The 72,089-nt window shown below is 43.9% G+C and overlaps 5 protein-coding genes and 2 pseudogenes across 6 annotated transcripts; all 7 read right to left on the bottom strand.

Moving 5' to 3' along the window:
- Positions 1–7,575: 7,575 nt before the first annotated feature.
- Positions 7,576–8,535, bottom strand: Or9s14b (olfactory receptor family 9 subfamily S member 14B). The gene is given in 1 exon segment (NM_001000751.1): positions 7,576–8,535. A coding segment is annotated over 1 exon segment (960 nt).
- A 9,702-nt stretch (positions 8,536–18,237) lies between these two features.
- Positions 18,238–19,209, bottom strand: Or9s15 (olfactory receptor family 9 subfamily S member 15). Its single transcript, NM_001000752.1, has one exon. It carries the CDS (start codon positions 19,207–19,209, stop codon positions 18,238–18,240), a length of 972 nt encoding a protein of 323 aa, NP_001000752.1.
- A 2,158-nt stretch (positions 19,210–21,367) lies between these two features.
- On the bottom strand, positions 21,368–32,145 carry Or9s27 (olfactory receptor family 9 subfamily S member 27). Of its 2 annotated transcripts, XM_087565604.1 has the most exons (3): positions 32,071–32,145; positions 28,740–28,882; positions 21,368–26,613 (listed from the first exon to the last, which is right to left on the bottom strand). In XM_087565604.1, the coding sequence occupies exon 3, from the start codon at positions 26,599–26,601 to the stop codon at positions 25,642–25,644; it is 960 nt and encodes a 319-aa protein (XP_087421730.1). In that variant the 5' UTR covers positions 26,602–26,613; positions 28,740–28,882; positions 32,071–32,145; the 3' UTR covers positions 21,368–25,641.
- Olr1348-ps (olfactory receptor pseudogene 1348) lies at positions 35,333–35,536 on the bottom strand (annotated as a pseudogene).
- Or9s23 (olfactory receptor family 9 subfamily S member 23) lies at positions 36,328–37,299 on the bottom strand. Its single transcript, NM_001001121.1, is given in 1 exon segment — positions 36,328–37,299. A coding segment is annotated over 1 exon segment (972 nt).
- A 13,044-nt stretch (positions 37,300–50,343) lies between these two features.
- Positions 50,344–51,315, bottom strand: Or9s23b (olfactory receptor family 9 subfamily S member 23B). Its single transcript, NM_001000520.1, is given in 1 exon segment — positions 50,344–51,315. A coding segment is annotated over 1 exon segment (972 nt).
- A 6,732-nt stretch (positions 51,316–58,047) lies between these two features.
- LOC134480304 (PHD finger-like domain-containing protein 5A) lies at positions 58,048–58,383 on the bottom strand (annotated as a pseudogene).
- Between the last annotated feature and the right edge of the window lie 13,706 nt (positions 58,384–72,089).

Here is a 72,089-nt window from a genome sequence, read left to right as displayed (position 1 = left end):
AATAGGTATTCTTTTTCAAGTCATGGGAGAAGGATGCTGGGGTGCTGAACAGATGCGGTTGGTCACTTGTGGAGACAACAGGGCCAGCTCGGCCAAGTAGCATGGCAGTCTTACTCCTTGTGGATCCCTTAACTGTACTCATCTCCAGACCAAACATGACTTCTGAACCACAGCATTACTTGGATGTGTTGATTATTCTACTAAACAACAACAACAACCAGCCAAATTAAGAAATAAATCTTAATTTTTATAGCACTTGTAGATATCTAGCAATACTGAGCAGAAATCACAGACGGTCCCCATTTGTTCTGAGTTCCCACACATGGAGTCCAAGCAGCAGCAGCCTCCATTAGTGTGGGATGTGCATTGTGGTAGGTGAGGTCACACTGGCATGTCAGAGTCACCCAGCCCACACGAGTTGCACATTCTATAGCTCTGGACTAATGTGTAGTCTCATGTACCCCCTATTACAGTATGCAGAGCAGTTGCTATGATCTAGAGCTCCCCTTGCTTCGTCTGCTCACCCTGATTTCCCTGCCCCCATTGATTCTCTACTTTCTCTATAGCTCACTGATGATGGGTGGAACCATACCTTGACCAGACTGCTTAGTTATGCTTACCTGCTGCCTTCTGTTGAAACCTAAACCTCATGCCAGAACCCTAGGCATAGACTTGGGGTTCAGGGAAGAGTCACCAGATATCTTTGTGTTAATTATAACCTCATTGAATGAATCTCCTGCACTTATCCTTAGCCACCGGCTGAGAAGAAATGAATGCTTCTCCTTTTTCTGCTGTCTAATTAAATGTGCCCTTCATTAGTCTGTTGGGAACAGGTGACTGAGCCTGTGTTCATGTGGCTGCCAGAACTCAGGCTTTGATGTTTAAAAATTCTGGTAATAATTTTGGTGAACTGGGTCCAGGAGAAAAGATACACTAAGGATTTTTGCTACTTATTTCAAGGTGACCCTAGAGAGCCATTCGGGTTCTGTTGAACCACTTGAGACATCCAGGATACTAAAGGCCTAGCAAATGTAGCTGGGAACGGCCCTTCTCAGGTCCTTTAAGCAGAAGATCTGAAGTGAAGCTTCATGGATGTTCCTGATGATCCATATCACTAGAATAAAGTAATGGTTCTCTTGAGTGTCTCCAGTTTCAAGAGCATCCCAAGGGCTCTTCTACCTGTAAACTCAAGTCTTAACCTCTTGAAACTTCTCATCAGGAAATGAATAAGTAGATAGATAGATAAATAGATAGATAGATAGATAGATAGATAGATAGATAGATAGATAGATAGATGATAGATGCATGATAGATGTTAGTAGATGCATGTCAAATTCTTAAATGTAGAGATAGGCTACACTGCTGGATCTCTCAGGCATTCTAAACTTGTATTTCGACTCACCTGTTTTTCCTTTAGGCAGCATTAGTATTGTTGCGTATGACCAATTAGTGTGGCCTCCAAGTATTTCCCTCCTCCTTCATGAACCGTCAACATCTAACGTCACAACTCTTTAGTACTCAGACACCACATGTAGGTTGATGTCTTCATGCAGGAAGGCAGGTACAGAATAGAATAAGGCCTGTCATTGGGTGAGAACGAAGGATGGGCCAGACAAAAGTTTAGAAGTGGGAGAAGGAGCTGGGAGAACATGGTGGCAGTTAAGATTCTACTCTGTGCATAGATACAAGTTATGAATATTTTTAAGGGACGGGTGTGTACAGGATTTTGTGGTGTCTAGATGGGCAAATTATATCTTATCAATTGGATCAGAGGTTATCGTGTGGTGTGTTCTTTCATGTGGTGACTTAATTGAGTTCAAGAGAAGGTGCAGTAGTGGGACGCACCACGCCCGCCACGGAATTGGGATGTGTATGCCTGGTGAGGTAACAACCCGCCAAGGGAACTGTGAGTGAAAGCCAAGCCGTGTGGCAAGGTGCCATGTTGGAATAGCTCCCGGACCACCAGGGTTAGAGAGTACCATGGGGGCCAGCATGGAGCCGCTGAGATAAACTAGCGCTAGTTTTATGGTGGGCCTGCCCAGGTCAGAAAGAGACCCTGGAGCGAAGAGCAGCATGGTAAGCACAAGAACTGATTGTGCCAATTTTTTATTTTTTTACAATAACAAGTGGCAAACCAACTTCTTAGGCAAGAATCCACTAAAAATTAAAGATTTTCAGCCTGAGAACGTTTTATTTTCTAAGTGGGAGGGAGTTTGCGCTATGTTGAGTCACGTGATGTTGCAAGCACCTGAACCTTAAAGAAACAGAGGCACTCAGGTAGCAGGCTCAGGTCCCCTGCTGTTTAAAGTGCAGGCTGCTTGCTCCTAGCCACAGGGATAGAGATTAGAAGCTGCCTGCTTCTTAATGACAGTATTAATGGAAATGCTATTAAGTTTGTTTTATAGTTAAAAGGAGAGAGTACAGAGTTTATCTGAATCACATGGGGATTTTCACCCAGCATTCAGAACTTGGATAGGGAAGATTAGTCACTGACTCCAAGTAGAAAGTGGTGATATTTGCCAGTTATAAAAGTTATTATAAAACAGAAGTCTGTACACCGGGCAGAGTGAATACAGACATATACTATAGAAGTTATTAATAAATAAGAGTCTGACGCTCCAGGCAGAGAGCTTAACAGATCTATGGTAATATTTTGGTCTACAGCATACTCAGATTCTCTCTAATGTGGGCTCCACGGGAATTGTGGGTTAAAATCCTGGTTTGACAAGTTGCCTGCTTATTATTGACAGGTATTAATAGAAGTATGATTAAATTGTTTTTATGAATTTACCCTGCTGATGCCACATGGTTTGACAATGCTGGCTAGCGAGGGTTTGTGGTTATTTTTTTATATTTACCACAACAGGAGGTTCCTATTCTCTTAACGTGGGCTCCACAGGAATTTTGGGTTAGTTTCCGGCTTGACAGGTTAGAGAAGCCTAAGCAGGCTCATGCAGGATTGCTTAGCTTACTTCATTTCTTTAAATTGTTTTAATTTTCATAATGAGTGTGATTTTGAGTCTTGTGGTTATATCATTTCTCTGGGAGAGAGTGCAAGATACAAGCTTTTCTGGTTACAGACTAAAGAACGTGCTATTTTGGGAGAAAGGTTTTGTCTTTGTGTTTTTAAAAAGGGTGGTCAGGCTCTGGACACCTTCCAGAGTTGTACTGATTAGATTTGATAAAGGTCAACCATTTGAAAAACTGAATTCAAGAGAATCAAATGAAAGATATCTCAATACTAAACCTTTGTTTTGAGATTTATGTATTGCAGAATGTACAGCCTGGAGAAGCTCGTCCTCAGAATGCTGACCTGGCCTACTTGGATTCCTCATCTCAGGGACTTTCAGTCAGGTCCAGTCAAGACAGACATCAGGCGACAACAACTCCCCCATTTTCACTACCCCCCAACACCCAAGGATATCTCAGCACCCACATACTGCTTGAAGAAGCTATTGAAGAGTCATCGCCCAGGTTCCCTAAACTCTGGGAGGCTAAAAGTGGCTATTCTTTCCATTTCTAAATCTGAGGAATTTAGAAATGGTCATAATTTAACTGGGAGGATTTAGCTCAAAATAAACTCATTTGGTAGAAATCTTATATTTGTTACTAAGCTAAACTTATAATCTTTTACATTGGTTCAGGATTTATTTGATACAAGTTTAGATTTTCTTTGATATTAATTTCTCATTAATTTAAAATTAATATTGTTACTGTCATATACAGGCATTGTGCCTATACAACACATTTAAGTGTATGAGGCTTATCCACAGTTCTTTACTGCTATTAGAAAACTAATCTGAAATGATTTAAACATAAGAATTAGGCACCAAATAGCATTCATGGCTCCTAGTTCACTCTTAGGGTGTTTTCAAGGTACTCTCATCAGAAATAGCTGAGAATAGTTAACGGTCAACAGACCGGATTACTTATACAGTTAGATGGTTTTCAAAAAACGCGAGAAATCCACATGTGACACTTATTGTTATTTGTCATTTTTTGAGACATGTCTGCTCCTAACAGCTCCCCTTTGATGGATTCAAAGAAGAAATTGAACATCTCCACCTCCAGGTGAGATATTACCCTGTGGCTAGGTAGCCACTGGACAGAAACTGCCTGTTTATTCTACAGACTAAATACTGTCCAGAAAAGGATACGTTGCACAATAGTCGACTGATAACTTCTGCCAAGCCAGAATGATCAGCCCTTTAAATTCTGCATTTCAAAAGTCTGTCAGTAGGCCAGAAGGCTGAAGACTTGCTCTCACGTGTTACTAACAGGGGACTGTGGGGGTAGAAATTTGTCTCTACAACCTGTTTCAGTTCTGCAAGTGGTGTTAGGCTTCCTATATTTACAGATATATTGATAATATATTCCCAGATTTCTGATGGGGCTGAAACTACTTATAGTCCCATAGCTTACCCAGGCTGTTTAACTTAAAGAATACATATTTAATTAGATAGTTATGAGATAGTATACAGGCTAGTCAGGACATAACAGATTTTAAGCCTTTCTTAAGCTGTAATAGATAACTAAATGTTCTGTTTAACTGATAAAATGTTGGACTGGGTGTTAGGTGTATTTTATGCTTTATAAATTACAAAATAGTTATGCTCAGTTTACATTTGAGAGACAAGTTTTTTTTTTAATTAGACAGAAAGGGTAATGTGTAGGTTGATGTCTTTATGTAGGAAGGTGGGTACAGGATAGAACGAGACCTGTCGTTGTATGAGAAGGAAGGATGGGTGGGAGAAAAGTTTTAGAAGGAGGAGAAAGAGCTGGGAGAACATGGCGTCAGATGTTAAGATCCTTCTCTGTGCACAGATATTGGTTATGAACATTGTTAAGGGGTGGGTGTGTGCAGGATTTTGTGCTGTCGAGATGGGCAAATTATATCTTATCAATTGGATCAGAGGTTATTGTGTGATGTCTTCTTTCATGTGGTGACTTGAGTTCAAGAGAAGGTGCAGTGACTGGACACACCAAGCCCGCCACAGAATTGGGATATATATGCTTGGTGAGGTAACAACCCGCCAAGCAAACTATGAGTGAAAACAAGGCAGTGTGGCAAGGTGCCACACTGGAACAGCTCATGAACCTCCTGGGTAAGAGAGTACCATGGGAGCCAGCATGGAGCTGCTGAGATAAATTAGCACTAGTTCCTACGGCACGACTACCAGGGTCAGAGAGTGCCCGGGAGAAACGAGCTGAGCGGTACTCACAAGAACCGGTCACACCGATTTTTTTTAAATTTTTTTTTTTTTACCACAGCAACCATGTCATAGGAAAATGACCCATTTGGGAAACATCAGACGACCTAAGCAGTAAACCACTTAGCACACTGTTAAACAATCACTTTTTTTTTCTAGTAATGACAGTTTTCTTCTAGATTCCCATTGAATACTTTTCCTCTAGACCTCAAGCCTATGTTCTTCCTCATCTCTCCTTAAATAGGCAGGCGGATACTTTCACCCCATGGAGGGAGAAGATCTACAGACCAAGCCCTGATACCCTTAGTTGGTGGTGCTCACAGCGCCTTAATGCAGCCTGTGTACAGATGGACCGTGCCGGCAGTTTGCTGACTTTCTCCTCTATACTGTTCAGTATAGACTTTGTGTCCCTCCTCGTGTCAGTCTGGCTCTGACTAAGAACTAGTCCTCTCCCAGGAAGTGTGGAAGCTGATTCTTCACTTTTTGCACCACTAGCATCTACAAGGGGAAGATGAGTTTGCACTTGAGTAAGGGTGAGCAGTAAGAGGCTGCCAGCTGTTCTCTTCCAGCATCGAGTTCTAACACTGAGGACGACATCACATGGGCTGTTCCCTGTTAATTGCTAAAAACTAATTAAGATGGCAGAGAGGTGGGGGTGGGATAGTGTGATAGGGGACAAAAGCAAAGAGAAGAAGAGGGTAGGGTGAGGAGATAATATCACTGAAATTGAGGTATAGGCCATTCAGAACAGAACATTCCAGAAGTGCACAAAAAAGGGAAGACTTTGACCAGTCAAACCTGAAACCCAGGAATGATGTTGGGGTCTGGAGGCCATGAGTAGATTGTTAAAGGAAATCAATGGAGACCTGCAGAGTGACCAGAGAGGGCAACTGGGCTAAATTTTCACCTTGCCCCTCTCTGTCTACTTTTTACTTTCCAATTGCAGATGTCTTCAGCCTTTAGCCATGCTCAGAGATCTGTCCGCCCCCAAATGCAGGCACAGCATGGAACTGAGGGCTGGGATCAGACGCACAGGGAAGTGACACAGACAAGCCCCATGGGCAGAGGGTAGCAGGCTATTGTAAAGTGAAGCTCACCAAAGCTTCCTCCTCATTGGAGCCATCTGTGAGGACGAATAACAATTGCTGTGGTTACAAGCTGCCAGGCCAAGTTTGGAAGGTTCTATGAACTGGGAATCTAACTGTGACATCATCTATCACCCCTGGCTGATGGTTGAAGGAATGTACTGGGAGCCAGTTGCATTTAGGTCCCTCATTCCTCCAACAGTGCACTATGCTACCCCATGAGGACGGTGAACAGAGGAGGGTGGGAAAGCAGCAATCTTGTAAAGTGAAGGAGGAATGCTGCAATGCTCTCGTTCTTAGCCCACTCTTATACTAGATCAACGTAAGGTTGGGTCAACACACAGCTTCTAAAGGCTTAGGATGCTCCAAGGACATATTCACATTTTGGTGATGAGAGAACGGTATAAAGTCACCTTAGATTGCTGTCTGTAAGGATAGGTTAAAGACACTGTTAGAGCCTGTAACTGGACAGAAAAGGATGGCGGGCTGATAGTTTTTGAGAGTTTGGAGAGATAGGAAAGAAGGGAGTAGGAAGGAAGATCGAGGAAGAGAAGGATGGCCCAGATCCTGTAGGGATGGATGACTACAGGACATTTTTTCCAATCTAAGTGGGCAGTTTACATCAATATCAATTGGCTCTGAGTTCTTTGGGCGTTTTGTGGACTAAGAATTTACTGATATAAATCTGACTGATATAAACAAGCCTCTGGAGTTTTGATTTTACAGGGTTACAGGGATTTGCGAGAGCTACCCTTGAGATGGACGGTCATTACACCCTGATCTAGCTAGGGAGGCAGTGAGACCCTGGGGCTGGTGCTAGCATGGTATGGTGCATCTTTTTTTATTATTGAACACAACAAGTCACGGAGAAAGTCACAGCCATGTAGCTTACTTTGGAGATGTTGGCAACGGTTTCCAAACCTGCTCTTTGCTCTGTAGCTCCACCTTCCCTCGACCAAAGGGTAAGTGATTCAGTCCTCTTCCCGAGGTAGAGCATTGGAAGACAAAGAAGGTGTGTCATTCACATTTTGTAAATGCCTGCTTAATGATTTACATTCAAGAATGCAGGGAAGCTGGCGAAGAGATGGCTGTGTTGGTGGATAGATGGATTGATGGATAGATGAATGGATAGAAGAGAAGAAGGCAGCAAGGCAGAAAATCAGAAACAAGAGAACAAAGAAGACAGGATGCAAAGACAGGAACTCAAAATAAAGATTAAAAAAACTGTTTCCCAAGGATCCTTCTCTTCAGTGACCCTAGCATGGCTCCCGATGAAGATTCTAGCCACTCTCCTTCACCAGACTGTGCCTCTGTCCCAGCCTCCTAAGGGCATCCTTCACATCCTTGTTGCGTAGACTGTAGATGAGGGGGTTGAGCATGGGGATGATCAGAGTGTAGATTATAGAGACCACCTTGCCTTGCTCCATTGATGCCACACCTCCTGGCTGGCCATATACAGCAAAGCCAGTTCCATAAAACAAGGACACGGCTGTCATGTGAGAGCCACAGGTAGAGAAGAGCTTGTGTCGTCCTGACCCTGAGCGCATTCTGAGGATGGTCACTGTGATATAAACATAAGAGATGATGACCACAAACACAGCACACACAACGATGAACCCACAGATACCAAACATGACAAGCTCATTGAGAGCTGTGCTGGCACAGGCCAGCTGGAGCAATGGGCGCATGTCACAGAAGAAGTAATCAATAGAATTGGAGCTGCAGAAGGGCAGCTGGAATGTGAGGCTGGTCTGCACAATGGAGTTCAGGCAGCCTCCACAGTAGGTACCCAGGACCAGACGGACACAGGTCATAGGGCACATGGTCACAGGGTACCTCAGGGGACTGCAGATGGCTATGAAACGGTCATAGGCCATCACAGCTAAGAGCAGAGCCTCAGTAGTAGCCAGCACGGAGAAAAAGAAGAACTGAGTGGCACATCCCGCAAAGCTGATGGTCTTAGAAGAAAAGATGTTGGCCAAGGCATTAGGTACAATCACAGTGGAGAGGCAGAGGTCAACAAAGGACAGATTCTTGAGGAAGAAGTACATGGGGGAGTGCAGACGGGCATCCAGGGTGATGACCACGATCATGGTGAGATTTCCCAGGACAGCCACCATATAGAGGACCAGGAAGACGGCAAAGAGAAGGGTCTGTGTTTCTTTACCTCCCCTAAATCCCAACAGCACAAACCCCTGCAAGGACGTTGTGGAGAAACTTCCATTTCTGTGGACTTCCATGGCCATGAGTAGGGACAGTTGAGGAGAGGAAGGTGGAGGCAGAGGGGGGAAGCAGATCTCAGTGGTGCAGTCTCACGTTCCACACATTTTTAGGACCTTCTGTTGCCATGCTATGCACTGTGCAGAAGTTCACTAGCTGCTAAGAGCTCCTTCCAGATGAGCTGACATGACCTGAAAGGAAACATTTCCTCAGACATAGTTAGTGAGGGTTTGAGCTCTCCCTCTGTAGATGCCTAAGCTGTGCTCTGAGGATCCAAGGAGACTTCCAGACCCTAATGACTCTCAGATTACAGACAGCCTTTCCATAAACCTTTCCCTGCATCGGGGCTCTGCCTCCTCACTTCCATGAGGAACTCCCCAGCAGCTCTACTGATGTAGCTGTTTCTTGAGTCCCATCACCACTCTAAACTGAGCTAGTCATTCTTCTTATCGATTCACAAATGACCGTGAGAATTCTCTGCTCTCCAACAAACTGGCTAGGTGATTCTCTCACCTGTAGGATGTAATCAAAGCAGGAATCCACTCTTCCCAGAATGAGTCTGAGTCTCTTGTGCCCCCACAGAACTCTGACTTCACCTCAGCAGCTGTAGCTCCAGTGCTGGTGTGCAGTGGCAATCAGTGTGCATGCTTTGCTCCCCTGATGTGTGGGATTGGTGCTGCCAATGTCTAGATGTTGGGAGATCATGGTGAGGGGGCAGTCCCATGTTCTGAGAAACACCAAGACTAGGGCTTGGACATTTTTGGGACATACTCATGCTCTGTTCTCTGTCCTAACCTTAGCTTTGGGGTTTATAAGAACTTACATCTTTCCATTGAAACCGGATGAGGCTGGCCACTGCCTAGTGTCTTTGGCCACTCATGGACACTTTCTCTTCTCATTATGCCCACAATCTAGAATACATACAACTATCCTGTGGTGCTAGCCATGATTGGTACTGTTTGTTCCCAGGAGGAATATGTGGGGCTGGAGGGGGGCTCCTGGAGTTAGCAGCCTGCCTAGAGAGGGATGGAATGTCTCTTCTACACCATTCTGGGATCCAAAGGCAGTACCTGGGTCATATGGAATCAGTGGTTTCAGTGTCCACCATACAGGGCATACAGTGAGTACATGGAATCTGAAGGACTTCATCAAATCCCTCCATATACTGCATAACTATCTTTCCCATTGTATGCTCAAAGGTGTGCCTGAAGCATTTGTTCGCTCTTGATGTAACAGACAAGGACCTAGGTACTTACCAGATATGTTTACTTTGTGCTCAGTGTGATGTGCATAGATAGGTCCATGCCACAGTTGGTCCTACGCTTCCTGTTGGAGCGAGGACAAGCATCCTATCTCCAGCTGGCGCAGGATGAACCCCACCCAGAGACATAAGTGGAAGAGGAAGGAAGCCATGTATAGATCTGCTGTGGGGGATTGAAACTGGTGACCAAGATGACATACCCTGGCTGCACCCTCCCAGTACTGCTAGCCCTGACTGGGAATGACGTGAGTCTCAGTCACACAATAGAACAGCATTGTCTCCACAGCTAAGTTCACAATTGTTGCTGAACACACAATCCTGACGTCCCCAAGGTACCTCCTCCCATCAGCATCTTTCACAAGCAAAACACTGACCTTACCTTATCTAGGTGAGACCCAAAGTCAGAGAGCTATCATGCATGTTCCCCAGGTCTCCATGCTATTGAGGCTTGTCTGTGCCGAATATAGGCACCAGGGTTCTTTTTCCCCTCTGAGGTTAGCTATGGCTTTCTGACAAAGGAATGAGTTAGATATGGCAGAGGTTTAGGTGTGAGAGTCTGTGTGTGCAAACCCTGGCTGCAGCAGGTTCTGTGTCTTGTAAGGTGTGAGGTCTGGCTTTCCTGCCCTTACTTCCTCTCCATCCCTGTTCTTGGGTCCACGTGTGGGCATCTATACTTGGGTTCTTTCTGTTGGGGAGTATATTGTGCTTGGTAGAGCTGAGATGACAGTCTCCAGTGGCCAATTAAGGAGACACTATCTTCTGTGGCATATGAGACTCAAACACCCTAGCCTCCAGAGGTATAACACTTGCTCTGGACAATACAGGCTTCATAACTTTTCTCTCCTGGTGATTTGGTAGGAAGATTGTGGTCTTCAGTGACTTGAAATATCCCCATTAGGAATTTGGCAGATGATTCAGAGCAATCTTGCCCAGTATTCCTCATTAAAGTCATTATCTGATTAGGGTACCATGTTCTAATGGCCATAACCTTTCCTCTTTCTCCTTCCGCTGATTATCCTTACCTCAGCAGTAATTGATGGATCCCTGTGTGGGACTGTTCAGCCTGCTCCTCCATGATCATCAGTCTGCCTTCTCAGGCCATTGAGCCTTCAGTGTTCTCAGGATCCAATGTGATTGGTCTCAATTCTGTTTCTGTCCCCTTGTTTCTGTTGTTTCAATTTAACACAAATCCCGCTTAATGGGATTAAAATTCAGGTCACTAAGTACTGGTCCACACTAAAATGAAAGCTTTTCTCTTCGGTGAGTGATCCCTTGCTCTCTTGGTGCTTAGCTATGTCTCCCGTCCATGCTTCATCTTCTGTCTATGAAGACTGAGCACAAAACTTACTCATTCTTGTCCTTGATCACACCTCAGAGGAGATAGCTTGGTGTGTGTCTGGGTTTGGCACTTGTGTACCTCCATTATCTCCTCTCACCCCCCAACCCCTGCTACTTCATCTGAATCCCTTCTTCCCCACAAGGCCTCTTCTCCCATCATCGTCATGTGTGTATGCACGTGTTCCATGTCATGTGTGTGTGTGCCTGTGTTTCACTGGCTCCCTTGCATGAGGACAGGTGGCCTGGAGTCATTTACTTGATCAAGGGCAACTTACTCATGGATACACCACTGATGAATATGACCCTCCACCCCTTCAACCATTAGCAGTCAATATATCCTAGGGGAGGGGCAGGGCCTTGTAAACACCTCCCCATCCAACATGTGTTATGAGCCACCCAAGTCTGTTCTTGTAGCTACACTTTTTTGCTAGTTCATGAGAATTAGTAGCTATACCAATTTTGGAAATAGTATTTCATACTTCTTCCACTGTCATAAGGTTTTGCACTCTTAGTCGTTTTAGTTGTGTGTGTGTGTGTGTGTGTGTGTGTGTGTGTGCTTTCTTGTGAGCTCCTTCTAGAGGTTTTTCAGTCAGAATTAAACTTCCTGAAGCTACCTGGGGACACACACTAGTGCTCTCTATTACTTTCCCAGCAGTCCCCACTCCTTAACCTTAGGAGAACACTGTGCATAACACTTGGCTCCCTCTCATAGTTCAGAAATGGTGGTGTCAGAATTATGCTTGTGGAATCATAGTTTATAGATTTTAGAGTCAAGCGTTTCAGCATTTAAGCAGCAAAAGAAGGAAGGAGTGGGGAAAGGAAGAAAGATGGTGTAGCATGGGAATGAGTGGGAGAGCACGTGGGATGGAGGTATGAGAGATTGAGTAGAGGTCACAGAGTTAGAAGTACAGTAAAGACAGTATAGAGAGGAAAGGGGCAGTCATGTTGTCATGATGGTCTGCTGGTGAGACAGTAGTTAGAGCGTGGTAATGGACAGTCATTGTATAAAACTGTAAATAAGAACAAAATTCAACTAAAATCAGAACATGATAAACTAAAATTTCTAGAAATACATAAAAATGCAATGGGGCAGTAACCTGAAAAGGAAGGCATACTAAAAAGATCTGAAATGTCCCCTGAGTATGGTATGATTTCTTGCCACTTGGTAAGTTATCTGCCAGTCTGTATACGTGATCAAATGGGCCATCACATCATTCATCTACCAGCCTGCATAGGAAGATGGGAGGACCACCATGTCATCCATCTACCAGCCGACATGTGAAGGTGGGAGGACCACCATGTCATCCATCTACCATCCCACATGTGAAGGTGGGAGGACCACCATGTCATCCATCTACCATCCCACATGTGAAGGTGGGAGGACCACCATGTCATCCATCTACCATCCCACATGTGAAGGTGGGAGGACCACCATGTCATCCATCTACCAGCCGACATGTGAAGGTGGGAGGACCACCATGTCATCCATCTACCATCCCACATGTGAAGGTGGGAGGACCACCATGTCATCCATCTACCAGCCCACATGTGAAGGTGGGAGGACCACCAGGTCATCCATCTACCAGCCCACATGGGAATGTGGGAGGACTACCATATCACTCATGTGGCACCCTGTATGAGAAGGTGGGAGGACCACCATATCATCCTTCTATCAGCTTTCATAGGAAGATGGTAAGACCAACCATCTACTAGCACACATGGGAATGTGGGAGGACCACCCTGTCATCCATCTGCCAGCCCACATGTGAAGGTGGGAGGACCACCATGTTATTCATCTACCTGCCTACATAGGAAGGTAGGAGGACTACTATGTCTTCCATCTCCAATCTGCACACATGGGTGGATGGTCCACCAGACCCTGCAGTTTAAACATATTAGGTCTTGTGCTATTTCGAACAAGGACTTCCATAAATATAGACTTCTTACTGCTAGGGTGTCCTTACCTAGGTCCTCCTGACTCTCCAGCAGTACAGAGTCTGGTGTCCTGTGAAGGGATCAGGCTTTCCAAAGTCATCACTAACCATGAATTATATTCTGGAAGTTACGGAAGAGCACACTTGAATACCTTTATGTGTGGTAGAATGTCAGGTTCCAGAGCACAGAGCTGTGTTGTCACTCCCACCAGCAGTCGTAGGAGAGGGGATTCATTTTCTTCTGGCTATTGGTCTGGCCTGTGTGCCCTCATCATTGCCCTCATCCTCTCCACCTTCACTTCTCAGATTCTTATCTCTGACATGCCTGCTGTCACTTAGTGGTGACCACTGGCCCTGATCACAGGGCACTTAAGAGATCCTGGCCTGGGGCTCAGGTCCATGACAGCAGCCCTACTCATTGTGGTTCCTCTGTGGTAGACGTTCACTAATGCTGTTTCCCCATGGGAAGTTCACTGGGAGAGCCACGTAAGGCTGATGCATAGAGTGGCTTTGCTGCCTAGGTCACAAGAGATGGCAGCAGGAATAGGTATTCTTTCTCAAGTCATGGGAGAAGGATGCTGGGTTGCAGAACAGATGCTGTTGGTCACTTGTGGAGACAGCAGGGCCAGCTTGGCCAAGTAGCATGGCAGTCTTACTCCTTGTGGATCCCTTAACTGGTACTCATCTCCAGACCCATACATTACTTTTAACCCACAACATTACCTGGATGTGTGGATTATTCTACTAAACAACAACAATAACAACAACAACCAGCCACATTAAGAAATAAATCTTAATTTTTACAGCACTTGTAGATGTCTAGCAATACTGATCAGCAAACACAGGTGTTTCCCACTTGTTCTGAGTTCCCACACATGGAGTCCAAGAAGCAGCAGCCTCCATTAGTGTGGGATGTGCATTGTGGTAGGTGAAGTCACATTGGCATGTCAGAGTCACCCAGCCCACAAGAGTTGCACATTCTATAGCTCTGGATTATTTTCAGTTTCATGTACCCCCTATTTAACAGTGTTCAGAGTAGTTGCTATGACATAGAGCTCCCCTTGCTCTGTCTGCTAACTTTACTTTCCCTGCCACCATTGATTCTCTACTTTCTCTATAGCTCACCAATGATTGGTGCAATCATACCTTGACCAGACTGCTTAGTTATGCTTACATGCTGCCTTCTATTGAAACCTAAACCTCATGTCAGAACCCTAGAGATAGGCTTGAGGGTGAGAAAAGAGTTATCAGATATCTTTGTGCCCTTTGAAATAGAGCCACAGTGAATGCATCTCCTGCAGTTGCCACTGGCCAAGATGAGATGGATACTCCTTTTTCTGCTGTTTTATTAAATGTTCCTTTAGTTGGTCTCTTGGGAACAAGTAACCAAGCATATGTTGGTGTGGCTGACAGAACTCAGGCTTTGATGTTCAAAATTCTGATAACTATTTTGGTAATGCAGTTCCAGGAGAAAAGATGCACTAAGGGTCTTAATTACTCATATCAAGCTGACCCTAGAGAGGAAGGAAGACTGAATATCCCCATGGCTGCTGCAATCACTTTATTAAAGGCACGTTCCCTATCTTCTCACTTTAGGCAATATCATCTGCTTCTCTCCCTGTGTTAGGTGAAGCAAAGAACCATGAGTCTGGGCTTTATTGTGGATTCCCAAGAGTGCACAACCCTTGGCGAGTTTCTCTCCAGTCAGTGCCCCCCAGAATTTGCTTCCCTTGGGCCATGGAGGCTCATTTTGATCACTTTTATTGGCTACTATTTAGTGGTTGGCTTTGGCTTTTGGGATTATGGGCTGTTTCAGTTCTGTGGAGCCACTGGGCTTTTGTATTACCTGTATGTCAGGCCTTGGGCCATTCAGCTCTCTCCTCTATGAAAGGGAAGACTTTGGAATGTGTTGAGCCATTCAGGTTCTGTGGAACCATTTGAGACATTGAGGAGACTATTCAATACTAAAGTCCTGGCAAATGTAGCTGGGAATAGCCCTTCTCAGGTTCTTTTGAACAGAGGCTCTACAGCCTTCCAATATCATTTACAAAAAGGTAGTGGAGCAGCTGTCATGGTGGCCAACTGTGGGGATGCAGGGCTGCCTAGCCTGAAGCTTGGCTCTCCTGGGTTTTGTTTCTTCACCAAGTCTATCTATGTCTGTCCTTCCTGTGTTCCCGATTTCTGTAATTTAAGAAAGACAGAGGAACTTTCTGGAACGACTGAATGAAGACTGTTCCTGGCAAAGTCTTACCCTGGCTGGTAGATTATTTTATTAACACTCACTGAAATGGTCAAATTTCTCCAAATGACTCTTAACAAGACATGAAAGTCTGTTTTCCCCATCAGTCTTCTTTTTTTTAATGGAGGGTATTACATATATAATTTAGATCATGTAGAATTTCAGTAAGTTTAAAGATTTTAGTCCATTATAGTTTGGCTTTCTGTGTTCTACCTGAGGCATTTGATAGTATTTTACTTTCTTAACAGTGGTATCAAAGTGTTTTATTTCTGCAGGCTCTATTTCTCCTGTACGCCTTTATTTTCATGAATATGTGTGCACACCAACTTAGAACTGGACTGCTCTAGTGCTATGAAAAACATGGTCAGGAAATGTTGGGAGATAAGGACTAGAAGGGATCACAAAGGCATGATTGAATTTGGACAAGATTGTTCATCCTTGACTACAGACTCTAAATTCCTTATAGAATTTAAGAATGTTTATCTTCTATCCTGGAAGTAGGAAGGTGGATATTCAGGCCACGACTCTGAAGCAATGCCATTCAAGAGTACAGTTTGATATGGTCCAAGGCAAGTTCTCCTGCAACACTAGGTTGCCATATACCCCTCATGAATTCACTTAGTACCTTAGCAAGGAGATGGTGATATATCAGGACCCTTTAACACATCTATTCTCACTGATATCCTACTTACTATTGAGAAACATTAATAATATAGTAATATATTTATTTAAACATATCTTCTTTGTGACATTGTGGACGATGGGCCAAGAAAGGCATGGTAGAAGCAGGAACTGAGATGAATTGGCAGCTAGTTAAAGTAGAGGGAGGTGGAGGTATATTATACCTTACAGTGTATGTTGAATTTTATGTTGAAATTACCCAATCAGTGGACCAAAAGGAAGAAAGAAAGAACAGAGAGAAAGAGAGTGCTATACTAACCAGCAGCTGAGCACACACACCCACTAGGGATGTCTTGGAAGGAGACCAGAAAGAGAAAGTGAAGAAAACTTATTTCAAGTAATATTGACCCAAATCTTCTTATGGGGAGCAGAAAATGACACCCCAATTCAAGAAGTTATAAAAGTTTTCCAGGGGCCAACACCTATAATGTCCATATCAGGATACTTTGCAAGCTTGGTAACTTATCAAGATTAAAATAGAAAAGAGGGAATTTATAAGGTAGCAACTGAAAAAAGACATTCCTTCAAGGAAACAGACACAAGACCATCGGTTGTTTCTTGGCATGTACTCTTTATAAAAGGGAGTTTCTCATACTTGACCTGGCTTACAGAAAGAGCGGGTAGAGGCTCCCTGGATGGAAAGATTGCTAAAGAGCAGCACTGAGCGTCTGAAAATAAAGATCTCCATCGCTGAAAAGTGGGAGGTTAGAAGATGCTACCATGTGGCATAGCAAATGAGAAGGGAGAGGAGAACACAGGAAAAAGGAGGAAGATTAAACAGTGTTGGAAATAACAAGTAGTCATTAGAATGAGTGAGGACTAGAAAGGACCAGAAGACTGGAGGATGTAGGTCACTCTTTCCCCAATGCTGAGACCAACTGGGCCAGCAAGGTGGGTGGTACGCACGAAGGAAAAGACAATGTAGAAAAAGACAGGAAGGGAGAGAATATCATTAAATATGAAATGTGTGTCACTCACCTAGTAGAATGTTCCAGAACTGTTCAGAGATAAGAAGACTTTGATATAACCTGAACATATAACCAGGGAATAATATTTTAGTCTGGAGGCAGAGATTAAATGACTAAGGAAGTAGATGGAGACCTGCATGACTTTGGAGGAGGGGAAATGTGAAGAAGCCTGTTTGAGGGTTGGTTCATGCAGGTTTTCTGAGTAGAACATTCCGGGAATGAAGGTCGGAATCAGACACACAGAGGGTAAGCACATGGACCGGCCCCATGAACAGAGGCCAGCTGGTTGGTGATACCCAGGACATTGGATGTGACACCCAGGAGCCAGACAGCCAGAAGCCAAGAATAGGGGGGGATGAGGATCGGGAAAAAGACAGGAAGGCACACTGAGGGCTCAGGTACAGATTCCTGGCCATGGCCAGAGAGAACTTTAATTCAGCAAAACCCCAGAATCTGCAACAAGAAAATGATGGTCCTCCCTCCACTCCTCACGCTCTTGTGGCCATTGAGATGTCATCCTTTCTTGAGACACCACTGGTGATAAAGGACCTCTTGGCATAGTCATAAGCTGCCAAGCCAAGTGTTAAAGGTTTTGTGAATCGTGAATCTAACTGTGGCTTCATCTTGCTGGACAGTGAATGAATATGTTAGGAGCCAGTTGCAATATGGGCTCCTCATGCTTGCAGCATGTAATGCCCCACAAGGAAGGCAGCTACATTAGCAGAGGAAAGGGAGAAGAAACGATCTGTAAACGCAGGAGGAAGTCTGCAGATCTATTCTTCTTAGACAGTCATTATACTAGATCAATGTAAAGATGGGTTAGCACAAAGCTTCTCAGGGCCAAAGCTGTGGGTGCTCAGGGGCGTGTTCCTACCGCCTGACATTAGGTTCGATGATTTATGAAGGGGAAAGGGCGAGAAGGAATCTGCTGTCATGCCGCTTCCCTGGGAGATGTGGACAGCGGTTTCCACACTTGCCTCAAGAACTCTTGTCTTAATACTCTGCCTTTCTCTGTCAAAGCAAAATCAAAAGGGATTCATGATATTTCCAACTATGAGCCATTTGCTTTAATGTGGCAAGCAAAATGCCTTACTTACGTTTTGAAAATGAATGAATAGTATTATTCATGCGTGAAAGATGTGGTAGATGGGTAAGTGGATTAAAAGATGGAAGAAATAAAAAAAGCCACGATTCAGTAAATCAGAAAAGAAAGAAAAACAGATCGAGAGAGGGAAAAAGGCAAAATAAAGACACCTATCAAGTTCCAAGGACGTTTTCTTTCCATGGCGCTGACTTGATCCCTACTTGCCTCCTCTCGTCACAAGGCTGTGTCTCTGTCGCAGCCTCTGCAGGGCGTCCTTCACATCCTTGTTCCTCAGACTATAGATGAGGGGGTTGAGCATGGGAATGACCAGGGTGTAGAAGACAGATATCACCTTGCCCTGTGCCATAGATGCCACTGCTCCAGGCTGCGCATACATGACAAACACAGTTCCATAGAACAAGGACACAGCCATCATATGAGAGCCACAGGTAGAGAAGACCTTGTGCCTCCCAGATCCCGAGTGCATCCTGAGGATGGTCACGGTGATGTAGCCATAGGAAACCAGGACAGCTAAGGTGGTGCTCACGATGATGAACCCACAGAGGCCGAAGAGGAAGAGCTCATTGAGAGCCGTGCTGGCACAGGCCAGCTGGAGCAGTGGGGGCACGTCACAGTAGAAGTGGTCAATACGGTTGGAGCTGCAGAAGGGCAGCCGGAACGTGAGGCTGGTTTGCACAATGGAGTTCAGGCAGCCTCCACAGTAGGTGCTCAGAACCAGACGGGCACATACCGTGGGGCACATGGTCACAGGGTACCTCAGGGGACTGCAGATGGCCATGAAACGGTCATAGGCCATCACAGCTAAGAGGAAAGCCTCAGTGGTAGCCAACAAGGAGAAAAAGAAAAGTTGGGTGGCACAAGCCTCAAAGCTGATGACTTTGGAGGCAGAGAGGAAGTTGGCCAGGGCATTAGGGGCAATGGCAGAAGAATAGCAGAGGTCAACGAAGGACAGGTTCTTGAGGAAGAAGTACATGGGGGAGTGCAAACGGGCATCCAGGGTGATGACCATGATCATGGTGAGGTTGCCCAGGATGGTGACCACGTACAGGACCAGGAAGACAGTGAAGAGCAGGGCCTGGGTCTCTGCACCTCCCCCAAATCCCACCAGCATGAACCCCTGCAGGGACACTGTGGAGAGGCTTCCATTTCTGTGGACTGCTGTGGCCATGAGTGGAAACACCTGAAGAGAGGAAGGTAGAGGCAGAGAGAGGGAGCAGGTCTCATTGGTGTTGCTAGATGTTCCACAGCCTGCTGAAACCTGTTGGTGCCATGTTGTCCACTGCGCAAAAGTTCACCAGATGCTCTGCTGTGCTGGTCTGACCTGAAAGTGGACATTTGCTCTGACTTTTGATTCATGAGGATGTGCTGAGCCCTGTCTGTGTAGGAAGCTGAACTATGGATCTAAGGGTGCAAAGAGGCTTCTGGAGCTAAGTGACTCTTAGGTACAGCCTTCAGCTTCCCCACAACTGCCCCTGGGTTGCTTGCTATCCACCTCCAAGGAGGTTCCCAAGGGACACCATTTTAGAGCCAGTCAGGACTCCACCCTACCCTTCCACCTTAACTGAATGTCTGAAAACATCTGAATGTCACAACATCTGTATGTGATGTGTGTGTGTCCTAGGGCTGTGTTCTCAGAAGCAGTGAGACTGGTGTCCACACATGATTGGCTTCCAGCTTGATCTCTCTGACATCTCTGCTACCCGCTTCACTTCAGTTTGGGGGTTTATCTTTCCAATTGGAAAAGCAGACAAGATAGTCTCTGCCTCGTGGCTGCTCCCTATTCCCGGTTACTTTCTCTTCATCCTAGGGATCACAGCAGCAGGAGAAAAGCACCCTTTGGAACTGGCCATGAGCCATCACATGTAGGTACCCGAGATGGATGCAGGAGGCTGCTGGGTTTGGGAGCCTGGTTAGAAAGGGGCAGGCGTCTACTCTACATCGCCCCGGGGGCTCAAGAAAGCTGTGAGCAGGGTGAGTCGGTTGTTGCAAACTCAGCACTGCCATAGTCCATATACCACATAGAGTAGGGATGTGGATCCTGGAGGATCCTATTTAAGTCCACCGTCTACTATAGAGTGAAACTTGAAGTAGTGGGAAGTGAAGGGATAGCTTGTGCTCACCTCAGCCTTGCCCCTCCTGAGCCTGCACAAGGTCTGCAGTCTTTTGTGAGCTGGTTGAACACAGAGCTTCATTCCATGTCCCGGCAGACATGTAGCTTTATTTACTAAGCTGAGCCTAGGGTGGGGGCTCCAGTATGACTAGCCCTGAAGTGGGCCAAGACCAGGGATATTTAGGACAGGACATTTCTACCGCTAAGACAAACTGTCTCTTCCTGCTGAATGCTGACCCTACTACCCTCTAGCCACCAACTCGCCTACATTTTCAGTCCTGATAGGTGACACACTTACCATATCTAGGTGAGAGTCTGGTCTGTAACAAGGTCACACGGCCAATACCTATCTCCCAGCATCCTCAGGCAGGCAAGTCTGGTGTTTTATGAAGATGGGCATCAGTTGTTCCTGTCCATAAGGTGATTTACAGCTTTCTTGGCAGGTGAATTAGGTGACTGTGGACAGAGGTGAGCATTGTGGTGTCTGTGAGGGTCTGGCATGAATGTTTTTGCTGTCTTGGGCTCTGGGCCCTATGAAGAGGGAAGACTCCTGCCTCCCTTGCCTTGGTTCCTCTCTGTTCCTTCTCAGATGGGCAGTGTGTGTTGGGTACGACTTGCTTGAGAGGATTCTCTGTATCTGGCAGGGCTGGGACTCTTAGCCTCCAGTGTCCAATTAGAAGGACACCATTCTCTGTGGTGGCTGGAACTTCACCCCAGCCTCTGAGCACCAGAGGCGCAGCATTGGCTCCAGCCAATGTCTTTCTCATGGCATCTTCTCTTGGTCTATTGGCGGGAAGCTTTGGTCCTCAGAGACTTAGGGAAGGACCATCGGGAGTATGACAGACTCATCTCAGAAAGACCAATGCCCCTCATTAGAACAGTCTCCCAAGTGGTGTAGTTCCCATCCCACTCTTTTCCTGCTGTTCCCATCTGCTTAAAGAATTCAGTTCCTTTAAGCAATACAATTCCTGCTTAAAAGAATTCAAAATCCAAGCCAATAGTAATATCAGCTATCCAAACTAGGGGAAAGTGCTTCTCCTGGACTGTAGTGAGCCTTTGCTTCCCCCAGTGATTGACCATGTGTCCCTTGGGTGACTGCATGCCTCTGCCTTAGGTTGATATCTTCATACACCTGGGCCAGAATACTTACCAGTCCTGGACTTGACACTTTCCCTGATAACATAACAGTCAGTACTCACATCTTTTTGAAAAAAAAAAAGATTTAATTTTCAAGCTACATACATGTGTTGAACTGCTTCTCCCTCACACCCCTATACCCACACTTAGCTCACTCCCTTGATGTTGCTTCCTATTCCTCCAGTTTTACTTCTACTCTCATAACATAGGTACACATCAGGTTTTATGTTTCTATGTAAATTCTGGGATCCACAAATAAGAGAAAATATGGCACTTGCCTTAGGTTACTTAGTATGACTAGCTCTACTTGTATCCATTTCCCTGCAGATGAAGTAGTTTAATTCCTCCTGTGGGTGGCAAAATCCCATTGTGTGTGCATACCACATTTTTCTCTTCTACACCTCGGTTGCTGGACCCCTAGGTTGGTTGCATGACTTGGCTATTATAAATGGTGCTACAGTGAAAGACGATGTGCAACTGTGCTAGTCTGGAATCCCCGGAAGAGCTTCATCTGGACCATATGGGAGATCTATTGGCTTTTTGAACCCCCCCAAGCTGACTCCATACTGAATTGACTAGTTTACATTTCCACCAGCAATGTATAGTGGTTTCCACATACATCCCCAGACCTACACCCTCACCAGCATTTACTGTTTTTTATTTTCTTAATGGTTCCCATTAAGACAATTTCATTTCACTAACAAAATTGTCATAATCTGAGATAAGATTGCATTTAAGTGTTGTTTCTTTTAGGTGCGTTTATTTGGTTTTTCAAGACAGGGTTTCTCTGTGTAGCCCTGGCTGTCCTGGAGTTCACTCTGTAGACCTGACTGGCCTGGAACTCAGAGATCTGTCAGCCTCTGCCTCCCAAAGAATGGGATTGAAAGCATGTGCCACCACCTCCCACTTAAATATTTATTTTTTATTTTATGTGCATTTGCCTGCATGTACATATGTGCATTACATGTGTGCAGTGCCTATGGCCACTGGAAGAGGGTATTAAACCTCCTGGGACTAGCATAACAGATAACTGTGAGCTGCATGTAGGTGTTGGTTCCTCTGCAAGAGTGCCAAGTGCTTTTAGCTTCTGAATCATCTCTAACCCTTTTCCGGTTGTCCTAATTCGCATCTCTCTGATGGCTGGTGAAGTTGAACATTTTCCAATTTCCCATGTTTATTGGCCATTTGTGTTTCATATTTTGAGAAATGTCTCTTTCTTTCATTTATTAATTGGGATTTGATTTTGTTGAAACATATTTCTGTCTTTTTAGTTTGGAAATTTCATACATGAATATAATTTGTTTTGATCAAATTTTACACTTCACATCCCAATTTCATGTCTTGTCTTGTCTTCTCTCTCTCTCTCTCTCTCTCTCTCTCTCTCTCTCTCTCTCTCTCTCTCCAATTCACTGAATCGAATCAGTGCTGCCTGTGTATACATGAGTGTGGAACCATTTGTAGGCATAAAGTAGGTTTTGAAACCTACTTTAATAAGCATTCAACCTCTCCTCTTGTCCACCCACCCACCAGAGGTAAGAAGATGGAAGAGATAAGTTATTAGGATATGGGGGAGGTGGACCCGTACAGCAACAGTTCTTTGTGGGTGAGCTTGATCTTCTTTGTTAACAATTCAGTCCCGTAACAAACATCAAATACTACTCAGCAGCTGCAGACCAGTCCTCAAGTCAGGCAGACACCGGGCACAAACCAGCTGCTGTAGTTCAATCTTGAAGAAACCACGAGGCTCACCAAATGGCTGGAGGCAAGGCCCCAGAAAGGCAAGCTTCAGCAGGAACCACACAAGCAGTTCTTGAATGAGTTTCTCTCAATGACAGCGCTACCACGAGTTGAGCTCAACCATGCTACAGAAGTGCGACCAATGCATGTGTGTTGTTATTGAAGAATAGCAATGTGGAACAAATCAAACCCAAGTTCAGTGCTCACCTCCCACTGTCTGTGGGGTCATATCTATACTCCTTCATCCTGGGTCCTTTCATGTGTTTGCTATAGAAAAATATCCTGTCACCTGTGTCTGCTTCAGGAAAACACTTTCACATATCTGCTTTAGCAAGACATTCTTTCACCTGGGTGCCCCAGCAAAACGTCACTTGACCTAACTGATTTTCCAAACAAACCAGAAGTTTCCACTTCAACCATCTACTTAGAGAGTTGCTTAGGTTTTATGTTTGTTTTAGTTTTGGTTTTGTTATATTCTAGATACATACTCTGTCATGTTTACAACAAGAATATTTTCTCCAATTCTATGTCTATCTATTCATTTAATCAACTGTGTCAGTTTTTGTTGTTGTTGTTGTTGTTTGTCTGTTTGTTTTAATTTCTTTTTTTTTCCCGGAGCTGGGGACCGAACCCAGGGCCTTGCGCTTCCTAGGCAAGTGCTCTACCACTGAGCTAAATCCCCAACCCTTGTTTTAATTTCATGAGGTCCTATGTGTTAACTATCGGCCTTATCTTCTGAAAAGCTAGACTCTTTCTGAGAACATCCTTGCTAATGTGCTTATCTTGGAGTATTCTCCACAAGTCACTGCTTGATCGCTGCCTGGGTTTGATGCTGCTGTCAAGCTTCTCCTTGTGGCTGACAAGGATGTGTCTGTTTGTTCTAGTGACAGCCAGTACAGCATTATCCTCTCCACCCTGGCCTGGAGTGCATCAGGAATGTGTCCTATGTGCCTCTGCCATTTGCATTCTATGAATAGCGTCCTATGTTATATAACAGTTAGTACAGACACACTGCTTTCTTTCAGAAACATGGAGTCTCTCTGCATGGCACCTGGAGGCCTATGTTTCTCATCCTTCAAAAAAATAGTTGTTCTCTACCATCCTCATACAACACATCTGGTAGACAAGGTCAGCAGGGGAGTCAGGGGGGAACTGTGCAAGTGTAAGGAGAGTCCACTGGGACTTCTCACCCATTGGTGCTTGGTACTGTGCAGACAGGAAGGTCTGGGCCCAATGGTGGGGTCTGAGGGCTCCTTTCCTGTCAGCGATGGGAGCTGGGCAGGCTGGGAAAGTTTGGGCCTATTGATGGGACTTGGGGACTATTTAGCTCTTGGTACCAGGGGTAAGATGGATAGGGAAAAGTTTGGGTGGAGTCCCACGTGATCCTAAAATGCCATTTTGGTTTAGCTATTGGCATGTGTCTCTGAACTGCTATTCCTGTTGTATGCATATTTCCATGTGATATTAATACAGAGTTTAGATTTCCTTCTGTCAGGCTAGTTATTTGGGCTTTTTCTCTTTCCCTTTCTTCTGTTCATTCTTTAAAAAAAATCAGTTATTCAACACTGTCATCTCAAGCTCATCCCAGGTAAAACACAGAAATGCAAGAATTCATTTCTGTCTGTCTTGGGACTAAACCAATCCCAAAGACAACAGTTTAAAACCCAACCTCAGGGAGGTTTACTTAGGTTGTACACAGCAACAGCCAAGGTTTGAGTATGAACTGAACCAAATAAGTACGTGCTCCAGATGCACTCCGTTCTGTCAAAAGCCTAGGTTTAATGTCCCTTGCGATATTGCTAAATCTGCTTTGCTACCTTTGTGTTGTGACCAAGATTCCAACTCGAAGTCTGCAGTAAATGTGCATGCTCTTAGATGCTCTCTGTTTACATGATAAAGTCTGTTAGCTGCTGTTTACATGATAAAGTCTTCCCCAAAAGGACTTATTGCAAATTGATATATAAAATGAGAATTGACATATAACTAACCCATGTTTTCTTTCACTCATAATGTAACAGGTAAGTAAATGAAACAGAAGCCATGGGTCCAAGCTCAGGTTCTCAATAAGCTAGGCTTAGCCACCTGTCCTTATATGCCACTTATAGAGTGCAGTGATGGCTGGAGTCAATGAGAGGAAGTTTAATTAATGTCTCAGAGTGAATAGCCAGGTCCAGTGAGTGTCCTTAGTCCATTAGCGGGATACTGGTGAGAGTTTTATGTTGAAATGGAACAGGGATTGGGACGGAGGACAAGCGGTGTGGTGTGGTGTGGTGTGCTCATCACAGGGGTCTCCATCATGGTTCTAGAGATCAGGCCAAGAAACCCCTTGCTGACTAAAGGAAAAACTGGTTCTCAGGGGGTGATTATTTCAGCCTCCAAGGAGCAGCCTCATCCTTGTAGATAATTGTCCTAACACAGCGGTGTCTGCACTGAAACTTTGCTGCTCCTGGAATACAAGGGGACAGAGAAGGCATACACAAATGCCAGAAGGAAGAAATTATGCAGAAAGCTACCCAGAAGCAAGCAAGAAAACAAGATTCAAAACACACATGAACTGTCCTAGTGGTAAGATTGTCTTCTACACAACCCTTCCTCCCATCCCTAGGATACCTTCCTTTACATGGCTGCATGTCTCTGTCTGTGTCTTAGCCTCCACAGGGCATCCTTCACGTCCTTGTTCCGCAGACTGTAGATAAGGGGATTGAGCATGGGGATGACCAGGGTGTAGAAGATGGAGACTACCTTGCTTTGCTCTTTAGATGCCACACCTCCTGGCTGGCCATATATAGCAATCCCAGTCCCGTAAAACAAAGACACGGCTGTCAAGTGGGAGCCACAGGTGGAGAAGACCTTGTGCTTCCTGGATCCCGAGTGCATGCTGAGGATGGTCACAGTGATGTAGCCATAGGAAACCAGGATGACTAATGTTGCTCCCATTAAAATGAAGCCGCAGATGGCAAACATTACCAGCTCATTGACAGAGGTGTTGGCACAGGCAAGCTGGAGCAGCGGAGGCACGTCACAAAAGAAATGGTCGATGTGATTGGAGCTACAGAAGGGAAGTTGAAAAGTGAGGCTGGTCTCCACAATGGAGTTGAGACAACCTCCACCATAGGCAGCCAGCACAAGGCAAGCACAGACTGTGGGGGACATGGTCACTGAGTAGTGCAGAGGACTGCAGATGGCCATGAAGCGGTCATAGGCCATCACGGCAAGAAGTAAAGCCTCACTTGTCCCCAGGAAGGAGAAGAAAAATAACTGTGCAGCACAACCAGCAACTCCAATGACTTTGGAAGAATAGAAGTTGGCCATGGCTTTGGGGGCAATGGTAGAGGAGTAACAGAGGTCCACAAAGGACAGATTCTTGAGGAAGAAGTACATGGGGGAGTGCAGACGGGCATCTAGGGTAATGACCACGATCATAGTGAGGTTGCCCAGGACTGTCACTAGGTACAGGACCAGGAAGACAGCAAAGAGCAGGGCCTGGGTCTCTGCACCTCCCCCAAATCCCACCAGTATGAACCCCTGCAAGGGCACTGTGGAGAGGCTTCCATTTCTGTGGACTGCTGTGGCCATGAGTGGGGACACCTGAAGAGAGGAAGGTAGAGACAGAAGGGAAACAGTCCTTAATTCTAAAGGCACGTGTCCCATGGAGTGCTGAGACACATCCGTGACATGTTGTCCACAAGCCCAGAGACCTGGATCACCTTCCAGATGGACCAGTGTGGCCTGAAGGAGGGCATTTCCTCTGAGTCACTTAGTTCCTGAGGATGTACTGAGCCCTGTCTGCGCAGAAGCCTGAGCCGAGCTCTGAGGATACAAAGAGGGGCTCTGAGTAGAGTGACTCTCAGGCACAGACAGCCTTTCAGTGTCCCCATGCTTGCCTCTGAGTTGCTTGTTCTCCACCTCCAGGGACATCCTGGGTGATGCCACTTTAAAAGACACTCACAAGTCCTGCCCTGCCCTTTTGTCTCCCCCACTGAACATAGAATGGGCAAAAGAATCTGCTGACCTCCCAGAAACTGGGGTAGGTGATCTTGTCATGTCTAGGCTGGACTCAGTAGAGAAACAGCTCTCCCTAGACTTGGGCTTTATCTGTGTCCTCTGCTGGACTTTTGACCTCATCGGGGCAGATCTGACTCTAAGACTGGTGGACAGCAACAATCTGAGCGATCTCTGCTTCATCGGGGGTGTAAAGGGTTCCTGCTAGTGGCAAGATGTTAGAAATTGTGGCCTAAGCCCATGCCCTGATTAGCACCAGGACTGGGGTCCATGCATGTTTGAGACATGCTCATGGTATGGGACCCAATCTCATTGCCAGCTCTGTCTCCTTATCCACTTCAGCTTTGGGGGTCTAAAGGATCCTGTCCCATCACCTCCAAAGCCTTCCTGTGTCATCAGTACAGAAGTTCTGAGTTCCGCCCCATACCTCCCAGGTCTCGCCATTGTCCCCTATTCAAGATACAGGAGCCTCCTGCCCTTCCAGAAGTTGAGCTGTAAAAAGAGAGCGGGAGCAGCCCTTCCCAGGCTGAGCCACCACCCATCCGATGTAGGACCAATGTTTTCTCATTCTAAGCATGGAATTGAGTAGCCATCAGTGTATGCAGGAGGCTAGGGGATTCCTGTCAATGTCTTGTTGTTCGATAGAACCTGGAGATGAGATAGGCCAGTTCTATCCTGTCAAAAGCACCAAGGATGGGTCTTTGATATATTTGGGACATCTGTGTGCCCTCAAAACTGATCTCACTGCCAACTATGCCTTGTATTTCAACTCAAGTTTGGAGTAATTAAAAGATCTTACTCTTTTGCATTTGAAATAGAGTAAGGTCTGCCCAGTGCTCTCAGACCATCCCTCTCACTTTCTCTTACAGTGCTCACACAGCATTGAAAACCTTGGAGTGTCCTGAGTGGGGCTCACCATGGTCGCTACCATATTGGTATACACAGGACTAAGCTGGGAAGTTGCTGTGCCGAGGCACATGGGTAGATCTGTGTGATGTCCATTCTTTATCATTCTGGGGCTTAGGAAAGTTCTCACTCCGGGTGAGCTCATTTTCTGTGCCCTCCACTCTCCTCTCCAGCTCTCCACAGTTCACACATGGGCATGAGTTGGTGGCTGGGAGGTCCTAACTGAGCCTACCATGCACTGCAAAGCTAACTTTCCCACTGTGAACTAACTAACTGTAAGACGTACACGGAATGGCTTCGTGCTCACACTCTTGACACAATCACCAAGAGCCACAGTACTGACCACACGTAGATTTCCATGGTAATAATTATGGAATGGAAGGTTGGTCTGTTGCTTCTTGCTAACCACCAAACAAGCTTGATCTCTCCAGCTTGCTTATCTAATGTCATTTCTGGGATGAGAGGGAAGCACGGGTTGAGAACATTTCTCTGCTGTGAGAGAACTGGGTGATCATGATGGTAAGGAACAGACATTGCTCACCTCAACCCTATTCCTGACGAGCCAGGGGCACCGCTGCCTCCTGTGAGCTGCCTGGATGCAGAGCTTCAGTCCACCTGCCTGCAGAACTGGAGTTTGTGTTCAATAAGGTTGAACAAGGATAAAGTCTCCTCAAAACTGCATACTCTGAACTGTGTTAAGACTACAGATGATCAGGGTAGGACGTGTCAGCTTACTGAGGCAAGCTCCAAGTGAACACTGTTTACCCTTCTGAACTCTGCCTACATAGGGGACACAATGAACTTACCTTTTATAAGTGAGTTAGGTCTACCCCAAGGTCACACAACCAATATCCATGCACCCAGTACCCCCTTGGTGCTGAGCTTGGTCTGTGATGGCAGAGGGGGACATCAGTTGATCCTGTTCCTCAGTCAGATCATTTGCAGGTTCCTGGGAAATGGAGTAAGGTGACTGTGAACAGAGGTTGTCACTTGGGTCCCCATGAGGATCCGGAACATGCAAGTTCTGGCTGTGACAGGTTCTGGGTTTTGAAAAGAATAAAGACCAGTTCCTTACCTCGACTGCTCTCCTGCCATTGAAAGTAGGAACCTAGTGGAGAGGTCACTGTGCTGGAGAGGATGCTGTGCTTCTAGCCATGCTGCGGCTCTTGGCCTCCAATGGCCAATTAGGAAGCCGCTGCCCTGCCGACAGCTGGGAATCTAACTCCCTGGGCTCCAGAGGTAGAAGACTGGCTGTAGTGAATCTCTGCCTCATCACCATCCAAGCCCTATGGATTGGCAGGAAGTCTCACTTCACAGGAACCTCTGGAGGTACCATCAGAATTACAGCAGAGACAACTTGGGAGCACCTGTGTTCAGTTAACTCATTAGAGCAATCATCCGATGGTCAATGTGGCCACAGCCCATCCTTCAGCTTTCCATGCTGATGTGAAAACTACATTGTCAAAGTCCTCCTATTAGGAAGCTGGTCAGTTTAATTCCCCTAAATGAGCACTGACTTTTCTCAAGTCAGTAACTCTACAAATCCATTAGAAGCCTGGGTAAATGAGTTCCATGCCCCCTTTGTTCTTTTTCAGATTGTTTCTGTCTGAAGAAATATAATCCAGTGAGTAGTGATCCAATAGAAGAGACAGAAAAGAGAAAGGTTGGCATAACCTCTTCCCTCCTCAGCAGTTAGCTGTGTTCCCACACACACCTTGGGGTTCCATATGTCCTCACGCCCCAAATCTCCACATTCTTTAGTTTTGCTCTTAAGATTTTTCCCGGGATTGAGGAAACAACCATGTTTCTATTGGTGGGATGACAAGGTCACCAAGTCTCCATCTGAATTCTGAGAGTCAATCTCTGTTCTTTCCCCTCATGGAAAGAGTATGTGAGGACACAATGGAGCCTCTGCCAACACCTCTGGGATTTATGTCCTATAGGTAGCATCCTGGACTATATAATACCAACTTTCATCCTGAGAAACATTTCCTGTTTCTCTTAAACAGCATGCTTTTGTCATGGGCCAGAAGGTGTGAGTTTCCTTTCTGTGGGGTTGGATCAGTGTGTAGAATGCTTGCTACACAAGCTTAAAATCGGAGTTTGGATCACAAAGTGGGATTATCTCCTCATGTGGCTCTCAAGTCTTTGAAATTGTTTTGAGAGACAAATTTGAAAATGTTTTCAAGAAGCTGGCTAGCAGAAACCTAGAATTCTCTCGGAAGAATTAAATAGGCATGGATGATGATGGGGGGACTGAGAAGACCAGACTGATGGCAGGAATATGGGCAGTGAAGGCCTGTTCTAGGAGGTCTCAAAGGCACCATGACCTCCACTGGACACTGGACTGGAGGAAAGAATGTTACAGTCTAACGAAGAGTTTGTCTGCATTATGTCAAGTCCTGTGAATTCTGAAGTTGCTGAATTTAGAGGATAAACGAATTAATTAGTCTTCTGGAAGAAATTTAAAGTCTGGGGGATGGTGATTGCTGACTACTCCTAGCCAAGCTTACAATGAGTATTGGAAGCAAACAGTAGAGCTGATATATTTAAAACTTGCAATTCAAAAAAAAAAACTTGCAATTCAATCAGAAAGTGAGTGTAAAACTGGGACTAAACATGGCACTTGGAGAGACTCATAGGGACCATTAGAGAGAAACCAAGTACTTTTCATCAGGACAATAGGAAAGATGTCCTGAGCGTGGTACAGGAATTAGTCCATCACAGGCTAAGGACCATGGTAAACTCACTGAGAAACGTCCTTCTCACAAGAGAGCTTCCAAGATCCCTACTCACACAAGCCACCTCAGAAGTATTTCCCAAGAATCTGTGTCACTGTTCTCAATTGCTTAATACTCAAACACAATATGGACAGGGACTATTGCCTCAGCGGAGGTCACAGTTTTGCATCATCCACTAGAGGGTGGTTTAACAAATATGCAAATGCAAGCGCTATTGCTCATGGATGCTTTCTACCTAGATTACAATGGGAGGTCAGAAAATGGACACCAGGGTTGCTATACCTGTGGACAGTGCTACTCAATGTCATGTTTAAATCATGGGCTGTGGTAGTGACCCAGAACGTTGAGGCACATGGGATGTTTACTACTTAGGGCTGTGACAATGCCCTACATGCTCCAACATGCAAGGCCATGGTTTTGGTTTCAACATCTTCACATCCCATGCCCTTAAGAATGAACACTGTGCTCGGGGCATCTGTTGGATTTGGGTCTTACATTTGTCCATTCTTCCTTTCTATGCTCCCATTATCTCTTGTAGAAACGTGTATTCTATGTCATTGTAGTATGGGAGCTGTCATAGTCATTGTTCTATCATTGTAAACAGACACCAGGACCAAGGCAATTCTTGTAAAATAAATTTAACTGGGGGCTTGCTTATAATTTTAGAGGGTTAGTGTATGATCTTCATGCAGGAAGCAGATCCACAGGCATCAGGCAGAGAGAGAGAGAGAGAGAGAGAGAGAGAGAGAGAGAGAGAGAGAGAGAGAGAGAGAGAGAGAGCACAAACAGCATGGTCTGTGCTTTCAAACCCACTCCCAGTGATAGACTTCCTCCAACAAGACCATGCCTCATAATCTTTCTCAAACTTTTCCACAAACTGGTGACCCCGCACTCAAATATATGACCCTGTGGGGATCATTCAAGCCACAGCAGGAGTTTATAAATTACTTTTTATTACATATGAATCATAGCTAAGCTTTTATCTTTATCCTCAGAGGAGCCTTTGGTCTTTGGCTTCCCAGTGATGGTCAAAGTGTTCAGAGTTTGTGGACTGTTAAACATGGCTAAATGTATCTCCCATCATGCACTGATCATGCCTCAGGGGAGACAGGTAGAATGCTGAGGTTTGGATGTAAGAATATCCTTTGTGATCGCATGTGTGAATTTCTCCAGGATGGTAGCATGTTTGGAAGGATTAAAATTTATATCAAGTGGTGTTAGTGACTTTTTAGTGAGTTTATTACAGTTTTTCTTAGTCCAGCTATCTCCAAAATTACTGAGACTGGACTGTTAGATTTATTTATCTGGCTTAAGAGCACAACTGAGCATTATTATTCCATTTTAATACTCTAGGCTAATCTGGCTACCTCCCAGCCAAAATCCCCAAGATACTCACATTTTATGGCTGCTCCACGCATTTTTCTCATGGTGTCTCCTGAACCTCCCATGGCTAATCCCCACTTCCTCTCCCTCCTGTACCCTCCTCTGGTTAGGAGGAAATCCAGCCCTATTCTCTTCCCTGCTCAGTCATTGGCTGGTCAGCTTGGTTCATTGACCAATCAGGGAATTATTTGGGAACAATGTTTACACAAAATTAGACAGGAGATTTTTAGACTAAGGATTGCAACCCGATATGTCGACACAGAAATCAGCATTTGAATAATACATGGAAAATCTTTACACAAAGATTTTGTGCCTACATTTCCCCCTTTTAGTCCAATAAAGGATCTTTTATTTGGCAACTTTGGAAAACATATTCTATTATCTACTCAATTTTGGTGAGCTCGAAGTTGCATAGGACTTAAACTATTTTGTTAAATTCTAAACAATTTAAGCTTATATGGGAGACTATAATTATCTAGTCTTCAACATAATCAGAGACCTAGGAATGAATAATTAATACCCAAGTATGCAGGAAGTAGAGGCAAACAGCTTCCACAATTATAGAAATGATGGGGAAAGCTGGCTTCCTGAACAGTCCTCCAAAATTTCTATGTTTTTTGGAGCATCATCCTTAGCCTTCTGGTCCAGAATAAGTGACAGACTTGGGAAGCAGGAATTATGAAGGATTAACCTACTTGTCCTTTCAAAGCTCAGCAGTTGACTTCTCTGTATTGTGTTTGTCCAGTTTGGATAGCATTTGGTCTGCAGTTGTGGCAAGGGCATTTTCTTGCCCAGTGGAGAGCTTGCCACAATGAATCAACTCCATATAGTGGTCACTGTAGAGTGAGGTTGCTTCTAGGAGCAGACCTGTCTCATTGTCAAAAATGATTTTAATTGAATAAAATCATCAAAGTATAATATAACCTAAAAGTAGGGTTAATAATCTACCCCATTTCCTAATATTCCTATATTCTCCCTTTTCAAACACTGACATTCATCACCCACAGAACAACCAAGAACCATTCACTCCATGTATTGGGAATAAAAAGTAGTTTTCTTAAGATTGCTTTCTGTTTATTTGGAGTGTCTTTTTCGAGGGTGCCCTAAAAAAACTGGGACTTTTACCAGTCTAAAGAGAGCTACCTGTAGCATTTGCTGTCCAGTGTCTGGATGATGAGAACATTCATGGCTTAACTGAAGTCCTGACTGAAACAGCCTGAAAAGTGGACCAACTGGAGTTGGCAGCTGTCTCTGAAGCTGTCTCCAAAGCAGGTTTTGATGAGACAGTTATAAGACAGTATATATTAGGATCAGGCAGAATGCTGGAATAAATAAGCTTCACCACCTCATCCCCATGAGTGAATTTTGTCAAGCCTGCCGGTCTGGTTATTCTTCTCTGTGAGCACATAAGCTTTTAGAGGCAATACATATTTTGCATTTATGAATTTAAGGAATGTACAGTGTATACAATGAAGCTAAAGATGATACCTTGCTCTCTGTTTCAGTAGGAAAGCATTTATTTTACTTTATAAGTTAGCTTGCACTGTAGAACCAAACTCAAATATAAATTTCTTTCTATGACATTTAAACAGATGGTATGATAAATTCTGAGGATTTTATAGCCAAAGATTCTTTGGCTATGTATAGCTGAGGTCCTGGCAGTAGACATTTTTATGTCTCAGCCAGTCCCATTGTTGTTTCCACGTGGAGGGACCAGTAGACCATGTTACTTGTCTGGTTTAGTCTTGGTTGCTTTCTTCCTGTCTATAGCCAAGATCTACAGGAATTTTCCCATGGTCAAATCTGATCTTGATTGATTTGGATGAAATCCATAGTTTTCCTTCTCCTGTGGAAATCAGAGCATATTCTTTCTCCCAACTCAACACTGTTTTATAGATTTTTTTTATCTGCCTCTGGGATAATTTTAATCCTTTTTTGTTTATTAAGCATCTTTGTCTTATATCTTCTCCGGTATCCATTGAGCTTTCAGTCTCGATCTCATCTAAATGTGATTTTTAACTTTGGTGCCTTATCATTCTAGCACTTTGCCAAAATAATTTTTGTCTTTTCTGAGTTTTATGCTTTATTTATTGAAAATGATCTGGCATTGATATCTAAGTTATCAATGTTTATATCCAGAGCAGTATTGTTTAATTGTTCTGCAGATGAGTTTCTCCACTGTTGACCTGAGATGGTCAATTTGAATCTGATATCAGAGGCCTCCTGGTGCATTTCCCGATAAAGTGTTTCCTTTTTTGTCCCTTGTTGATCTACATTCATTAGTCCAATGTTGTCCTTTGTCATACTTTCTGCATATTCTAGAAAGCTGGGTTCTTCTTTTTGGATTTTCTCTAGGAAAAAACATTGTTTCCAGCAATGCCTTGACTACAATCTCTTTTAAAATAACCTTGCTTACCAAAATTAAAACATTTGACAGTTGGATTTCTTAAAACCTGTAGGGATTATTTTTCTATTAAAGCTGTGTCCTTGCACATTTTTAATTCTAACCTTTTTGAGTTGTCATTTAAATTTTTACTGAGAGTGGCTATCGTGTGTCAGAAAGTAACTAAAACCTTACATGTATCCCCAAGTACAGAGGGCAAGCACTCTTCAACTTGTACTCACATGAAGCCTTGCAAACCACGCAACCTTCGCTGTACACAAACACAAGGGGGAATCTTATGAAGATGATACTGAGCATCGGACATCAAGAAGGAGACAAACACCTTGGCTATCTTACAGGCCACTCTTGGAATGGAGTTGTAACCCTGGCCAGATCTGGTTGAGTGTTGACCTTGGGGCAGAATGCCTGGGGTTAAATGGAGGACACAATGGAGTTGTACGTCTTTTCCCTAGCCACAGTATAGCGAAGTTGCAAGATTGTGGGTTTACAAATTGATTTCAATATATGCATATATACATATATAATATGTATACATTTACTACTACATTAAATTCAGATCATGGCTCTTCGTGAGATAGAATCTATGCTAGATGTGCTTCACAGGAGCCATGGATCTCACTAGGAGGAAAACTTGGCAATATGTTTAGAGCTATCGTATGTGACTTTAAAAATTTTTTATTTACGTGTTGATCTGTTATCATGGATAAGTGTATAGGCATCTAATGAAGTAAAAACTGAGTGTGGATTTTGAGTTACATCTCCTCATGTGTGATTGAGTGAGTTAATAAATCATATTGGAAGCTGACCTTTATCTCACATGAACATGGCATATCTTTCCTGTTTACTCAGAAATTATTCATACATATCAATATTACTGAATGTTTTCAGTCCAGAAGTGCACAGTGTGGTTAGAGTTGCACAAGGGAAATTGGAACTCAAGGCTGGTCTCTACAATGGAGTGCAGGCAGCCTCCATAGTAGGCACCCAGGACCTGACAGGCACAGGTCATGGGATTCATGGTCGCAGGGGATGGTAGGGAACAGCAGATAACCATGAACTGATCATAGGCCATTACTGGAGATGTAATTACAACATGATTTTGAGCCTCCTGGCATAGGTACTTGGAACTGAACTCTGGTCTTCTTAAGAACACCAAGCACTCTTAATTGTTAGGCCAAGTCTCCAGCCTCTGGAGTCAAATTCTAAAGCTCTAGAGAAAGCTTAACTAAAGAGGAGCAGGAAACTATAGTATGGTCATAAGGAGTCACCAAGATATGCATCAAAGTGGTGTTAGAGAGAGGGACTTGATTTTAGCAATTCATTCTGTTTTGTATATTAGTCTAAATATTTATTTCCTTTCATAAAAAACAACTCAGTAGCAACAAATACAAATTATGTTCACTGCACTACATTAAAAAGTGGCTTGGATATCAACCAGGGAGCGTACACTAGCTGATATGAGGCCCCCAACACATATAGAGCAGAAGACTGCCTGGTCTGGGCTCAGTCAGGGAATAGGTACCTAACCCTCAAGAGACTTGGGGTCCCAGGAAGTGGGGAGGTCTGGTGAGGTAGGGAATGGGGTGGAGGCATCCTCTTGGAGATGCGGGGATCAGGAGGAGGTGTGGGATGTGGACTGGGGACAGTCAGAGGGTGGACTGGGAGGAGAATAAAGTCTGGAAGGTAAAAAATTAAAGAATAATAAAAGTTGCGGCTTGGAACTGGCTCCAACTCTTAACAGAGCAGCCCTGTGCTACCTGTTTAGTGAGTACCTCTAGTGCTCTATAATATGCATCTAGGAACCACCGCAGGAGGATGAATAGAAGAGGTTGCATAGTGCTGCATTAGAAAGCTTCCATCCAGCCCTCACCGCACATCCTCCTTCACAAGACTGTGCCTCTGTCCCAGCCTCCTCAGGGCATCCTTCACATCCTTGTTTCGCAGGCTGTAGATGAGGGGGTTCAGCATGGGGATGACCAGGGTGTAGAAGACAGAGACCACTTTCCCCTGCTCCATGGATGTCAGAGCGCCTGGCTGAGCATACATGACAAACACAGTTCCATAAAACAAGGACACAGCTGTCATGTGTGAACCACAAGTAGAGAAGAGCTTGTGCCGGCCTGACCCAGAGCGCATCCTGAGAATGGTCACTGTGATGTAGCCATAGGAGACCAGGACCACGAGAGTGGTAGACACGATGATGAGTCCACAGATGCCAAACATGACAAGCTCATTGAGAGTTGTGTCAGCACAGGCCAGCTGGAGCAATGGGGGCACATCACAGTAGAAGTGGTTGATACGGTTGGAGCTGCAGAAGGGCAGCTGAAATGTAAGACTGGTCTCTACGATGGAATTCAGGCAGCCACCACAGTAAGCACCCAGGACCAGGCGGGTGCATGCCATGGGGCACATGGTCACAGGATACTTCAGGGGACTGCAGATGGCCATGAAACGGTCATAAGCCATGACTGCCAATAGGAAGCCCTCAGTGGTAACCAGAAGGGAGAAAAAGAAGAACTGAGTGGCACATCCTGCAAAGCTGATGACCTTAGAGGAGGACAGGAAGATGGTCATGGCTTTGGGGGCAATGACAGAAGAGTAACAGAGGTCAACAAAAGACAGGTTCTTGAGGAAGAAGTACATGGGGGAGTGCAGGCGGGCATCCAGAGTGATGACCACAATCATGGTGAGGTTGCCCAGGACAGTAACTACATACAGGGCCAGGAACACAGCAAAGAGCAGAGCTTGGGTCTCTGCACTTCCCCCAAACCCTACCAGAACGAACCCCTGCAAGGACACTGCTGAGAGACTTCCGTTTCTGTGCACTTGTGTGGCCATGAGTGGTGTCAGATGCAGAGAGATGGATGGATGCGGAAAGGGGGAGCAGACTTCACTGCTGCAGTCAGATGTTCCACAGGCTCTCAGAATCAATTCTTGACATGGTGTCCATGCTCCAAAAGCCTGGTAGCTGCTGCGATCTGTCAGATGATCTGGAGTGGCCTAAAAGGGGACATTTCCTCTGATTTACTTGTTTTCAGGGATTTCCTAGGTCCCTCTTCTGCAGGAGACTGGACAGTGGTCTGAAGATACAGAGAGACCTCCACAGCCGAGGGATGGAGTATACACATCTTTTCAAGGACCACATGCCTGTCCCTTAGTCACTTTTACTACCACCTCACAGAGATGTCCCAGAGCAGCTTCATAAGTATAACTGTCTGCTGAGTTCACCCAGACCAATCAGCCCTCCTTGATTCAAAATGTTTAGAAGATCCTTGTATCCTTCACAAACAGGCTGATCATATCTCCTCCAGGAGGAATCCCTCTTAGTCAAGAGTACAGAAGAGGCCTCTCTGCACTGAGACAGAGCCTCTGCATTCTCTCTGTATGAATAGAGGTCCTCAGCAACTCTAGCTCCAAGTCTTGTCCACAGTAATTATCAATGTACAGGTCTGCTTCCTTGAGGATGCATATCCAGCTAATGACTAGATGTTGGAGATTTGATGAGGAGCCAGCTGAGGCCCACGTCCTGAGAAAGAGCAGGAATGGATTTCAGACGTATTGGGGACATGCTCAGAGTCTCCCATTAGATTACATGGCCAATTCTACTTCCTGTTCCACCTCCTTTTTTGTGAGTTTATAAAGTCTTGTGTTTTGCCTTTGAAAACTAGAGAAATCTGGCTTCTGGCCTTCTGGCCATTTAGAGTCACTTTCTCTTCATAGTGATCCTAGATAGCATCATCAGATTAGGGCTGTCCTCTAAATGCTGGGTTTGGTGACCAGGCTTCTGGCTGATAAATCAATTCAGGACTGTGTAGTACTGAGTGTTCTGGTGGGGATAAAGAATGTATCTGTTCTCCGTTACCATGGAGGGTTAGAAGACTTCTCTGATCTAAGTTAGTTCATCTTCTGTGCCCTCTACTCACTTCCACAGTTCACCCTCACCATGCAGTCCCGTGCTGGTACGAGAGCATAGCCAATTTTTCTCACTGTGAGCTCACAGGTGTGCATGGAGTGACTTTGTGCTCACACTGTTGACACAAAAGCCAGCCGTTCCTGTATTGACCACATAGGTTTCCATGGTGATATGTGTGATGGGTAAATGAAAGTTAGTCCTTTGTTTTTAGTTGTAGCAAGGACAAGCTTGATCTTCCCAGGGTGCTGAGGAAAACCATTATCTAAGGATGTCTAAGGAAGGAGAGAGAAGCATGGGGTGAGGACAATGCTCTGCTGTGGGAGAGATGGCAGATATTGTATATGAAGGGAAAGTCTGTGCTCTCCTTGGCCTTGGCGCTCCTGAGCAAACACTATCACAGTGTCCTGTGAGGGGCTTGGATGAAGAGTTTTAGTTCACGTGCCTGCAGAATTAGAACTGGTGTTGAATAAGTACCCACCCCAAACCATACTCTAACCTATGCCAAAAGTCAGAGATGATCAAAACAAAACATGTCAGTTTGGCGGGTATGGAGCATGGCCAGCACCGTGTACACTGTGTGCACCACCTTTCTCTCCATCCATATGGGTGGGCTCCTACTCCCCACACGTGACACAATGAACTTACCTTTCTAGGTAAGAGTCCAGTCTACTCAAGGTTACACATCTAATACGCATGCTCCCAAGGCCCCATGCTGAAGAGCTTGTTCTGTGATAGATATGAAGTGGCAGATAGCCATTGTCTTTGGACTGTCATCAGGTCAGCCATGGAGGGAGGTGACTATGAGCAGGGCTGGGCACCCCATAAGGGACTGGGTATGTGAGTTTCAGTCGTGCCAGGTTCTCTGTCTTGTCAGAAAAGGCAGGGCTTCCTTGCTTTGCCCGCTAGCAGGGCATTGTGTGGAGTTGCCTGCCCTTGGGGTCACTCTCCTGGATGAAATGCTCTCCGTCATATAGTGCTGGGGCTCTTGGCCTCCAATGGCCAATTAAGGTGGTGCTGGCAGCCGGCAACTGGGACCCTATGTCCCTGGGCTCCACAGTTGGAAGGCAGGCTGTGGTCAAACTCTGCTACATTGATAGTACTCTCTATGGGTTGGTATGAATCCTGCAGTCCTCTGGAAACCTTGAAGGGTTCACCAGAATGACAATGGAGAAACTCCGAACCATCTGTGCCCAGTGTCTCTCATTAGAGCAGTCACTCCTATGGGGCAATGTGAGCCACTGGCCACAGCCGACTCTCTTGTTTCTCTCTCCAACTCACTGTATTAAGAATGTCAGGAGGCCTCGCCAAGCTAGGCCCCTGGGCTCATTCCACCCTAGGTGGCAACTAGGACCACAGTCAGCTAAGTGCAAATCCAACCTCCTTGATGGTATGAGAAGCCTGGGTGGTGACACCCATCCTGTTCATGTTCCTTCCTGGCTGTTTCACGTTTGAACCACCTAACACAATTTCTGTGTGAAGGAAATCAAGCCAGCAAGTAGTGACCCAATCAGAAGAGACAAAACAGGGAAAACTCACAGTGTTGCTCCCACACATGCATCTGAGTGTCTCAGGGTCTCACTATGTCGCCATGTCACCGATCACACCTATGCACGGTTGCTCACACCCAGGCACTCTGCTTCCCCTTTAAGACTTCAGTTTTTCTCTGAAGATTGAGGCAACAGCCATGTTTTCCGGATACAAGGGAACATAAGGGTTTAACCTTCACGTCTGAATTCTGAGAGACAGTCTGCATGTTCTTTCCCACCGTGGCTACAGTGTGTTGTTAGAGCACCTTCCAGACAGTTGACCAACAAGGTTACATCTGAAGTGCAAACTGTAGCCTTCTTGTAGGTGCGAGCTCCTGGGTGGAGGTTTGAGTGTGATTCATGAATGTAGTTCTGGGTTAGGTACAGGGTGCAGGATGAAAATCCTGGATAGTGGCGTATATACCTAGTGAGGGTGTGAGTTTCTTGGTATAGATGTGTCTGGCGACCAGGTGAATTCCTGGGTGTGAGCTAATAGCATAAGTGTGAGTTCTTGAGTATGGATGTGAGCCTCTATGTGCAGGCATGAAGTCCTGTGTGCAGGTCTGAACTCTTGAGTTCTTTTATGGATATATTGTGGTTTATGTTTCCCTGATGTATATATACAACATGGAAAATTGTGTCTTCCTGGTAAGAATTGATGGTCTAGCAGCTGGCTCCTATGTCCATTCCTTCTTTGCACTGTAAAGAGTCCTTGGGGGTCCTGATATCATCGACATGCACATTTATGGACCTCAACACTGCTCAGTGTGATCATTTTGAGATGCTTTACCTAACATGGTGTGGATGGTAATTTCATGTGTCACCATGACTAGCACATTGAGTACGTGCAGAATTGGCCAAGTATTCTGGGTGTTCCTTTGATGATGCTGTGGATACATTTCTTGTTGCTGTTCATGGACTAAGGAAAGTAAATGTCTCCTTTCATGTGGGGGCTTATTTAATCCATTGCCATCCTGAATAGCACCAAAGGCCTGACCATTTTCCGGATACAAGGGAACATCTGCTGCCTGCCTGTCTTGGAGCTGAGACAACAGCTTTGCTCCTTCCTGTGATTTTGAACTGAAAACTTCAGGAGCCCATGTCTCCTGAAGACCCGAGGACTTGCTGGCCATCGTAACCAGGACAGGACACTCTCTGTAGCCTCACTGTCCAATATGCATAATACTTCCTTTAGTGACCATGATATTGCTACCTTGGCTGGCCACTCCTTCATTCATCTGTCATCCATCTCTGATTGGCCACTTTATACCACACTCCCCAGGCAATGGCTATACTGTTGTGGGGCACTAATACTCTGGCAGGCAGCACATCTGACTCCCAACTGGAGTGTTTCCTTACCTACAGACTGTATCCCAAGCCTAATATCCCATACTACTGAGTTCAATACCCCACCATTCTCCCCTTGTGACTGGGGGGCACAGATGCTCCCAGTTACTTTAGATCCTTTCTTCAACTGCACTCCAGGCTGGGTTTGGTTTCCTCCTGGAAGGACAGTACTCAGGACTTGTTCTTCCTGTCTACCTTTTCTCTTACTTATGTTTCAATCCCCCACTCAATTGCTGAGCCCTTTCTTGTTTGCTTTGTCTTTTTTGTTTGTTTGTTATATTACATATAACAAACCGTCACATCTTACGTATATTGCAAATACCTTTTCTAGTTCACAGCAGGTCTCTGGTCCTATCACTCCACACTGACTCCTGTAGAACTGTCTCCTCTAGGAGTGTCTCCATATGCCCTCTGATTTCTCTTGGAAATGGAGTGTCTCTGAGGGATGCACACTTTTTTTTCAGTGTTAAATTCTTTTTTAATTAATAAATTTATTTTGCAAATCGATCAAACCTTCCCCTCCCTCCTCTCCTCCATGTCTCTCACTCTCACTTTTCTTTTCTGCCATCCTCCCATCCTTCCTTTCTCCTCAGAACAGGCTCAAAAAATGTCAGGCCTCCCATAGATATCAACCTGTCTTGGCATATCAAGGCGTAATAGACTAAGCAGGTCTTATCCTATATTGGTTAGACAACACAGGCCAGTTAAGAGAAAGGGATCCAAACAATCCAGTCAGACACAGCTCCTGCTCCTGCATGTATGACTCCTACAGGAAGACCAAGCTGAATAACGGTTGGATACATGTGAAGGCCTACATCCGGCCCATGAGATTCTCTGGTTGGACGGTCAGTCTCTATGGGTCACTATGTGCCCAGGTTAGTTCACTCATTATGTTTCCTTGTGGTATCCTTGGCCTCACTGCTTCCTTCCATTCTTTGTCTCTCTCTCTCAGGTAAACCATCAAGCTCTGTCTCAGGTTTGGTTGTGGGCCTCTGTTTCAATCAGTGGCTGGGTGAAGTGTCTTAGATGACAGTTATTCTGTGTTCTTGTCTGGAAATAGAGGATATTCCATTCCTAGTTTTGGGCTGGACTCTCTCTCTCAAGGCATGGGTCTCAAGCTGGGCCAGTCATTGCTTGTCTTTTCCCTCCATTTCTGTGCCATCTTTAACCCTGCATATCTTGTTGACAAGAGAAATTGTTGTTCTAAGGTTTTATGGCTGGGTTGGTGTTCCAGTCCTTCCATTGGAAGTCTTTTCTGATTACAGAAGATGGCTAACACAGGCTCAATATCTCCCATTGCTAGGAGTCTTAGCTTGGGCCACCACCATAGATTCCTGGGAGTTTCCACTGTCCGAAATTTCTTACTCATCCCAGATGTGCCCCATTCCCAATCCAGTTGTCTCTCCCTGTGTCTTCTCTCAAATTGATTCCACCTTATTTCTGCCCACCCACTCCCTGACCTGGTTCCCTCCCCCCCTCCCTCCATCTCCCCAAACCCCTACTGTTCACTCTGTTTCCCTGTCTCAGTGAGATTCAAGTGTGTCCAGTTTGGTCCTCCTTGTTACTTAGCTTCTCTGGGTCTATGGATTGCAGCATGTTATCCTGTACTTTCTGGTTAATATCCACTTATAAGTGAGTACATACAACGTTTATCTTTCTGGGTCTGGATTACATTACTCAGGATGATATTTTCTAGTTCCATCCATTTGCTGGCCAATTTCAATTGAGTTTGTTATACTTTACCTTTTAGCCCAGCTGGCTCCCAAATAATTGTGGCTCAATTATTAGATTTACTTATTTACCTTTAATAGCACAACAACTGAGCAGTATTACTCATTTTAATACTCTATGCTAATCTAAATACCTCCTAGACCAAATCCCTGAAATACTCACATTTAATGACTTTCTGTGCTCCTGATGTTTTTTCGTGGTGTCTCCTGGGTTCATCCCTACTTGGTCTCCCACCTGCACCCTCCTCTGTCTAGGAGAAAGTCCAGCCCTATTTGCTCTCCTGTTCAGTCATTGTCTGATCAACTTGCTTTATTGACCAATTGAGGAACAATTAGGGAACAATGTTTACACAACATCTAGACAGGAGATTTTTAGAGTAAGGATTGCAAAAAGATATGGGGACACAAAAAACATCATTTGTTAATACAAGAATAATCTTTACACAATGCCCAGTTGTATTGTGCCTACATTACTCCCTTCTATTCTAATAATAGGTCTCTCTATTTGGTCATTTTGGATAACATATTCTATTATCTATTCTATTTTGGTTAGTTCAAAGTTCTGCATCCAAATCATTTTTTATCATAACTTGCATAGACTTTAAAACCTTTTCTTAAATCCTAAACAATTTAACTTTAAATTGGACACTATAATCATCTATTCTTCAAACCCATCAGAGACCTGAGAAGTTATGTGTTAGTGTGCTTCTCATCTTTGTGTCTCAATTTTCTTTAAATTTATCATTTTTAAATTTTTTATATCTGTCTAAGAAATTTCACATCCAGTCTTTTTCTTTTTTTAATCATTGAAACATATCTTTAAACATTTTTTTAACCTGGTAAGATGTTTGTTGTTTTTAATTTTTTATTTTTTTCTTCTTGTCTTCTTTTGATCTGTCCAGCTTCTGCTTCCGGCCTTGTAGACCTGCTCCTGAACTTTTGTTTGCAGGGAAAGGGATTTGTCTCCCATGCTTTAACTGGGATCTGCCTCAATGGATCACCCTTCCCTGGATGGAAGTTGCTCAGACCACAGAGGTGTTTGCTGCTCCAACCAGCACAAATCAGGCCAACATGAACCCCTTTTCAATGGGATTTTATCTTCCTGCCTAGCTAGGAGACTGCATCCAGCATTGGGAAGCCTGCCTGTGTTGAAGAGCCAGGTTTTTTATTCAGCATGGGCTTCTCAGAAAAACTCCCTCTTCTTTCCTTCTCTAGGTTTGTTTGGTTTTGATTTGTTTTGTTTTGTTTTTCTCCAGCTGCTGCTGCACCATGGGGTTCAGTTCAAGAGACAGAGAGTTCCTGCCTGAAAAAGCCCCTACCTGAGGAATGAACTTACCCAAGGAGTACTTGTTTATCTCTACCTTTAAATATCATATAGGTTCTTGTCCCATGTTGGGTGCCAAATGTTAAAGTCATTCTTGTAAGCTTAATATTGTTTTCCTCTTAATTAAGCTAACTTTAAATAGTTGAGACTGGAATATCAGATTTATTTATCTAGCATTAAGGGCACAACAACTTAGCAGTGTCACTCTATTTAAATACTCCAAGCTAATCTGGCTACCTATAGCCAAATCCCAAAATACTCAAAAAAATGGCTTTCTCCACTCCAGATGTTTATTTCATGATATTTCCTAGACTTTCTCCTCATGGATCACCCCTACTTCCTCTCTCTGCTGCCCTTTCCCACGGCTAGAGGAAGTCCAACCCTCTCTCCCCTACTCAGTCATTGGCTAATTAGCTTGCTTTATTGCCCAAACAGGGGATAATTAGGGAGAAATGCTTATAGAACATAGAGAGAGGAGATTCTCAGAATAAGGATTGCAACCAGATATTTCATCATAGAAATTAGCATGTGAATAATACAAAAATAATCTTTACATGGTTCACAATAATATTATAATTATGAAGTGGGATCTTGCCTAGAGGAAATGGGTCACTGGGGATTTTCTCTGAAAGGTGTACTTGGTCTCCATTCTCTTTACCACCATCATTCCTGGTCATCATGACAAAAAAGTGTGTTCCTCCACTTTTTCCTGCCATCATGATGTTCTAGTCAATATGGTCCAACATCAACAGAGCCTAGCTCATTGTATGTTGCCATAAGCCAAAAGAACTATTTACTTATATAAGTTGTTTCTTTGAGGTAGTTTTATAGTATAGAACTGGCCAATACTTGTTACAAACTGGAAATACAAATACATGTGTATTTAAACTGGAATCTCTAAAGTACTGGTCTCTATGGTGCTATTACGCCTCCAGTAATATACCTCCCTCATATCACCATGTATCTGTCAGTGATCAAATATCTAATAGTTGCATGTGGAATCCAAACAGGCTTAACATTTCTCTAGAATCAGAAACCCTCTCAGTACAGAGTCACTGAGATCACTCAATTTGATGGGTGTATTTCTCAGGTTAATTAGTCTTTAATTAGCTATAGCTTTCATTCTGTAGAATCTCTTATAATCTGGGTTTAATGGTATTATGTCATGGTGCTGTGTAAGTTCCTCTGTCCTGTGTGTCTCTTGTTAGTAACCATAAAGCTCTGAATGCTTAATTCAGATCTGGTTGTAATAAGCATCACTGAAGGTATCATTGCACAGTCTCGTTGTAGGAGGCCTGGCTCTCTCCTTCAAGAGTTCTATGGTGTCAGATTCTCTTTTGTGATTGGATGAGTCATTGACGAACACCATTTATTTTCCCTCATGCACTAGGTTTTTACAAAATATTTAGATGGATATATTTTCATGTCTTCACAGCTACAGAACATGTATGAAAATGGCTGTTCCTCTCATTTTGAAAACATGTTCCTTCATGCTTGCATGTGATGAAGATTTACCTACAGTTTCAGTGGTACATCACAGGAGGACAACAAGATAATTGTTCCCTATTTATTTGTAAGTATCAATCGGGAGGTCAGCATCTTACAGTGATGTACCGAACACACCAATCAAATTGTGTCTGTCAATCTATTGAATTTATGATCCTTCTTTGTGATACAAACTTCCATCTTTGACCATTAGTATTCCCATCAGATCAATACCACAAGGAATAAAGTGTATCTATTGAACCAAAAGTTTACATGACCAAGATATAATCTACAATCAGTGCTTTTAAAAAACAGGGATGTGTTATGGAATACAGATAATAGAAAGAAAAGGTTGAAATGAGGTTATATTGGCAACATATTTGGAAAAGGAGTGATATAAATACCTAAGTAAAATTTTATGTTAAAAGCTTATTTCTATAGATTTATTTCATACAAATATACTTAGTGCAATAGATAACATTGAACCTTTAATTTGAATATAATAATATCTTAAATATGTACATTTGGGTTAGGGAGATGTTCAGTGGGTAAAATCATGTGCCACATAAGCCCTTAAGAACTTGAGTTTAGATCTGTGCCTCAGCATCTACTTAAAAGTTGGGTGTGGCTATGTATATCTGTGAGCCCAATACTGAGGGACAGAGACAGGGGAAGCTAAATTACTGGTCAGCTATTGTAGACAAATGTATCTACTTCAGTTAAAGTGAAAGACCATGTTTCATTGAAATAATGTGGAGAGTGACAGTGTACGTGCACATGTACATATACAAGCATACATGTGTGTGTGCATGCATACACACACACACCATACATAAAAGTGACAGAAAAGAAAATAAGTCAGAAACATTCAATTTAAGAGGAAATGCTTACCTATCAATCATAATTTAAAATTTGTAGTGACATTACTTGGAATGAGGCAGTAAGGGTTGGTTGGCCATAATCCATTGACTGGTCACCTGTTAGGAAGAGGTCATGATGCAGAAAAATTCAGAGGAGGCAGAAATATATGTAGACTGGGCATAGATGAGGTAAGGAATTCCTAAGACAAAGAATATGGTAGATCATTGGCAGCTACAATGCACTAGAAAAGCACAAGGAATTGTTTCTAGAGATTTCAAGAGCTTTATAACATTACCAACAACTTGATTTGAAATGTCGAACTTCTAGTTCAGTGGAATGATAACCTTCCTTTCTGAGGAAGCTTACTGAGTAGAAGAAAAGCAGTCTGCTTTCACCTGCCAACTTGAGCACTGCGCCATCAGCGTTCTCCCTCACGTGTGTCATAACACTGTATCTCTGTCTTCCATGTCAAATTTCAGACCTTGATCGTCCCAAGCAACTACTGCTTCTGATACCACACAGATTGACTTTCTGTCACTTGAAGAATCTTCTAATGAGGATAACAAGTTGTTTTCCTGTTGTTCTCTTTCAATGATAATTCGGCGTTGAACAGAAATGAAGAGAAGTGCACCTGGGGGTGGGAGGAGACACAGAAGAGGCATTCTGCAAGCATCTTTAATAATGCTGGCCAGGCCCAGCTGCAGGATTCCACTTCCAGTTTTGTTTCCTCATCAGGTTATTGTAAGTCCAGCCTGTCTGCTACAGCTTCCATAAGGACACAAGGCTGGGCTTTTCTTTTTCTCTTTCTTCAGTTTTTTTTTTTTTTGGACTGTCTATTTCCATGAGCAAATACGTCATGCTAAATCTTCCTTTTCAATATCCTTATCTAGAAATACTCCTCTCCAAATGATGGAGTAAATTAAACACATGAGGAACTCCCTGACATCCTGCCTCATTTTAATGTGTGCATTTAAACAACGCTAGCTCCTAAAATATTCAACTCCTCCTTGCTGACAATTTCCAGTAGCATTTCGAAGAAATTTTTGCTCCTAGTCATTTGAAACAACTTCCTAATATTTCTATTAACACACCAATATACTGGCATTCTGGCATTTGCTATGATTTCTAAACATATTTTGATTTTTGTGAGACACGTTCCTATTCTTTGCATTCATTTTCAAAGTCCCTGAGATTATTTTTTGAGGCAGCTCACCATGTGGTAGATTGTTTGTTCATTTCTTCCCATATAATTGTGGGAGTTTATAAGTTAGTTGAATGCTGACCTTTACCCCCAATGGACAGGGCAAATCCTCATTACTTAAATATTATCCATCCACATCAATATTACTGAATGTTGCATCCTTCCTAAGACATTTAGAAAATAACACATTTTAATACCTATTCCTAAATATTGCTTAGTTATCAGTGATACTTTTTTGAAAACGAACTCGCCCTTTCTGGGATTTAGTATTTACTTACTACATTTTATTGCATTTTTATATATTAGCACTATATTGTAAGAAGGCTTCAGCACAGGCAATATGTATGATGTATAGAATGTGGAGTCAGGATGTACACACACATGGATAATGGGTTAGCAAAGATATCAGAATAGATATCAGAATGAACTTGAGTATAGAGAGCCCAGAACTGTAGACTCTGGTGAAAGCCACAGTATTTTTTTAGGAAGTCAACAATCATGGTGGTAAAAAAAAGTGGATTCTACAGCAATCCAAACATCAAAAATAACTTTGAATGGATAAATAAATGATAAAAGGAGCTCAGAGACTCATTGACATAGTGGGTAACAACTCAGTAAGAAAGGGTGGAGACTGAATGTGATTAGAGCAAGCCAAGGGTCTCTGAATAGGACACAGTGCATTAACCAGAAAAAGACAGGTGGCTAAAATCAAAACGTTCAGTATGAGAACTTATCTTGAGCAAAAGAAACATGATGAAGCATAGCCCCAAAGTGGAGATGAAATTGGAAAACCAACAAATCAACAAAGGCCCCAGGTCAATACGTATGAAGGAGGTGGCCACAGGAAAACATCCGAACATCGAAGCTACAAGCAAAACATCCAAGTGTCCACTAGACTCATGAAGAGAAGTTCCCACTTGTTAGGCAATGGGGAACATAAAACTTAAGCACATGGTGTCTCCACGTAAATTTAAATTAGGAGCTTATAATTAAAATTAGTAGCTTCTAGAAAAGACTAATTTTTGCATCCCTTTTATCAAGCAATTTGACCTAAAGCAATTTCTAACAGAAATGCATGAACACAGGAGAAAGAAAAGGCCATTGCTGCACTAGCTTGGCAGATAGTGACTACAAACCATACCCATATCCCCAAGTGCAGAGTGCATGATGGCCTCAACCTTAGGTCACATAAAGCCCTGAGAACTATTCAACCTTTGCTGTACACAAGCTCAAGGGTTAATCTTCTAAAGATGATGCTGACCAGGAGACTTTAAGAACAAAGGCAAACTCCTTGTCTTATAGGCTACTCTTGGAATAGAGTGGTAACTATGGCCAAATCTGGTCAAGCTTAGAACTTGAGGTAGAATGCCTGGGGTTGAATGGAGGACACAGTAGGATTGTACACCTTTTCGCTAGCCACAGGGAAGTGAATACCAAGATTATGGGTTTACAAATTGATTTTAACATATGCATATATACATACATGTATTGTTCACTACCATATTAAATTCAGAATATGACTCTTTGTGTGAGAGAATCTATGCTAGATGTGTTGCACCAGAGCCACAAAAAATGGTGGAATTCTTGCAATATGTTTAGATTATTTTATGTGAAGTCTAAAAAATTTTATTTATGTGTGTTGTGTTTATCTGTTAGTATGGATGAGTATGTAGGCTTCTATGGAGTTAAAAAATGGGTAGGGAATTAGAGTTACATCTGCACAAATATGATGCAGCTTATAATTTACATTGGATGCTGACCTTTATCCCCTATGGACATGGTATATCTTCTTTACTCAGAAATTATACATTCATATCAATATTACTAAATGTTTAAATTCCAGAGGTGCACAGTATGGTTGTGTTGTAGAAGTGCAGCTGGAATGGGAGACTGGTCTACATAATGAGGTTGAGGCAGCAGACACAGTAGGTGCCCAGGACCACAGGTCATGGGGCACATGGTCACAGGAGACTTCAGAGGATGGCAGATGGCCATGAAACAATCATACACTATTACTGGAGATGAAGTTACAAGATGATTTTGAGCCTCCTGGCATGGGAATTTAAAACTGAACTCTGGTCTTTTGTGAGAATACCAAGCAGTCTTTTAAGTGTTAGGCCACCTCTCAAACTTCGAAGTCAAAGTTAAGAAGTCTAAAGCTCTAGAGAGAGCATAACTAATGGGAAACTGGGTACTGTTATATGGTCATAAGGAGTCACCAAGATACTCATCAAAGTGGGATTAAAGAGAGAGACTTGATTTTAGTAATTTACTCCATTTTGAACATTAGTCCAACATCTATTTCCTTTCATAGAAAAATACACATCATGTTCACTGCACTACACATTAAAATAGCTTGGAACATGTTCTACCTCTTAACAGAGCAGCCCTGTGCTACCTGCTTAGTGAGTACCTGCTCTATAATGTGCATCTAGGAACGACTGCAGGAGGATGAATAGAAGAGGTTGCACAGTGTTGCATTAGCCATTCAGCCCTCACTGCACATCCTCCTTCACAAGACTGTGCCTCTGTCCCAGCCTCCTAAGGGCATCCTTCACATCCTTGTTTCGCAGGCTGTAGATGAGGGGGTTCAGCATGGGGATGACCAGGGTGTAGAAGACAGAGACCACTTTCCCCTGCTCCATGGATGTCAGAGCGCCTGGCTGAGCATACATGACAAACACAGTTCCATAAAACAAGGACACAGCTGTCATGTGTGAACCACAAGTAGAGAAGAGCTTGTGCCGGCCTGACCCAGAGCGCATCCTGAGAATGGTCACTGTGATGTAGCCATAGGAGACCAGGACCACGAGAGTGGTAGACACGATGATGAGTCCACAGATGCCAAACATGACAAGCTCATTGAGAGTTGTGTCAGCACAGGCCAGCTGGAGCAATGGGGGCACATCACAGTAGAAGTGGTTGATACGGTTGGAGCTGCAGAAGGGCAGCCGGAACGTGAGGCTGCTCTCTATGATGGAGTGCAGGCAGCCACCACAGTAGGCACCCAGGACCAGACGGGCACATGCCATAGGGCACATGGTCACAGGGTACCTCAGGGGACTGCAGATGGCCATGAAGCGATCGTAGGCCATGACTGCCAATAGAAAGCTTTCAGTAGTAACCAGAAGGGAGAAAAAGAAGAACTGAGTGGCACATCCTGCAAAGCTGATGACCTTAGTGGAAGAAAGTAAGTTGGCCATGGCTTTGGGGACAATAACAGAAGAGTAACAGAGGTCAACAAAGGACAGGTTCTTGAGGAAGAAGTACATGGGGGAGTGTAGGCGGGCATCCAGAGTGATGACCACAATCATCGTGAGGTTGCCCAGGACAGTAACTACATACATGATTAGGAACACAGCAAAGAGCAGAGCTTGGGTCTCTGCACTTCCCCCAAACCCTACCAAAACGAACCCCTGCAAGGACACTGCTGAGAGACTTCCGTTTCTGTGCACTTGTGTGGCCATGAGTGGTGTCAGATGCAGAGAGATGGATGGATGCGGAAAGGGGGAGCACCCTTCACTGCTGCAGTCAGATTTTCCACAGGCTCCCAGAACCAATTCTTGACAGGCTCTCCATGCTCCAAATGCCTGGTACCTGTTGTGATCTGTTAGATGACCTGGAGTGGCCTGAAAGGGGACATTTCCTCTGATTTACTTAGTTCTCAGGGATTTCCTGGGTTCCTATTCTGCAGGAGGTTGGACACTAGTCTGAGGATACAGAGACCTCCACAGCCGAGGGATGCAGTATATACATCCTTTCAAGGACCTCATGCCTGTCCCTTAGTCCCTTTTACTACCACCTCCAGAGATGTCCCAGAGCTGCTCTGTAAGTACAGCTGGCTGCCGAGTTCACCCAGACTTTTCAGTCCTCCTTGGCTTAGAAGGACCTCCTGCCCTTCCCAAAGATGCTGGCCATGTTCCCACCAGGAGTCAAGAGTACAAAATTGCAGCCCTGCCCGTGCTGAGACTGAGACTCTGTATACCGTGCAGGATGCTCAACAACTCTAGCTCCTTCCTTGTCCACAGTCGTAATCGATGAACAGAAGCATGTGAGGTTGCTGGAGGACGTGAGTCTCCGGCTAATGACTAGAAGTCGGAGATGTGGTAAATGAGGCCGCGGAGGCCCGGGTCCTGAGAAACAGCGGGACTGGGTTTCAGACATATTTGCTCACAGTCCCCAACTAGATCCCATGGCCAATGATCCATTTCATCCTTTTGGGGATTATAAACCCCAAACTTGTACTTTGCACTGAAAACCCAAGAGAGCTCTCCTCTGGTCTTCTGCCTATTTACAGCCACTTTCTCCTATTCATAGGGATTGTGGGTAGCATCAATAGATTGGGGCTGTTCTCTAAGTGCCTGGGTTTGTTGACCATGCTTCTGTTGATAAATCAATGCCGGGAAGTGCTGTACTGAGTGTCCTGGGTGGAGATTAGAGTCTCTTCTCTAATTCTCTGTTCTATGTCACTCTGGAGGCTAAAAGACTTTCTCTTGTATGAGTGAGACCTCCTTCTGTGCCCTCCACTCAGCTCCACAGTTTACTCTCACTCAAATGTTTGTGGGGGGCATAGCTATTTTTTCCTCACTGAGAGCTCACAGGTGTGCATGGAGTGGCTTTTTGGTCACACTCTTTACACACCAGCCAGCAGTTACTGGACTGACTAGTAACACCCTAGGTTTCCATGGTGACATGTGTGATATGTAAATTAAAGTTGGTCCTTTGCTTCCAGTTGGAATACATCCTAGCTTGATCATCCCATGTTGAGGAAAACCATTATCTAAGGATGTCTAAGGAAGGAGAGAGAGGCAAGGGTTAGGATACTGCTCTGTTGTGGGAGAGAAGGCAGATATTGTATAGAAGTGAAAGTCTGTGCTCCCCTTGATCTTGTCCTTCCTGAGCAAGCAATGTCACAGTGTCCTGTGAGGGGCTTGGATGAAGAGTTTTACTCCACATGCCTGTAGAATTAGAGCTGGTGTTTAATAAGTACCCACCCCCAAACCATACTCTAACCTATGCCAAAAGCCAGGGATGATCAAAGCAAAACGTGTCACTTTAGTGGGTTTGGTGCACAGCAGGCACCGCGCACACTGTGTGCTCCACCTTTCTTCTCTCTATCCATATGGGTGAGTTCCTACTCCCCACACGTGACACAAAGAACTTACCTTTCTAGGTATGAGTCCAGTCTACTCCAGGGTCACACATCTAAAACGCATGCTCCCTGGGACCCATGCTGAAGAGCTTGTTCTGTGATAGATATGAAGTGGCAGATATGCGTTGTCTCTGGACCATCGTCAGGTCAGCCATGGAGGGACGTGACTGTGAGCAGGGCTGGGCACCTGGGTCCCTGTAAGGGACTGGGTATGTGAGTTTCAGCTGTGGCAGGTTCTGGGTCTTGTAAGAGAAAAGGCAGGGCTTCCTTGCTTTGCCCGCTAACAGGGCATTGTGTGGAGTTGCCTGTCCTTGGGGTCACTCTGCTGGATGAGATGCTCTGCATCACAAAGGGCTTAGGCTCTTGGCCTCCAATGGCCAATTAAGGTGGTGCTGGCGGCCGACAACTGGGACCCTATGTCCCTGGACTCCAGAGTTGGAAGGCTGGCTGTGGCTAAACTCTGCCACAGAGTTGATAGTACTCTCTATGGGTTGGTATGAATCCTGTAGTCCTCTGGAAACCTTGAAGGGTTCACCAGAATGACAATGGAGAAACTCCGAACCATCTGTGCCCAGTGTCTCTCATTAGAGCAGTTGCTCCTATGGGGCAAGGTGACCCACTGACCACAGCCGACTCTCTCGTTTCTCTCTCCAACTCACTGCATTATTTTGGGAAGAAGGATGTAGGCAGGTCTCCCTAGGAAAGAGAGCGAGCTCACTCCACCCTAGGTGGCAACTAGGACCACAGTCTGCTAAGTGCAAATCCAACCCCCTTGGTGGTATCAGAAGCCTGGGTGGTGACACCCATCCTGTTCATGTTCCTTTCTGGCTGTTTTACGTTTGAACCACCTAACACAATTTCTGTGTGAAGGAAATCAAGTCAGTAAGTAATGACACAATCGGAAGAGACAGAGAGAAGTCACAGTGGCCAGAGAAACCCCCTTCTGTCCCTCAGCAGCTAGCAGTGTTCCCACACATGCATCTGAGTGTCTCAGGGTCTCACTATGTCGCCATGTCACAGATCACAACTATATATGGTTGCTCACACCCAGGCCCTCTGCTTCCCTTTAAGATCTTCATTTTTTCTCTGAAGATTGAGGCAACAGCCATGTTTTTACTGGTGATGAGGGTTTAACCTTCACGTCTGAATTCTGAGAGACAGTCTGCATGTTCTTTCCCACCGTGGCTACAGTGCATTGTTAGAGCACCTTCCAGACAGTTGACCAGCAAGGTTACATCTGGGGTGCAAATTGAAGCCGTTTGTTACACACATGAATTCCTGGGTGCAAGTATGGGACCCTATGTATGAATCTGGGCTTCTGTATACTTGGTAAGGTCCAGGGTTCAGGATGGATTTTCTGCAGGCTTGTGTCTATTCCTGGTGAGCGTGTAAGTTTCTTTGTACAGATGTGAGTTCCGGGCGACCAGTTGACTTCCTGGGTGTGAGCTAATAGCATAGGTGTGAGTTCTTGAGTATGGGTGTGAGCCCCTATGTGCAGGCATGAAGTCCTGCATGCAGATCTGAGCTCTTGAGTTCTCTTATGGGTATATTGTGGTTTATGTTTCCCTGATGGGAAATTGTGTCTTCCTTGTAAGAATTCATGGGCTAGCAACTGGCTCCTATGTCCATTCCCTCTTTGCACTGTAAAGAATCCTTGAGGGTCCTCATACCTTCGGCATGCACATTTATGGATCTCAACACTGCTCAGTGGGATCATTTTGAGATGCTTTACCTAACATGATGTGGACAGTAATTTCATGTGTCACCATGACTAGCACATTGGGTATGTGCAGAATTGGCCAAATATTCTGGGTGTTCCTTTGATGATGCAGTGAATACATTTAATGTTGCAGTTCATGGACTAGTGAAAGTGAATTTCCCCTTTCATGTGGGTGCTTGTTCAATTGGTTGCCAGCGTGAATAGCACCAAAGGCCTGGCTATTTCCTGAATACAAGGAAATGCCGACTGCCTTCCTATCTTGGAGCTGAGACAACAGTTTTGCTCCTTCCTGTGATTTTGAACTGAAAACTTGAGTTGGCCCCGTTCTCCTGCTTGCCTTCTCCAGATCTGGAGACTTGCTGACTTCTCTTCTCAGGAGAGCACACTTTCTGTAGCCTCAATGTCCTATATACATGATGCTTCTTTTGGTGACTGTGATATTGCTACTATGGCCAGCTGCTCCTTCATGCATCTGTCATCTATCTCTGGCCTCTTTATACCACACTCCCCAGGCAATGGCGTTACAGTTCTAGGGCGTTGTTACTTTGACAGGCATGGTACCTGAGCCCCCCCCCAAAGGAGACTTACCTTCCCCGCAGACCATATCACCAAGACTAATATCCCGCAGTACTGAATTCAGTACCCCGTCATGCTCCCCTTGTGACCTGGGGCACAGATACTCCCAGTTATTTTAGATCCTTCCTTCAACTGCACTCCAAGGTTGTGTTTAGTTTCCTCCTGGAAAGACAGTACTCAGGACTTGTTCTTCCTCTCTACCTTTTCCTTCTCGTGTTTCAATTCCCCCATTCAATACTGAGCCTTTTCTTGTTGGCGTTTGTGAACTCATTATATATAACAGACCCTTACATTTTACATATATTGCAAATATCTTTTCTAGTTCATTGATGGTCTCTCACCCTATCAGTCCACAGTGAATCCTATAGGACTGTCTCCTATTGGAGTGTCTCCATGTGCCCTCTGATTTCCCTTGGAAATGGAGTTTCTCTCATTGATGCATACTTTTTTCAGTTTGTTATTATCTATCTATCTATCTATGTATCTATCTATCTATCTATCTATCCATCCATCCACCCACCCACCCATCGTCTATCTATCTATCTATCTATCTATCTATCTATCTATCTATCTATCTATCTATCTATCTATCTTTAACTTATTTTCCATCCTCCCTTTCTTCTCAGAAGAGGCTCAGATAAAGGATGATATCCAGTTCATGGATATCATCAACAAACCTAGGAACATCAAGTTGTAGTAGAACTAAGCACCCCTTCTCCTATTGTGGCTTGATATGGCAGCCCAATTGGGGCAAAGAGCCAAAGGCAGGCAACAGTCAGTTATACCTCCTGTTGCTGCTGTTCCACATGAAGACGAAGCTGCACAACCATTACATACAGGCAGAGGGCCTAGGTCATGCCTATGCAGGCTCTCTGTTTGGAGGTTCTGCCTTTGTGGGCCCCTGTGTACCCAGGTCAGTTTATTCCATAGGTTTTCTTGTGTTGTCTTGACCTCTCTGACTCCTTCAATTTTTCCACCCCCTCTTCCATAGAATTCCCCAAACCCCAGCTAATGTGTGCGTGTGAGTTTCTGCATCTGTTTCCATGAGTTGCTGGGTGAAACCTCTCAAATGACAGTCAGGCTAGACACCTGTCTTGAAGGATAGCAAAATATCATTCGTAGTGTCAGCCCTGGGCTCTCTTTCTCATGGTAGAGATCTCAAGCTGGGCAAATGATTGGTTGGCCATTCCCTCAATTTCTCCTCCATCTTTACTCCTGCAAATTTTGTTGGCAGGAGAATTGTGGGTCTAAGATTTTGTGTCTGATGGGTTGGGGATTTAGCTCGGTGGTATAGCGCTTGCCTAGCAAGTGCAAGGCCCTGGGTTCGGTCCCCAGCTCCGAAAAAAAAAAGAAAGAAAAAAGAAAAGATTTTGTGGCTGAGTTGGTGTCTCAGCCAGCTCTCAATTGGAAGTCTTCTCTGGTTACAAGAGATGGATATTTCAGGCTCCATATCCCCCAAGACTAGGAGTCTTGCTAGGGTCACCTTTGAATTCCTGAGGATTTCCATTGTCCTAGGTTTCTTGCCCATCCCAGAGATGCCCCCTTAACAGTCCAGTTGTCTCTCCCAGTATTCTTTCCTTGCATCCTTCCTCCAGTTTATCCTCCTACTCCCTTCCTCACCCCTCCCCATCCAGTTCCCTTCTTTCACCCACTCCTGGTGTCTATTCTATTTCCCCTTCTCTGTGAGATTCAACATCTCTCCATGGGTCCTTTTTACTTAGCTTTTCAGGGGTCTCTGAATTGTAGTATGGTTATCCTATATGGTCTGGCTACTATCCACTTACAAGTGAGTATATACCATGTTTATCTTTCTGGGTCTGAGTTACCTTGCTGAAGATGATCTTTTCTAGTTCTATCCATTTACCTGCAAATTTCATGATGCCTCTAATGGACTTATCTTTATGTTCTTAGTTCCTGAATAATCTTCCATGGTGTAAATGTACATTTAGATTATTTCTTGTTTCTGACTATTACGAATAATGCTGTTATAAACCTAGTTGAGCAAGTGTTCAAGGAATGGTGAAACATCTTTTGGATACATGCCCAGGAGTGGTATAGTTGGGTCTTGAAGTAGAAGAACTATTGCCAATTTTCTGAGAAACTGCCAAATAGATTTCCAAAGTGGTTGTACAAGTTTGCACTCCCACCAGCAAAGCAGGAGTGCTCCCCTGGCTCAAATTCTTGGCAACAGTCATGGTAACTTGAGTTATTTTTGTTGTTGTTGTTGTTTTTCAGAAAATACAGACCAACTTTATTAGAATAACAGAAACATCCAATTTATAAGAAGGAAAATAACATGAACCCAGCACCACCTGGGAAATGTCACATCACATTACTGTTCTGATGGCACCTGGCCACCCTGAGGGTCCTAGGACAACCCCATAATAGCTGCTGCAAGACCACATTTCTGAATGACAGTTTTGTCAAGGCCAACGTGCTTTGGAGCTTTTGTAGAGGAAAGGATCGATGTGGAGAGCAGAGCCTTGCTTTTCAACTAAAAACAAAAGGAAACTACAGACTAAGTGAGCGAGCGACATCTCCTCCAGTCTGCAAGGGTGCTTGCTGTATAGGAACTCGTTTCCATCTCAGCAACACAGGGAAGGGAAAGAAGGGGTGGCAGGGGCCAGGGCACTAGCACTAGCAGGCTGCTCTGGTGACACTCTGAGCTCCGTTCCCTTTCTGCTGGTGGTAGTAGGCGTCTTTCCTGGCAGCTGCAGCAGTTCAATGGGGGAGGAAGGAACCACCCAGCCATCACCTCTTCTTGAAGCCATATTTTTTGTGCTCATAGAACAGGTCTGTCTTAGAGCTCCCCAAATTGACAATCTTTGGGCAACTCTATCCTTCTCCTGAATGGTGCACTCTTTACAATTGTAGGCATCAGAGACTCCGGGACCTCCACAGATCACACAGAGGCCCTGGTAGGATCCATAGTTACACTCATCACATATGCGAACCAGGGTGCAGGGACGCATGTAGGATTCACAGATCACACATTTGCCATCACATTTTTCACACAGTCTTCCAATAGCAACACCAGCCTGCCTGCGGCAGAAAATCAAATCTGGATGATGTTTAGCCATAAATCTTTTCCAAGTCGGCGGCCAGACTGTTGTTTTAAACCTGGGCCATTTTTGTGGATGTAAGGTGGAATCTCATAGATCTTTTCATCTGCATGCTCTGATTAATACGGATGGTGAACATTTCTTTAAGTGCTTCTTGGCCATTAGTGATTCTTCTGCTGAGAATTTCCTGTATAGATATGTATGTCGATTTTTAATTATGTTATTTAATTTTGTTAATGTTTAATTTATTGATATACATACATACATACATACATACATACATACATACTTATCCTCAGTCAGACATAGTGTTGGAGAACATGGTTTCCTATTCCGTAGACTGCCATTTTGTCTCTCTCTTCAGAACTTTTTAGTTTCATGAGATCCCATTTATTAACTGTTGATCTTAGTGCCAGAGCTGTTTGTGTTCTGCTCAGGAAGTTGCTAATGAGTTCAAGTCTACTCCTCACTTTCTCTTCTACCAGATTTAGTGTATCCAATTTTATGTTGAGATCTTTGATCTACTCTTGAACTTTAGTTTTGTGTAGGGTGATAGATATGGATCTATATTCACGCTTCTTTGTGCAGCTAGTCCAGCACCATTTGTTGAAGATGCTGTCTTTTTTCCATTGTATGGCTTTGGCTTTTTTGTAAAAAAATAAAATAAAATAAAATAAATCGCGTCCATAGGTGTGTGTATTTGCTTCTGGGTGTTCAATTTCATTGATCAACCGGTCTGCTTTTATGCCAATATCATATGGTTTTTATTACTATTACTCTGTGGTACAGCTTGAGTTCAGAGATGATGATGACACTTCCAGAAGTTCTCTTATTATACAGGATTGCTTCGGTTAGTCTGGATTTTAGTCTTTCCGTTTAGTTGAGTATTGTTCTTTCATGGTCTGTGAAGAATTGAGTTAGAATTTTGAAGAGAATTGGGTTGAATCTCTAGACTGTTTTCGGTAAGGAGGCCATTTTTACTATGCTAATCCTGCCGATCCATGAGCATGGAGATCTTTCCATCTTCTGAGATGGTCTGCAATTTCTTTCTTCAAAGACTTCACTAGGCTATCAAAATATTTTTATAAAACAAATACTATTCTTATACCCAAACCAAACACACACATGCGCACGCGCACACACACACACACACACACACACACACACACACACTTACAAAATAATCTCCCTGATAAACATAGATACAAACATTCTCAATAAAATTCTTGCAATGAATTTAAGACCACATCAAAAAGTTCATTCCTCATGACCAAGGGGACTTTATTCTAGAAATGCCAGTATAGTCCTAACATCATTTTTGAACTGCCAATTTCAAATTCATATTTCAAAATATGTCAATCAGCCCACCTTATGTAATTCTATATTCAAGCTAAAAGTAAACTCGCGAAGCCTCATCTCAACACACTGTGAGCCAAATACTAGTGGTAATTGGGTGGATTTTTTGTGTCTATACAAAAAATTCAGGGCCAGTCCTGAGCCAGGACCCAGCATATGTCTTCTGCACACAAATCCCAGTGCTGTCTCCACCTGAAAGCTGTCCTTGGCTGCTTGCCCTCTGTTCTCTCCCTACTGGAAACAAGGCGCCCGTCTCCCTAGGCTGTGTGCTAACAATGTAGAACTTATTTTCCAGCCCCAAAGTAGCTGCTCCCTGTGTTCCACCTTTAAACAACCTCTGCTAATTTGCTGGAGACTCTGCCTGGTTACTGAGTTTCTAATGAGCTCATCAAAGATAGATGGCTGGGCCAAGAACAGTGCCCCAGAGGATCTGGATTCTGAGACAGTGAGCAAGGCAAGAAGCCTTTGAGGATTCAGCCCACACACTTTGGGAATCCTAATGAGCAAATCTGAGTAACAACCTGCTCCTATTGAGCAGAAATCATCAAACAAAATTATAAGGAGCTTGGACTTTTGAACCCGCCCTCAGTAGGCCAGGTTGGCATGGTTCTTCTATGATTTTCAAATTGTTGTGCCACTATGATATGTCAAGTGAAGCCTCAGAATCCACAGGTCCAGGGGAATGTCCCACTCTTTCTCCTGTTTAAGCTAGTTCTAAACATCTACTATCAGATAGGGAGGAAGCGTATACAATGCAGAATTTTATAGGTTTTATGAGTTGTTTGAAATTAATAATAAAGTGAAGACCCATAAATCATAAAACTTTCACAAAGAGGGGCTATTCCATGGATATAGGAGACTCAAAGCAGCTTCTTAAACAAAAAACAATTGCTCACCTGGAGCTCCATTCATAAGTTGAAGGCAGCTCAGGTGTGCATCCTAGGGGAGTCTCTTCCCCTGAGTAAAATAGTTACTGCTTATACAACCTTGGGAAAGGGCTGTGTGCATCCTGTAAGTGTAAGGTGCTTCCTAAGACTTGTAAGTTGTTTAATTTCTGAACCTTATAAATTTTGTTTAATTCCTAAGTCTTAACAGCCTCTCTTAAGGATAAAATATTTCACGTTACAGGGAACTGCTATACAATACCATAAATTATCCACTCCAATATAAAAACTAACACTGAGGAATGGAGAGAAGAATGGGAAACTGTATGTTTAAGTGCTTGAAAGTTCCTGGCCTTATGACGTACAATAGAACCAGCATGGTTAAGGTCTTTTTGTAAAGCACTAGTTGCTTTCAGAACAAAACATCCTGAATTATTCAGATATATTAGTTAAAACTGAGTGTTAGTAAGGGATAACATAGACACATGTAAATGAGTATTTCAAACCAGAGGGGTATGGGGCAATGAGACTTTTATTTGGAGAAGTTAAGTTCTACCTTATTTAAGCGAAAATAAATTCAGATGGATTAAAATTAAAACATAAAAATACTAGAAGCTCACTTAGCAATGTTGTCTAAATGATTAAGAATGGTTTCAATCACACCCGCGGATCCCGGCCCGCAGCAGCTCTCTGCTCCCAGACCCGGTGAGAGAGAGACCCAACCGCCTGGTCAGGTGGGCACTCCTGAGGCTGCAGAGCGGAAGAGACCACCAACACTGCTCACCCCTGCCCACATCCCTGGCCCAAGAGGAAACTGTATAAGGCCTCTGGGCTCCCGTGGGGGAGGGCCCAGGAGCGGCAGGACCCCTGTGCCTAAGACACCACCAGAACCAGAAGGAAACAGACCGGATAAACAGTTCTCTGCACCCAAATCCCGTGGGAGGGAGAGCTGAACCTTCAGAGAGGCAGACAAGCCTGGGAAACCAGAAGAGACTGCTCTCTACACACACATCTCGGACGCCAGAGGAAAAAGCCAAAGACCATCTGGAACCCTGGTGCACTGAAGCTCCCGGAAACGGCGGCACAGGTCTTCCTGGTTGCTGCCGCTGCAGAGAGCCCCTGGACAGCACCCCACGAGCAAACCTGAGCCTCGGGACCACAGGTAAGGCCAAATTTTCTGCTGCAAGAAAGCTGCCTGGTGAACTCAAGACACAGGCCCACAGGAACAGCTGAAGACCTGTAGAGAGGAAAAACTACACGCCCGAAAGCAGAACACTCTGTCCCCATAACTGACTGAAAGAGAGGAAAACAGGTCTACAGCACTCCTGACACACAGGCTTATAGGACAGTCTAGCCACTGTCAGAAATAGCAGAACAAAGTAACACTAGAGATAATCTGATGGCGAGAGGCAAGCGCAGGAACCCAAGCAACAGAAACCAAGACTACATGCCATCATCGGAGCCCAATTCTCCCACCAAAACAAACATGGAATATCCAAACACACCAGAAAAGCAAGATCTAGTTTCAAAATCATATTTGATCATGATGCTGGAGGACTTCAGGAAAGACCTGAACACACTTAGGGAAGCACAGGAAAACATTAATAAACAAGTAAAAGCCTACAGAGAGGAATCGCAAAAATCCCTGAAAGAATTCCAGGAAAACACAATCAAACAGTTGAAGGAATTAAAAATGGAAATAGAAGCAATCAAGAAAGAACACATGGAAACAACCCTGGATATAGAAAACCAAAAGAAGAGACAAGGAGCTGTAGATACAAGCTTCACCAACAGAATACAAGAGATGGAAGAGAGAATCTCAGGAGCAGAAGATTCCATAGAAATCATTGACTCAACTGTCAAAGATAATGTAAAGCGGAAAAAGCTACTGGTCCAAAACATACAGGAAATCCAGGACTCAATGAGAAGATCAAACCTAAGGATAATAGGTATAGAAGAGAGTGAAGACTCCCAGCTCAAAGGACCAGTAAATATCTTCAACAAAATCATAGAAGAAAACTTCCCTAACCTAAAAAAAGAGATACCCATAGACATACAGGAAGCCTACAGAACTCCAAATAGATTGGACCAGAAAAGAAACACCTCCCGTCACATAATTGTCAAAACACCAAACGCACAAAATAAAGAAAGAATATTAAAAGCAGTAAGGGAAAAAGGTCAAGTAACATATAAAGGGAGACCTATCAGAATCACACCAGACTTCTCGCCAGAAACTATGAAGGCCAGAAGATCCTGGACTGATGTTATACAGACCCTAAGAGAACACAAATGCCAGCCCAGATTACTGTATCCAGCAAAACTCTCAATTAACATTGATGGAGAAACCAAGATATTCCATGACAAAACCAAATTTACACAATATCTTTCTACAAATCCAGCACTACAAAGGATAATAAATGGTAAAGCCCAACATAAGGAGGCAAGCTATACCCTAGAAGAAGCAAGAAACTAATCGTCTTGGCAACAAAACAAAGAGAATGAAAGCACACAAACATAACCTCACATCAAATATGAATATAACGGGAAGCAATAATCACTATTCCTTAATATCTCTCAATATCAATGGCCTCAACTCCCCAATAAAAAGACATAGATTAACAAACTGGATACGCAACGAGGACCCTGCATTCTGCTGCCTACAGGAAACACACCTCAGAGACAAAGACAGACACTACCTCAGAGTGAAAGGCTGCAAAACAACTTTCCAAGCAAATGGTCAGAAGAAGCAAGCTGGAGTAGCCATTCTAATATCAAATAAAATCAATTTCCAACTAAAAGTCATCAAAAAAGATAAGGAAGGACACTTCATATTCATCAAAGGAAAAATCAACCAAGATGAACTCTCAATCCTAAATATCTATGCCCCAAATACAAGGGCACCTACATATGTAAAAGAAACCTTACTAAAGCTCAAAACACACATTGCACCTCACACAATAATAGTGGGAGATTTCAACACCCCACTCTCATCAATGGACAGATCATGGAAACAGAAATTAAACAGTGATGTAGACAGACTAAGAGAAGTCATGAGCCAAATGGACTTAACGGATATTTATAGAACATTCTATCCTAAAGCAAAAGGATATACCTTCTTCTCAGCTCCTCATGGTACTTTCTCCAAAATTGACCATATAATTGGTCAAAAAACGGGCCTCAACAGGTACAGAAAGATAGAAATAATCCCATGCGTGCTATGGGACCACCACGGCCTAAAACTGGTCTTCAATAACAATAAGGGAAGAATGCCCACATATACGTGGAAATTGAACAATGCTCTACTCAATGATAACCTGGTCAAGGAAGAAATAAAGAAAGAAATTAAAAACTTTTTAGAATTTAATGAAAATGAAGATACAACATACTCAAACTTATGGGACACAATGAAAGCTGTGCTAAGAGGAAAACTCATAGCGCTGAGTGCCTGCAGAAAGAAACAGGAAAGAGCATATGTCAGCAGCTTGACAGCACACCTAAAAGCTCTAGAACAAAAAGAAGCAAATACACCCAGGAGGAGTAGAAGGCAGGAAATAATCAAACTCAGAGCTGAAATCAACCAAGTAGAAACAAAAAGGACCATAGAAAGAATCAACAGAACCAAAAGTTGGTTCTTTGAGAAAATCAACAAGATAGATAAACCCTTAGCCAGACTAACGAGAGGACACAGAGAGTGTGTCCAAATTAACAAAATCAGAAATGAAAAGGGAGACATAACTACAGATTCGGAGGAAATTCAAAAAATCATCAGATCTTACTATAAAAACCTATATTCAACAAAATTTGAAAATCTTCAGGAAATGGACAATTTCCTAGACAGATACCAGGTATCGAAGTTAAATCAGGAACAGATAAACCAGTTAAACAACCCCATAACTCCTAAGGAAATAGAAGCAGTCATTAAAGGTCTCCCAACCAAAAAGAGCCCAGGTCCAGACGGGTTTAGTGCAGAATTCTATCAAACCTTCATAGAAGACCTCATACCAATATTATCCAAACTATTCCACAAAATTGAAACAGATGGAGCCCTACCGAATTCCTTCTATGAAGCCACAATTACTCTTATACCTAAACCACACAAAGACACAACAAAGAAAGAGAACTTCAGACCAATTTCCCTTATGAATATCGACGCAAAAATACTCAATAAAATTCTGGCAAACCGAATTCAAGAGCACATCAAAACAATCATCCACCATGATCAAGTAGGCTTCATCCCAGGCATGCAGGGATGGTTTAATATACGGAAAACCATCAACGTGATCCATTATATAAACAAACTGAAAGAACAGAACCACATGATCATTTCATTAGATGCTGAGAAAGCATTTGACAAAATTCAACACCCCTTCATGATAAAAGTCCTGGAAAGAATAGGAATTCAAGGCCCATACCTAAACATAGTAAAAGCCATATACAGCAAACCAGTTGCTAACATTAAACTAAATGGAGAGAAACTTGAAGCAATCCCACTAAAATCAGGGACTAGACAAGGCTGCCCACTCTCTCCCTACTTATTCAATATAGTTCTTGAAGTTCTAGCCAGAGCAATCAGACAACAAAAGGAGATCAAAGGGATACAGATCGGAAAAGAAGAGGTCAAAATATCACTATTTGCAGATGACATGATAGTATATTTAAGTGATCCCAAAAGTTCCACCAGAGAACTACTAAAGCTGATAAACAACTTCAGCAAAGTGGCTGGGTATAAAATTAACTCAAATAAATCAGTTGCCTTCCTCTATACAAAAGAGAAACAAGCCGAGAAAGAAATTAGGGAAACGACACCCTTCATAATAGACCCAAATAATATAAAGTACCTCGGTGTGACTTTAACCAAGCAAGTAAAAGATCTGTACAATAAGAACTTCAAGACACTGAGGAAAGAAATTGAAGAAGACCTCAGAAGATGGAAAGATCTCCCATGCTCATGGATTGGCAGGATTAATATGGTAAAAATGGCCATTTTACCAAAAGCAATCTACAGATTCAATGCAATCCCCATCAAAATACCAATCCAATTCTTCAAAGAGTTAGACAGAACAATTTGCAAATTCATCTGGAATAACAAAAAACCTAGGATAGCTAAAGCTATCCTCAACAATAAAAGGACTTCAGGGGGAATCACTATCCCTGAACTCAAGCAGTATTACAGAGCAATAGTGATAAAAACTGCATGGTATTGGTACAGAGACAGACAGATAGACCAATGGAATAGAATTGAAGACCCAGAAATGAACCCACACACCTATGGTCACTTGATTTTTGACAAAGGAGCCAAAACCATCCAATGGAAAAAAGATAGTATTTTCAGCAAATGGTGCTGGTTCAACTGGAGGGCAACATGTAGAAGAATGCAGATCGATCCATCCTTATCACCCTGTACAAAGCTTAAGTCCAAGTGGATCAAGGACCTCCACATCAAACCAGACACACTCAAACTAATAGAAGAAAAACTAGGGAAGCATCTGGAACACATGGGCACTGGAAAAAATTTCCTGAACAAAACACCAATGGCTTATGCTCTAAGATCAAGAATCGACAAATGGGATCTCATAAAACTGCAAAGCTTCTGTAAGGCAAAGGACACTGTGGTTAGGACAAAACGGCAACCAACAGATTGGGAAAAGATCTTTACCAATCCTACAACAGATAGAGGCCTTATTTCCAAAATATACAAAGAACTCAAGAAGTTAGACCGCAGGGAAACAAATAACCCTATTAAAAAATGGGGTTCAGAGCTAAACAAAGAATTCACAGCTGAGGAATGCCGAATGGCTGAGAAACACCTAAAGAAATGTTCAACATCTTTAGTCATAAGGGAAATGCAAATCAAAACAACCCTGAGATTTCACCTCACACCAGTGCGATTGGCTAAGATCAAAAACTCAGGTGACAGCAGATGCTGGCGAGGATGTGGAGAAAGAGGAACACTCCTCCATTGTTGGTGGGATTGCAGACTGGTAAAACCATTCTGGAAATCAGTCTGGAGGTTCCTCAGAAAATTGGACATTGAACTGCCTGAGGATCCAGCTATACCTCTCTTGGGCATATACCCAAAAGATGCCTCAACATATAAAAGAGACACGTGCTCCACTATGTTCATCGCAGCCTTATTTATAATAGCCAGAAGCTGGAAAGAACCCAGATGCCCTTCAACAGAGGAATGGATACAGAAAATGTGGTACATCTACACAATGGAATATTACTCAGCTATCAAAAACAACGAGTTTATGAAATTCGTAGGCAAATGGTTGGAACTGGAAAATATCATCCTGAGTGAGCTAACCCAATCACAGAAAGACATACATGGTATGCACTCATTGATAAGTGGCTATTAGCCCAAATGCTTGAATTACCCTAGATCCCTAGAACAAACGAAACTCAAGACGGATGATCAAAATGTGAATGCTTCACTCCTTCTTTAAATGAGGAAAAAGAATACCCTTGGCAGGGAAGGGAGAGGCAAAGATTAAAACAGAGACTGAAGGAACACCCATTCAGAGCCTGCCCCACATGTGGCCCATACATATACAGCCACCCAATTAGACAAGATGGATGAAGCAAAGAAGTGCAGACCGACAGGAGCCGGATGTAGATCGCTCCTGAGAGACACAGCCAGAATACAGCAAATATAGAGGCGAATGCCAGCAGCAAACCACTGAACTGAGAATAGGTCCCCTATTGAAGGAATCAGAGAAAGAACTGGAAGAGCTTGAAGGGGCTCGAGACCCCAAAAGTACAACAATGCCAAGCAACCAGAGCTTCCAGGGACTAAGCCACTACCTAAAGACTATACATGGACTGACCCTGGACTCTGACCCCATAGGTAGCAATGAATATCCTAGTAAGAGCACCAGTGGAAGGGGAAGCCCTGGGTCCTGCTAAGACTGAACCCACAGTGAACTAGTCTATGGGGGGAGGGCGGCAATGGGGGGAGGGTTGGGAGGGGAACACCCATAAGGAAGGGGAGGGGGGAGGGGGATGTTTGCCCGGAAACCGGGAAAGGGAATAACACTCGAAATGTATATAAGAAATACTCAAGTTAATAAAAAAAAAAATGAATGCAGACATACATGTAGACCAAACACACATACACAAAAAATAAAAGAATAAAACAAGTAAAAATAACTTTCAAAATCCACTTCAAAAAAAAAAAAAAAAAAAAAAAGAATGGTTTCAATCGGGGTTGGGGATTTAGCTTAGTGGTAGAGCACTTGCCTAGGAAGCGCAAGGCCCTGGGTTCGGTCCCCAGCTCCGGAAAAAAAAAAAAAAAAAAAAAAGAATGGTTTCAACCACTGCATATTGGAGATGTTGCCTATAGAAGTGCAAACCTTAATGTAACAGAAGGGACTCCTCAGACAAAGGGATTACAAAAGCAGAACATAGAGACAGCATCGGAATGCAAAGCACATACTGAGAGGTGCTATGCAGCAAGGAAAGTATTTTATTTTATATTTTTTAATTAATTTATTTATGTATTTACAATCTGATCACAGCCCCCTCCCTCTTCTCCTCCCAGTCCCATCCCCACACTCTACTCCCACCCAGTTCCTCCTTTTCTCCTTAGAGATGGTGATCCCCTCCATGTGTACTTGAAAGGGTTCTAGAATTGCTAAAGGAAGACCCCAGGCTTCCTTTTTTAGGGGACCCATATGAAGACTAAGTTTCACATCTGGTACATATAGGGGCCCTAGGTCCAGCCCATGTATGCTCTTTGGTTGGTGGTTTGGTCTCTGTGAGCCTCCATGGACCCAGGTTAGTTGGCTCTGTAGATATTCTTGTGGTTTCCTTGACCTCTGGCTCTCTTAATCCGTCCCCCACTTCTTTCACAAGAGACCCCATACTCTGACTATTTTTTGTCTGTGGGTCCCTGCATCTGTTTCCATCAGCTACTAGGTGAAGCCTCTTAGAAAACAGTTATGCTAGGCTCCTGTTTGCAAGCATAGCACAGTATCATTAATAGTGTCAGAGGTGGGCTCTCTCCCATGGTGTACATCTCAAGTTGGGCTGGTCATTGGTTGGCCATTCCCTCAATCTCTACTCCATCTTTATCCCTGCTCATCTTGTAGGCAGGTCAAATTTTGGGTCGAAGGTTTATAGGCAATTTGGTGTCCTCCTCCTTCTGCTAGAGGTTTGCCCAGCTACAGGAGGTGGCCACTTCAGACTCCATATCCCCTGATGCTAGGAGTCTCACCTAGGGTCACACTCATAGACTCCAAGGACCTTCCATCCCCTAGATCTTCAGCTCGTCCCAGAGATGTCCCCTCACCACCAATTTCCTTCTCTCTCCCAACCCTCTCTCCCCACACCTGATCCCCACCTCTGTTCCCCTCCTTCATAATAGCCAAAAGCTGGAAAAAACCTAGGCGTCTCTTAACCAAGAATGGATAAGAAAGCATGGCACATTTACACTATGGGACACTACTATTAAAAACAAGGACATCACGAATTTTGCAGGCAAATAGATAAAAGTAGAAAATATCATCCTGAGTTAGGTAACCCAGACCCAGAAAGACATGCATGGTATGTATTCACTTATAAGTGGACATTAGCCATAACATACAGAATAACCACGTTACAACCCACAGATCCAAAGAAGCTAAGTACTGAGGCTGGCCCAGGGGAGGATAGGTGAATCTCACTCAGAAGGCGGGACAGAGGGAGTGAACTATGTAGAAGGAAAGTATTCTAAAGCTGGGAAACGAAAAGGCATTGGGCACAGCAAAGAAGATAAAATCCAAATGAAAAGTCAGTATGAAAAAATTTCACCCGGATACCAGGAAAGGGAATAACACTTGAAATGTATATAAGAAATACTCAAGTTAATAAAAAAAATATATAAAAAAATAAATAAATAAAAAACAAAAATGAAAAAAATGTCCCATAATAATGACAATTCCAAAGTCCAGACTATGACCAGACCTCTAAGTACCGAAGTCAGCCGTTAATACACAGTGCACAAAAACATCCCACAGAAAAAAAATTTCATCTCCATGATTAATTATTGGTCATCTGTGAAGAATTAAAGTGTGGTGTTGAATATTGTCCTGGTTTCCTTGTGGCTGTGATAAAAATATTTTGACAGAAGCAACTCAGAAGAAAAATGGTTTGTTCTAGTTCAAACGCTATGAGTAGTTTTCATAATGGTCTAGGGAGTTGAGGCAGCAGGAGATTGACATAGTAACCTCCTCATACCTGGACCAGATTCCTGATTTGTTGCTTCCCGCATAAAACCTCCTGAATTATTCAGATATATTGGCTAAAACTGTGTGTTAGTGGGGAGGGGGGCTACCAGACAGATTGGCACATCCCCATACAAAAGGATAAACATTTTCATGACTCCTTACCAGGCTGAGTAGGGCTGTTTGAGATGCAGCTGCTTTGAGTCTCCAATACTCATGGAATAAACCATTCTTGTCAAGATCTCATGATTTATGGGTCTTCTCTTTATAATTAACATAAAGCAACTCACAAAATCATAAAATTCTGCATTGTCTATGCCTCTTCCCTATTTGGTGGTATTTGGCTAAGTGAACATTTGGAGTTGTCCAGGTTCCCTGATTCTGGCCGTGTGTGACATCATCAAGAGGCAGAGTGATGACTGCATGTTGCTGATCAGTCCCCTTTCTCTTGTACAGTCCAGGATCCCACCCAGGGAGTGGTACCGCCCACAGTGGGCAGCTCTTCACACCTCAGTTAATATCATCAAGATAATCTCCCACAGGCATGCCAGAGGCCCATCTCCCTCCCACAGGATTCTAGATTCTATCAAGTTGACTGATCGTCGCAAACATGTTCAGCCTCAGTGAAGAGAAATTCAAATGCCAATTAAACCGCACGTGGATTAAACACTTAAATATCATTGATAAGTGGATGCAATGTTTACAAGATTGGCAGAATCTGGTGTGGGAACAGGAATGTTACCTTTAACTGGATGCCAATGAAGAACTCTCAAAATGGACACATCCAGAAGAAACCCTTTAATTTTCCCTTCCTAGCAGCCTCTTCTCTACCCACTTCTGACTCCTCCGTGAGAGCCCTGCACAGACTCTTTTCCCTTTGCCCCTCTCTCTCACACTATCATATATTTCCCATCATTATCTACATCAAAAATGTGAGTTTAAAAGGATAACCAATGACACAGTTTAGAATATATGATGACATCTTCCCCAAGGTTTCCAGTGGGCTGCCAGGAATCCAGCTCTGCAGCTGAACAGAGGTCTGGGTGGAGCCGTAACAGTAGACAGTGTTAGATGGAGCCAATGGTATTGTCCTCCAAACACGAAGTCAGGTCAATAGCTCAGAGTGTGAAGATGACCCACTTCCCCACCACCCAGGGCTACTACACTTATTGTTTTTAGACTTTAACATGGGGGTAAAATACACATAAATACAGCTTATCATTTCAGCTATTTTAGAATATGATTTATGAAATTGAGTACATCCTTTTGTTGTGAAGCCACCATTGCTGCCCATCTCCAGAATTCTTTCAACTTTCCCAATGAAACTTGTATCCATCTAAAAGGACGTGTCTTTAATCTGTAGCAACCGAAACAATATGGCTTGAAAAAAGCCACATAGAACAATGGAACAAAATGGAGATCCCAGTAATCAACGCGCGCGCGCGCGCGCGCACACACACACACACACACACACACACACACACACACAACACATACAGAGAGAGAGAGAGAGAGAGAGAACCGATTTTCAACAGAGGCACCAACAGTTTGCAGGATGTGGGATGCTCTCATCAGTGAACAGGATGGCAAACTGGATGTCCATAGGCAGATGGAAGGAAGCAAAAGCCCTGTCACCCACACATGCACAAGTCACCTCAGAGTGAGGAAAGACCTGTGAGACTGAATGCCATGAGGCTCTTACTCTAGAGTAAAGTTTACAGAGAATCTTCAGGACATGGGCCTGAGTGAAGACATTCTGCATCCCAACAGCTAAACAACAAAGGCAAAAAAGGAGCAAACAAAAACCCCAGACAAATAGGGTTACATCAAACTAAGAAGCATCCGCACAGCACTGGAAACGAAGAAAGAAGAGATCGGTGTCCTAAGGTTTTACTACTGTGAACAGACACATGACCATGGCAACTCTTACAAGGACAACATGTAATCGGGGCTGGCTTCAGTTCATCATCATCAGGGCAGAAGCATGTCAGTGCACAGGCAGGCATGCAATAGGGCAGAAAGAGCTGCGAGTTCAACATCTTGTTCCAAAGACAAACAGACAAACAGGAGAAGACTGACTTCCAGGCAGCTAGGATGAGGGTTGAAAGCCCACACCCACAGTGACACACCTACTCCAGCAAGGCCACACCCACTCCAACAAGGCCACACCTACTCCAGCAAGGCCACACCTACTCCAGCAAGGCCACTCCTACTCTAAATAGCACCACTCTCTGGACCTAGCATATTCAAACTACCACAGACTGTATTTGTTGGAAAGGGCAGCCTCT

Source organism: Rattus norvegicus, chromosome 9 (genome assembly GCF_021556685.1).
Source record: "Rattus norvegicus strain SHRSP/BbbUtx chromosome 9, alternate assembly SHRSP_T2T, whole genome shotgun sequence".
Classification (NCBI taxonomy): domain Eukaryota; kingdom Metazoa; phylum Chordata; class Mammalia; order Rodentia; family Muridae; genus Rattus; species Rattus norvegicus.
The sequence above is the reverse complement of the archived record's forward strand: the minus strand, read 5'-3'. Positions and strand labels throughout refer to the sequence as shown.

Coding starts and splice junctions, on each gene's coding strand:
- Or9s15 (NM_001000752.1), bottom strand. CDS start 19,209: ATGGCCACAGCAGTCCACAGAAATGGAAGCCTCTCCACAGTGTCCCTG.
- Or9s27 (XM_087565604.1), bottom strand. CDS start 26,601: ATGGCCACAGCAGTCCACAGAAATGGAAGCCTCTCCACAGTGCCCTTG.